We start from the raw sequence: 72089 nt of genomic DNA on the forward strand, positions 1-72089 counted from the left end.
TCTACAACTACTTCTCCTAACATAATTTGAAAAATCAGTTTATAACTAATAGGATTTTTTCTCACTCTCCTTTTTAAGTGACCAAAATTTTTCCATTAAAAGCGATATTCCCTGCTTTATATTGTTGACCATGTCCCTTTTTCCAGGTTGGATTTTTCACCTGGAGGTGTAATCATTCTTTCAGGAAAGCAAAGCACTTTATCTGAACATGCCATCATTCGAAATGTCTATGTCCACAAAAGTTGAAAGTAGAGCAAAATCTCAAAGTGCAGTGAAAGAGCAATGCGAGCCCGTGGGATCTGGCTCGTCTTTGCAGGAAAACTGAGTTTGTTTTCTGCTAGCTATTAATAATAATGATAATAATAATAATAATAATAATAATGATATTTATACCTCTACAGTGCCTTTCATCTGAGCATCTCGGAGGATTTTACTGATACTTCGATTTTACCCAAATAAACCTGCATTTTCAATTATATGTACTTCTATAAAGTTTCTTCAAATATCATCATTAATCATAAATACAGAATCCCTCAATTTTAGCATGCTGATCATTTATATACTTGCTTATTTAAGAAATATTTGTGTACTTTTTGATATGCTAGAAACAGCTTGCTTCCTGGGAATTTATTACAGATGTTATCAAAGTTACACATCTATCATTCTAAAAGGTACCAAATAAATATAAATACAAGCATCTTTTTGTGGGTCAGGAATAGAAATTCTACCGACCTAGAAAAGCAAAACTTGCCAATTTGAATGTTTGAATAGCAAAACTCTTTATAGTTTTAAAAATACATGTGCACATACTCCTTGGGTTTACAGGTGGCCTGGCATATGATAAGGTACCCCAGATAGGAGAGTACTCTAGAAGCTATCTTTCCCTTTCTGTGCTATGCGGACCCCTCCAGGGGTGGTGCTGAGGAGTGCACCTGATAGAAAAGGGCAGCCTTGCCCCAGGGATACATTTTGCTCTGTGGTGAAACGTATAAGCTGGCTGATTATCTCCTGATAGGACCTATATTCAGGATCTCTAGATTTATCCATGAGCAATCCAAAACATCTGACTGAGGACTTAGTCACTTAGTCAATATTACGTGGACAACAACAGCAAGTCCCATTACTCAGTAAGTGGACTGAGGATTAGAAGAGTTAAGGGCTGAGGAAGATCCTAGCACAATGCCAGGCCCTTCTTCAAAGTTTATTACCCAGAAAAACAATCCCATTGAAAATTAAAGCAAAACATGAAAAAACGGAAAACAGACTAAAGTATAAACAGAGAAAATTTAATTGATGTCTATGGTCAGGTCTCTTAATTTAGGGCCCATGGATAGCCACTTCTCTAGACAGATTTCAGATGATTTGTAAGAAAAATTTGGGAGGGAAGATATACATGGAAATTTTTCTAGAGTCCATCCCTTTCATCAGAGGCTCCAAAAATCCCTGACCCAAGAGAGTTTAGAAATTACTGCCTTATAGTGATAATATTGTTAAGAACAATGACATGACAGAAGTTTCCTCCCTCATTCCCTACCCACTATACTTTTACAAATTCACACACACCAAAAAAAAATTTTACAAATTACAAGATTGATAATTCAATATCTAGTTCTGATAATTTCCTGATGATTTTAATTATAAAAGAAAATATACAGCCCAAAAGGCCCCCTGGGCTACTGGTCTACCATTCCCTGGATCCCCTGGCCTATTGATGTATTGTTACTTTTCTTCCTACTTATTCCTTTATATCTATAAATCCCCTTTTACTAATTTCTGAATTTAAAAATGTCAAAATGTTGATCTGTAGGTCTGGGGTGAGATGGAGATGCAGTGTTTGCAAATCCTGGTGACTAGGGTTTGTAGAACAGCTTATAGTGTAGAAGTATTTAACTGTAGGTTATGGTATGATTCATTTCCATTTTACAGATCAGAAAATGGGGTTCTGAGCAGTTAATTATTTGTTCAATTTTACCCAACTAGTGCAGGACAGAGACAGGACTCAAGCCTAGGAGATCCAACTCAAAATCCCACATTCTACCAACTGAAACCACCTTTCCCAAAGGAACACAGCCTGGCCTTCCTTTCCCACAATGCTCCAAAAAGAAGGGTTTGAAAATCAAATACATCTCAATTCATGTGGCTCTGTATGGAGATACTAGAGGATCTGAAAAACAACACAAAACAAAGAACTGTTTAACTTTCATATTTGAGACTTGACCAGAAGATCCTCTACAGAACGAAAGTACTGGAATGATGTACCTTTGAAAACACCTCTTAAGGATAATAGAGTCGAGACAGGGAATATTTTTTTATTCCATTTTTCCTAACAATTTTCCCAGTACATGTTTTTTTTAAATGAATTAGCCTTCAAAAGAAGGAGTTTACTCTACCTGCTTTAGTGTATCACAGTTTTTAATCAACACTGCTCCTTATCTAAAACATTACCCTTAGTTGCAGTTCTCTCCAACTATACTGTTGCTGGTCTGCTGAGGCTATTTTCCTATTGCAGTCAAGCCTGTTATAATTTTACTAGATCAATCTTTCTAAAATACATGCCTGGTGACATTAGTCTCCTGCTCAAAAACATTCTACTGATCATAACTATTACAAAATACTATTCAGGACTTCTATAGTCTGAACTGACCATACCTCTTCGGTTCTATCTTCTTCTATCCCTCTACACTGAGGGTGACAAATACGTGGCATGTTTATCATTACGTCCCCCCAACCTCATGTGTTCATCCAACAGACAGTGGTTGAATATCTACCACATGCCATGTGCTCTGAGGTGGAAAGGGCTTGCAAAAATAAAAAGAGATTTGTTTCAAAGAACAGCAGGGACCAGGATGATGCATCATGCAGGTCCTTAGACGCTTGGAGAGAATTTGTTTTTTTACACAATGTAATGGGAAACTAGTAAAGAGTTTTAAGCAGAGAAGTGCCATAATCTTATTAATATATATTTTTTTAAATCAAGAATACATTGATAACCAAGATACTCCTTTGCCTTCACAGGGAACTGAAAATACAATACTAAAAATGTTGAAAGCAAAAGTACTAAAGTATGGAAAAAAATAAGCAAATATGTGTTTGTTTCAGATTTCAGATTCTCTGTTAACAAAAAGAGGGGAAAATGTTAGAGGTCCCATTTTAGGGTTGGAACAACCTCAAGTCTATCCATCCTGGATCTACAGTCTGACACAGAGAGTAGGAACACAAGGTGAGAGTCAGAGCTTTCAAACAACTTGAAAAATTTCAAAAAACTTCAATTTTTTGGCCCAAATCTACTGTAAGAGTCTGGGGTGCGGGAGGGGGGACAGAAATAAAATGTAAATTTTAGAATACATTAGAAAGCAAGCTTAGTCAGAATTTCCAAGTATGAAAACACATGGTATTCCTAAGTAAATTCCATATATAAAACTAGATAACATCTTAGAAGAGAGCAGAAGCCTTAATGTATCAAAAAGAGCAAGTCTGCAGGATTCCCACCAATTTTGAGTAAGGTCTTCAAGATCTAAGATCAAGCTTTTTGTATATTTACTGCCTGCCTAACACTAGAGATGTTTGGGGGGGGGGGAGGTTTGAAGTCTGATGTAATATCCCATTTTTTGACAAAAATGTAGATTAGGGAAAAAGTTTGGAAATAGATTTTAAACACATGTATCTTAGAGGCAATATTTTAGAACCTAAGCGGTAGGTTGCCCTGCCATGTGAAGACGCAGGGCTGTTTTTTCAGGCCTCAAAGGCCCTTTGAGGCTGCAATAGGCCTTCTTTCGGTTGGACCTGAATTGTCCTATCACTGAAGACACAGCACAAGGGGCCTAACCCATCTCTGAGACCACCGTGTGGGCTGATGGCGACGTCACTTGCCTTGCTGCCTGGATTCCAAGCGGTTTTTACTGTTTACCCTCCAGTTCCTGTGGCTCTGAATCAATAACTTCTTTTTTGTACAAAAGCTTCCGTTGAAAACACGTGAACAAGGCTAGAAAGAGAAAGTGTACTTTCTTGGGGCTGTACAACGTCCCTGTTCACCCTGGAGAGCACTGATCCCGGAGCCCGGCTGTGTACCATAGGACGTGTGGAAACTGAAGAGCAAACCTTCTGACGGCACCTCACCTGAGTTACAAAACCCCAATCTACTGTAAGAGTACCAGCTTGTCATTTGTTGACTATCAAGGCCAGGTCCAAATCTGCCTCCTGTCACTTGTAGCAGAGCCCCCAGCGCTGTCCCTGGGGGAGGCGGCTACAACGAAGTGCTTAAGCTGTGCTTGGGTTGCTTTCTTCATGATGCTAACAGAGGATGTCACCCTGAATTAACTTCTTTAACCTTTCTTTTGATCAAATTCCCAGATAGCTATAGCAATTCCAAACTGCAGCAATTCAGTTTTATTAGAAATAAGCTTCTACAGCTGTTACAGTATTGAAAGCAATGATTTCCTACCAGGCCTGGTGGGCTGTTCGGAACAGCTTTATAAGCCTTTGATGAACAGACTGGAATCCGGTGCTGGGGCCGTGCAGCTCTTGGTGTAAAATATCACCTACCCAACTCAATCTGCTTGGTGTCTAACTCAACTACTACTTGAGGCAGAAGCCATTCAAGTGACACTCTGAGGAAACACATTGAAAATTTGATTCCCCACATTAACGATCTGGTGAAGAACACATATCCTCTAGCCTTTACGTAGCTCTATTCTTTTCAACTCAATCACGCTTTGCCTGATAGGCCAATCGGCTCAGGGTTGGACAGGAAGCTTGAGGCAGCAGCTGCCATCCTGTGTCTTAGGAGCAATTCATCAGAGGAGAGGCATCCTTCCCAGGGCACCTCTGCTCACAGAAGTAAATACTGTGAAACAGCATCAGCCATTTAACTTCCTTTAAAAAATGACGTGAAGATGGGAAGTGCCGTTTTCTAAATGGAAAAACAAATAAAACTATAGAGAGACAATGGGATTAGGAAAACAGACACCTTAAGTAATCAAAATAAATAACTAAATTCAAAAAATGTCTTCCATTGAAAATTGTTTTGATCAGAGAACTGATGGGAGGGTTAAATAAGTTAATATATGTAAAGGGCTAGAACAGAATCTAGCCTGCCATAGGAAGAGCCCAATGGTTTTTAGATGCTGTTATTATTACCATTACTCTTTGTTATCATCGTCATCATCATTTGTGTCATCTTAATGAATTTCTACAAGGAAACGGTAAGAAGCGTGGCCAATGTGTTCCATTATATAGATAAAAGAAACTAGGGTCCTACGGTAAAAAGACAAGGCTTTCCAACTAATTACAGCAGAGGTATGACAAGGATTCTGAGCCTTTCCACTGACAGTGCCCCTTGGGACTTGGGGCAGGAGGATGGACTCCCGCACCCTTCAGTGCCGCTCTCACTAACACCCTCACAGCCTTCCCCTGAGTCACTGGCTGCGGCTTCCGTATCTTCCCCAATGTCAATGTTCCCCCTCACCTTCTCCTGAAGGCACCCAGGGCTGCAGGGAGAAACCGCAGCCTGCAACTTCCCCTGGCCCCTGTACGCTACCAGGTGCTAGCCGGCCTTTTCACTCACCCCCTGGATTATCAGGCAGTGGCCACTCAGACCTGCGTCCTACGCCTTTCCTGCTCTAGGACAGCAGGGCTAAAACTAATCTCTCCCTATCTTCTAGGTCTCTCTCCCCTCTTGTTACCTCAGTTATTCTTGTTTTCTAAAGCATCAAATTCTTTTTCCTTCTTTCTATTTTAAACAAGAAACAATCTTCCCTTTCTTGTCAAAGATTTACTTTCCATTGTGACTTTTCATTAATGGACCACGGTTCCCCCTCCATCCACTCTCATATCCTATAACCTGGCACTTACGTCAGTCAAGCTTATTGGGATTTCTTGCTTGAAAGTCACCAGAAAGCCACTAATTATTCCATTCTGTACCCCTTTCTCAGCTCGTATCTCCTTTGATCTCTCAAGAAATTATACAATAGCCCCATCTCTTGCTGTACATGCTCCCCTTGGAATTCTCTATATCTGTACCACCCTAATTTTCCTCTCAGCCATCCTTCATGCTTCTCTAACTTCCCTAATATTTGCCTTTGTTTTCTCACCCATTTTCTCCAATTAAAAAAATCGTTCTAAATCATATTTTTAAGCCCTATTCACATCCCTCCACCACTTTCTGACTGCATAATGGGTCTATAGTTTGGACGCTGCCTTCTCTCTAAAGCCTTTCCACCTCTTCACAATTCCTCTATTTCTTATCGTGGCTGTAAGTGGCTCTCAAGAGATCTGAAGTAAAAATGGCCTGGGATTAAGTTTTGGCTTTGTCTTTTAATATCTCACTCAGGAGAAACTCCTAAACGTCTCTGAACTTTGGCTGGCCATCCATAAAACGGGAAATTGGATGAGACAACTACAAGTAAATACAGTGCCATCCCATAAAGAGGATCGTGGGAAGTTACTTTGCCTGCTCCCTACTCCCACCCCACCACACACCAGCCCTTCCCTCCTCCAGACTTTCAGCAGTGAGATCATACGGCCGGGTTTCGTTCCTTTCAGCCCCATCCCCCACGTCCAGTCCACCTTCGAGTCCACCTTCTTGGTATCTCGTGCATCCTTCCCTCCCTATGGATTTCCTTTACCATCTCGGAGCACGAGCCCTCCTTGTCCTTCACTGGATTGTCATCACCGTCTTCTGACTGGTTTCTCTTCCTCCAATTTTCAATCTACCCTTCACAGTGATGCCAGATTATTATTCCAACATATTGCTTAAAATAATTACTTTCCCAAGGTAACCCAGCTAACAAGTAGAAAACAGAGATTCGAGCCCAGAGAGGGTCTACTCGAGCCTGTGCTCACAACTATAAGCCACCCTGTCTCAGCATCAATGCCTGGGAACTGGGATTCAGCATCCCTCATGAGCGGAGCCAGAGCACCTTCCCGGCTTTTCTCCTACCAGGCCTATACACCAATGGTTCATTTGCTTACATTTCCCTTAATAAGCTTTCTTTATCCTTTAGGCTTCTTTCAGCTATGAGTAGTTAAATAAACAACTCAAGTGGTTAAAACAGTAAGGGGAATTATTATCTCATATAATAAGCTCAGAAGTAGGAGAGGTACACGGAGAGTGAACCCAGATTTCTTCTGTCTTCCCACCTTGCTACGTTCAACATGATCTCATATGAGCTCCTTTTTGTGATTGCAAGGTGGTGCCACAGTTCCAGGAAACATGTCCGAATATGATGACGTTCAGTGAAAGTGAAAGAAAAGACAGCAGATCCATGGTGCCTCATGCTTTTGAGTGAAGAATCATTCCCCACACCCCCACCCATGCCCAGCCTTCCCCACCAGACTCCCCTTGGCAGCTCATCGGCCAGAGCTATATCACCATCGCCAAGCAATTGGTAAACAAAGCACCAGGAGGCCAGAAAGATTCAACAGCTTCCAACATCTTTGGGATATGACCACAGTGAAAATTACATTGTAGGTCCCAACTCAGTACACACATAAATATATTTCATAAGGCATATAGAAAACACAAATTAAAGTTTCATAAAATAAAATTTATCCTGACTATGCAATGCATTCAGATATTTTCTGTTCTATTTTATTCTCTTTACTACTCTATTCCATTAATAATAATAAAAAATTCAACCACTAAATTGACTTTACAACTCACTAATAGAATGCTACCTGCATTTTTAAAAACACTGGTTTCTGCTAATAAGAATTTACCCAAGTTATGCTGGAGAGGAGTGAACGCGGGAATATTATCAAGCCGGTATGTTAGGAAGGGAAATGCATGTCTTGAATTACATACTCACCATTCATCCATGCCTATGATACCCCTTACTCCACACTCATTTGCTAAAATTGGGATATTTCAAACTTGGGATGTTTCAAATTACCGCTGAAATGGCTGAAGTTTTTATTTATAATTTTTTTTTAAAAAAACCACAACTGTCACTCCTCAGTAGTTTGTAAGTCACAGAAAATAAATCAAATAATTTTTAAAAATTCAAGATCTAGTTTCTTTTGATGATATAAGTAGGGTAAAAGGCCATGGGAGTTCAATTAATTTACTTTAAAATGTTCCTTTTAAATGATGTTCAAAGAATAAATCAGTAAAGATTAATCAGGAAAGACTGCGTCTCTCCCCCGTGTTTGGAATATCTAAGGCTCTGGGAGCAGCTGCTCTGTCTCTGTTCTCTCTTTTCCTGATTCATCTTGTCTGTGACCCTAGGGAGAGGTCACCCTGGGGCCCTAAATTATGTGAGTGTGCACACAGAGCCTGCTATTTTCTCTCTGCAGCTACCCTTCCCTCACTAACCTTGCTGAGCTCAGCAAAGGCTTTAGAGCACCTGGGCTTTGTACCCAGGCATCCAAGGAGCCCGGCTCATCACAGACCTGTGATCATTTGTATTTTTACAGTAACAGTGATGGATTTAAATGTACCTGAGCCTCTGCTGGGCACAAAGCATTGTATGAGGCTGCAGGGAACCCCACATAGTTAAACTGCAGTGCTGATTCTTACGTGACTTGAAATCTAACACAAGTGATAATTCTGCAAATAGCTACATAAGACACAATTTAATAGTATAGATTGAAGCGGTGCTAGCTAACACTGGGGAATACCCACTAAGTGCCACAGATACTGTGCTAGGTCATTTATGTAAATTATCTCATCAAAAAGCCATAACTGACAAAACTGAGGCTCAGAGAGCCCCAGTGACTCTTCCAATGGGACACAGTAAGCAGTAGAGCCCAAGTGTAGAATGAGATCCTTTAGACCCCAAAGTTTATTGTGTTTTTTCCTGACACTTTTTCTGAGTCCCTAGACAAAAGAGAAGTTTATCCAGATGAAAGGAAGACATTTGAAATATGCATTTGAAGCAGAAAAGGAATGTTTGCCAATGATCGGAGGCAGCACAGGATGCTGGGTGTAGAGGACAGCCCTTCCAGGAGTTTCAGAGGCAGGGAAGAGCAGGTTGGGTTCAGGGAATGCTGAACAGTACAGTTTGGTTGCCACATGAGGTGTTCTCAGTACAGTGAGAGAGCAAATCTAGGAAAGGTACTAAATTCTAATTGCTAGGTTTTTGTAACTCTGTAGAGGTTCCAGAGAAGGAAGCCCCTTCTGCAACTTGCCTATTTGATTGTGAGTCTGGAGGGTAGGAAAGGCCTTCTCAGAACAGGAATCAGATGTTATATTTCTTTGTGACCCTCATGGTGAAGCTCAGTGCTTTGCAGCTAGTAGGTCTGCAGTCTTCCTCTAATGAATGAATGAAAGACATAGAAGGGTTTTCTGCTCTTTCTTGTCAAGTCCCCTAAGGACAGGGTAAGTTGTGGAACAGTGAGTAGAGGGGATAGAACTCTGGGCAAGCTTGAACCTTTCTCTGTACCAGCCTCCAGATGAGTGAACTAAACAGCATGGCCTTTTGTGGGGTCAAATATCAACCCTTCTCCTGTTATTCAGAAATGGTGTGCTGGAGGGTGGAAAGCATTCAAGAGAGAGCAAACAAAATGGAGAAGAGGTGAGCATTTTAAAGGATTTGCAATGGGCTCATACTATCATACCTGCAAGCTATCTATTTTGCATACCAATCTGGTATTTTACTTTATGGAAAGGAAGGAAGGAAGAAGCCTAAGTTTCTAACTGCAGGTTACTTATTGCCTTGTGGGTTAGGTGACATTGGTGTGGTGACCCAGCAGCACAATGTACCATAGTCTGGGTACAGTTTGTGCAAAAGCACAGCTTCAAAGACTTTGCAAGTTGTTAATATATAGATGAATTCCAAACAGGAAGAGATTAAAATATGTGACTGAACCTTTTTTACAAGATTAGTTTACTCAGCTTTATAGCCAGACAAAAATGAGCCCCCCTTGTAGGAGTAGGCGCAGCACAACTTGAGCAAAGTGAAGCCCAAGCTGTGGGGTTGGGGGCGATGAGAAGACACAGAAGATGTGCAGAGGAAGTCAAGCCTTAGATTTACACCTATTTCAGTACAGGGAAGGCTTTGAGTTCTTAATAAATGGTAGTGGTAGTAGGTATAACAGGAGTTGCAGTCACACTAAATAGGAAGTCATTGGTGACAATTATTATTAATGTTTAACAATATCTTCCATTGGCATTTATATGCCACTCACAAAGTGGCATAAAGGTGGGCTGACCACATTTAAAGTAGCAAAGGTTAGGTGGGGAAAAACAGACACTTTCATGTCAGTGTTATCCAATAAATAGTGAAAACAGATGTATGCGTTGACTTTGAATGAGTGCGTCAAGTCTGTGACTCCAGCATCCCGAGTTGGATGGCTTCCCAGGTGCACCACATTGAGTTTTCAGGGCTTAATCCTGCAAATGTGTCCTTTTAAGAAACAGCTGAATCTGGGAGAGCATCATGACACTGTCAGTATATGGACCCTTCTGCTGAGTTACCATGTGGCCAAAACTGTCACATGCTTAGTTAGCTGCAGAGAAGTAAAATATCAGTTTCAATCAGCAGTGAGGAAAAACATCCATTATGTAAAAACCAAATAGTCTTCTAAGGCCAATGTATATTACTTTGTATATTAATACACAATGTATAGTAACTGCCACATTTGTTCATAAAACACGATGAGATATTTTCAATTAAATAAAAAATAAAATGAATATTAGAAAGTTTTTGGAGACCAAAACAAAATCTGGTGTGAGAGTAAGAGTACACCAATATGGTCAATAAATGGTTTATCCCCTTCATTCTCTCATTTTTTAATATAACTTAAAAATAATTTCTGTCTTCAAGCTGGGGACCTGTACTAAACTAGGGAATACAACACAACAGACAGTCTCTCTCTTTCTTTCTGCGTGATTTTGCAGCTACCTACATAAACGCGTTCCCAGGCCAACAAAATCAAACACAAGAAGCATGCTGATTTCTTAGAAAATTCAGGTTCTAAGATTAAGAATTTGATCTGCTTCCAAAGTACAGCCATTGCAAATGTGAGATTTTGTTTGTCTGTTTTATTTTGTTCCTATATAGGGAACTTTTAAGATATTAATTAAATCCTGGGGGATGGGGGAGACTCAATATTCTTCAGTTGTGAATCTAATAATGCTAGATTGAGGCATTTGGTGAAATTTTGTGTATCTGCCACCATTAACACGATTTGCCAAATCTTCGCTAGTCCATTGCAGAGTATACTTAAGTGAAGAAACCCTGCAGCTATAATGGGGTGATCTTTTGACTTGGGTAAAGTAAAATGTGATGAAACTTCTTCCTGGTAAGCCGAGTTCCCTAGCTTCTCAACTGTGGTTTCTAGGTGAAGATGCTTGTTAGGAGGGTAAAGTAGGCATCGAGGGCACTATTGGGAGGCTTTACTCTGCAGCGTCTTACGTATTATGGTTGACCTGCCTTACGTTACAGGTGAGGACATTCTAACCCCAAATGTCTGAGAGACTTCGCCCACAGCCTCACTCATAGTAAACCCAGCAAATCTCGTTAAGAACCCAACTCTTTTGCTTCACAGTTCAAGGTTCTGGCACTATGGCATTATGATGGGGAAAACAAGCTAAAACTTGCCATTGTCTAAAATGGTACTCTCTCCTGAAAAGGTAAAAAAAATTGCAATGGAGCAGAAAACCTTGAATGTGTCAGCCATCAGGCATCATGGTCCCAGGGAGCTTAGCTCCTCTGGTCCCAATGCCCCTTCCCAGCCCACCTCTGCTGTCAGCTGCTCCGCCTCTCCTCTCCGGTGGTAATCTTATTTCTTTATATACTCACACATGGTACTATAGTCATATGTTTATAAGCCTATTTAAGCTCACTGAGAATAGACTAGTTTAAAAAAGAAGTTTGCTAAATGAATAGTGAATAAAGAAAGATACACACACACACACACACACACACACAGGGGTGGGCAAAGTAGGTGTACAGTTATAAGTATGTGAAACATAGAATTTATTCTTGCATTATTATTTATTATTGTATTATTTATTTATATTACAACTATAAACCTACTTTTTCCCACCCCTGTATATAATTTTATTTTTCTATTTCAAAACAAGGTTAATAATGCCCGCTTTGTGAGACTGCTGTGAAGTCTAAATATTATGCTATAACATATGGTAAGTGCTTCACATAGTGCACTTAACCTTGTCAAGTTACACATTAGTAGCTCAATGACATTTCTTGAATGCCTACTCACTGTTCTCCTGGAATTGTCAAAAAGTGTTATAATCCTTCCACATGCTAATGATTGCACCTTTAGTATTCATTGATTAAGAAGAGATAAATGGATGGGTACGTTTTCAGATGCCTGACTTCACAACTCTACAATTGCCCATGGACCCCTAGCCTGCAGGTTGGAAATCTCACAGATTTTCAATTGTTCCAGTACCTAGAATGAAGTCTGGTCAGAGTTATCAGATAGAGTTATTACAATGCAGCAAAATACCCACCACACAAGCAATGCACAAAGGCCTGAGGGCAACGGGAAGAGACAGAAGAGAAAACAAGAGATCTTCGTTGCTTCCTACTTTTAAAAACCCCCACGAATTTGTAGGTTATTGCCAACATATAGCCATTTCACTACCGTCAACCCCTTTTCCCACACAGGTACCCACTGTCTCTAGGCAGCATAAGGAACACACACACACACACACAGCTTGAGGAAGCTATGCAAAAGAAAGATAGACAGTCTCTGATTATGTGTCTTATGAACCTGAAGAATTCCATTAGTTTTCTTGCACTCCTCCCCCAAGCCCTTAAAATTTTTTTTACCTATTTTATTAGTTAGGACTGTCCTACTTTCAAGTGTTAAAAATCCAACATGAACAGTTCAACAAACAAGAAAAAATGGAGGTAGCCACAAAGAATTCACTGGTTTACTAAAAAGTGCAAGGGGTAGGTTTGGGCAAGGCTGGAATGAGGAACTCAAAAAAAAAGTCCCCAAGACTCAGTTTCTCCTTACTTTTGGTTTTCTCCAAAGTAGGAATTACTGTGAACCAGGCTCTGCCCTCATGATGTATGTAATGAAGGTTAGTTGAAGCTCTATATAAAAACCACAGCAGAAAGTGAGGTTCTTTTTCCCAGTGGTCCCCACGAAATCCCATAATTATCCTCAGGTTTATATATGCTATGTCTTCCGATCCATTCAGGAGGATAACATCAATTGATTGGACAGGCATGGGTTACATATGAAAACCTGTGATGTTGGTCACCTATGTTTCATGCAGACAACTAGGGATGGGGTCATTTCCAAATGACAGCAGCTAAAAGTGGGCATAATAGCAAGGGTTGGGTGCTGGGCATGGAAAATGTCCTCTACATCTACACGTGAACTGGAGAGCTGTGCTAACACAGTGGCCACATGTCCTCACTCGTCACTCGAAACGTGGTAGTCTGCATTGTCATCTAAAGGTAAGTCTGAACTGAGATGCCCATGAAATGTAAAAGATACACCAAATTTCAAAAACTTAGCATGAGAAAAGAAATGTAAGGTATTTTTTAATAATTTTATACTTATATGTTGAAATGCTCTTTCAGATATGTTGAATTAAATAAGATGTATTGTTCTTTTTATTTTTTAATGTGGCTATTAGAACATCTGGAATCACACACATTGCTCGCATTGTATTTCTGTTAAACAGAAATAATAGACTGCTCTAAGATTTTTAAACAAAGTAGCGATGTATTTATGTTGTACATAGGGGGGGGCATATTAGAAAGATGCTTTCAACGTACAGGCATCTTAAACAACAAATTATCAATACAGGAGAGAACACCGGGCCCGCAAACAATGGGAGGTAAAGATGTCAGAGCAAGACGACACCCATTCACTCAGTCATTCCGTGCTGGGCTTCAGGCCCAAACCAGAAAGAGATTTTTCCTTCAAAAGCCCACAAAACAGGCAGGAAAAGAGACAGGTATTTAGAAAATTAAAAAAATTTTAAACTTAAATGCAAAATAATGCTTTAAGTAATAGGATAGACTCCAGCATACATGGTCTGTATTGGTTTAATTAATTATTTAATCAAGTGATTTTTTTGTTACTTCGGTGCATGCTCAACATTTTCTCAATGGTATGCCAACTTCCTTGAGGCCGGAATGTTGCACAAATATCACATACAACCGACTGCATTTGTCTCAGGGCTCTCTTTCTACTTATTGATCAATGTTTCTTTATCTCACGTGCTCTCTCGGGAGTCAGGTGAAACCTAATGGGCTTAGGCTCCAATGCGGCCAGTGTTTCTTCCCAACTCCTTTATCTAGTGAAAGTTTTCAACCCCTCTGTGCATTTTCCACCAGCAGATTGAGAAACAAGATCCTGAGTGACTCTCTGAACAGATACACACACACACACACACACACACACGTGCACACACTCATCTTTACTTGCAATTTAGCTTATTATTGTTAATCAGCTGAAAATACCAAATGCTCAAAAACACTCCAACTTACCGTAATTGTACTCCCTCAATATAACTATTTTCAGTCACTGGGAGGGTTCTGCATACTAGCAATCGGGATCCCTCTAAACATCCTCGAGAATGTTTATTTGAAAAGATTTCCTTGTTTTCCTTCAGGATTAACTCATGGTCACTGCACAGGGAGATGATTTGGAAAGATGGCAGGAGGATTTTGATAGTTTCAGAGACTGCCCTTATTAAATGAATATGCCTATCAAAAAACAAAATGTATTCTAGCCCGCACATGCTAGAGACATTTTTCAGACACCTAGATTAGAGAAGATAGGTATTACAAATAACGTATTTGTTGGAGCGAGTGAAGAAATCACAAGCTCGCTTGGATAAACACTATTAAATGCATACTTAACCAGCGGATTGCAACAGTTCCCCTCTGGCACCACTGACAAGCAGGACTCCAGCTGTAAATTAGGTTGCAAAACTTCCCTGTCAGAGAATTCACCCTGTTAGGAGGACTCAGCCCTGGCTTTGAATCCGCAAGGACAGAAAAATCAATGTGACAGAAAAGCAGTTGCTTGTATCAGGCCTAAGCCAAGGAGAGAAAGGGCTTTAAATTAATCATGATTTAGGGATGCTGGTAAAACAGTGCAGAGGCACATTCCTCTGGAGTGTGAGAAAAGGCAAGAGGAGCCTGGAGCTCTCAGCATGTGCTCCCTGCAGATACTGCCCTTCTGGTATAAACAGGATTCAGTGTTTACCGTGGGCGTAGAAACGCATTGTTGATCTTGTGTAAACAGATAAAATGTATCAAAATCTACAAGATTTTGGCTGAAGCTGTTACGTACAGCACAGCATCTATCAGCGGGTAGAGTGAAGATAAATGAAAGTTTCATCTTCTCTCCTAGGACCTGTGAACAGAGCTCAATAAGCTGGGAGGATTTCAGGTTATATATTAAATTTTGATACCCCACAAAGGCAAAAAGGCTGGCATGAGCCTCCGGTCTGGAGTGAGGCGGGACACCACCTCCTGGAGGTGCCTGTTTTTATTCCTCACCTACGAGGAGCAATGAGAACATGTAAAGGAGGGAAAGTAAATTTTTGCATGGGTTATGCTTAGGGGCTGCCACGTTAAAGCTGTCACAAATCACCTACCAAGGTGACTGTTAAACTGCCACCTTTAGATGACACCAGTGAGGCAGTAACCCCCCTAAAGGCAGAGGGGAGCTCTGCCTCAGCTGTCAGCCTCTGTTGGCCACGCAAGGCCACTTCGATTGGGGGACATCTGCCTCCATTACCATTTAGGTAGTCGAGTCTCTTCATTAGAGACAATGACACCCTGGTCAGCTGACTTCAAACTGACTTTGTTCCTGTGCCAGGTACCATACATTTTAGCTCAACAAGTCTAACTCAACCCAGGCCAAATTAAGAAAAATGCATTCCTCTCTATGAACTGCTAACCACGGCAGAGGGCAAACCTGGGATTCGGTGACTGAGGCCCATGCCCAGGGTTGAGGCATATTCAGAGATAGAAGACATCTTGAACTTTAGCCCGTTTGCTGAGCTTTAGTGTGGTATTAGAAGCCACGCCAATAAACTACATTCATTTATTTTTACAGCCATTGCTGACTAACAGGACCGGGATTTCGCCAGGCTTTAGAAAACCACTGGCCTTGCCTATGTCAGTTTTTTGTCATAGTGATACAGCAGTTGTTCCTCGGTTCCTTCCTCGGTAAGTGGAGAGATGTCCAATAAAACCCAATAGCATCGGACCTGGTTCTTTAAAATGTTCCTTTGCTTCATTGCATAGTGTCATCTCTGTCATCACAAAACAAGTATGGGGCACCAGAAGTCCCGCCAAGCAAGTCCCATCGTACAAGAGAAAGGTGCAGACGCTGCTCCTGCTCACGAGGGCTTAGGGTAGAAGCCACAAAGCACTTAACCTGCGCGAGCACATGAATGACAGAATACAAATGCTGCATCATGAGGAAACTGAAAATGTAAGCATCGACACAAATCTGAGTTTTTGGAATAAATATAAATAAATATGATTATTATAAGCTTTTTTAATTAATAAAATTTTGATTTAATCCAGGCTAAGGAAAAGGTTTTACAGCTGTGCTTCTCCATAGCCTTAGTGGATCTGAAGCTGCAACAGAAACATGGGCACCTGGTTAACACGCAGTTGCTTTTGTAATAGATATTTTGAGGCAGCGCAGTGTATCAGGCAGCTTTCAAAACCAAAACCGCTCCATTTTTGTGTAAAAGGAATGTGCAGCCATTGTTGAAGCCTTTTTTGAAAACTAAGAACAGTCTTCATGAGTACCAAGGGAAAGTGCTAGGAAGAGTGGTGGGCATTCCTCTCAGGAGAGCTTTACAAATAGGATAACTTTTCACTTGTTTTCTGTGGCTTTCTCTGAAAGTAGGTAATAGAAAAAGAAATCCCTTCACATCTTTTCGTTCATGGGTTATTTCCTGGTCATTCTCTCTATTTGCCTTTTTCCCACCCTGCAGTCAACATCCTTGAGGGAAGATCAGAGAGAATGAAGCAAGTAGACCTTGGGATTACTGATAGAATGGTAACCAAAGAATAAATAATAAGTATTTGATACTTTCTGTACTCTAAGAGCTTCCCAGTGAAGTTAAGCTTCTGAGTTTCTAAAACGAGGCCAAAAAAAAATACAAAAAGTTGCAATCTTCCCATCTAGACCAAATCAATAGCCAAGTTTATAAAGAGCTTTCCATGTGCCAAGTCCTATGCTGAGCATTTTACATGAATGATCTTACTCAATATTACAACCCTATGGAATAGACATGTTATTATTCCCATTTCAGAGATGAGAAAAGAGTCTTAAAAATATTGCTTTGCACAAATTAGAAGAACTAGGACATGTTGGAGCTAAGATTAGTGCGTTCATTTCCTATGGCAGCTGTAACAAATTATAATAAACACATTTATTCTTTTATAGTTGTGAAATCTGAGATCAGTCTCAGTGCGCTAAAATCAAAGGGTCTGCAGGGCTAGTTCCTTCTGTAAGCTCTAGGGGAAAGTATTTCTTTACCTTTTCCAGGATGGATGCTGTCTTCATTCCTTGGCTCATGGCCCTGCATCGCATCATCTTTTCTCTCCCTGTTTCATAACATATAGCCTTCTCCTATTCTTTATCAAATTTCCTCCTGCCTCCCTCTTATGAGAACATTTGTGATTACATTTAGGCCCTACCTGGGAAACCCAGGATAATCTCCCCATCTCACCATGCTTAATTTAATTACATCTGTAAAATACCTTTTGCTATATAAGGTAGCATGCATAGATTTCAGGGATTAGGACCTAGTATCTTTGGGAGTCATTATTCAGTGTAACACAATTAGCATTTAAAATAGCTCCCACTCTCTTAACTGATAGAGTATCTAGAGTATCTTCTTTCTAGATGAGTAATTCTTAACAAGTTGAATGACTAATCTTCAGCAAGTGGGTGGGTATCCCATAAATTAAAGAGTTAAATTAAGTCATTTTATGGACAGAAGCACAATACAGTGGCAAGAGCCCTAGACTTGAACTCAGGAAATGGAGTTTTTCAAATTAATTATACATGCATGCTTGGCCCAGATTCTGCATCTCTTGGGTTCAGGGATAGTGAAGAGGTCTCAACCTGTGTCCCACTTCTCTAAGCATGCCATTGCACACGTGGGTATTGCCTAGTTTCTCTGACACGTACCATGGCCAAATAGCTGGTAACTCAAGGTCCAAGTCAAAATTCAGATTATATCTCTATGCTTCCTGCAAAGCCACGTATACATAACAATCTGTTCCTGACTACTTAGGAAACATGGAAGGGTAAAATAAGCCCCATGTCTACATGGCTCAATGTTTTTATCTTTCTCTGTCTTCACTGTCTCAAGTGAGTCGAATGCTCAAAATTTCACTTTTTTAAATGTTAGAGTAGTATGTGCTTGTTATGTTAGTGGAGATGATATAACTACCTAGAATATTGTCTGGCACATAGTATGTGCTCACTAAACACTTGCTAAATGCATTCCCTGAAGCTATGATTTCTTTTCATGTAAGCTTAGAAATGACTTCTCTTTTCCATTGCAAATGGCTATGTGTCCTCAGTCAAGTCATTAGTTTAAATCTGAGTTTTCTTTCTTATAACAGAGACATTAATAGTTACCTCTCTTGCACAAGAATCTTTTAAGAATTATAGAAAATGCATGTAAGCACATAGTTCAGTGTCTTTCCAGAATATAAACAGAATAAATTGTTTGATGCTGAATCCAGAATCCATCTGATAATTTTTCCCCTAAATATGTAGATTTGAAAAATGCTTATCTTTGTCCATAATGTATCAAGAACAGAAGTCAGATCTGAGAGGACTTTGTATGTCATGCTGTGGGTTTTGGAAAATGACTTTATGGGTTATGATGAATAATTTTAAGCTGATAAACTAAAAAAAAATGACTTTATAAAAACATAAAATGTTTTTACCCCATCAAAATTAAAAGCATTTGCACTTCATTTTTTTAAAATAAAAAGGCAAGCCACAGATCAGAAGACCAAATATTTGCAAATTATGTGTTTGACAAAAGACTTGTATGGAATCAGAATATATAAAAAACACAATTCAATAGTAAGAAGACAAACATCCTAACTTAAAAATGGGCAAAAGATTTTCAGTCATGTCACCAAAAATACACAAATGATTGAATAAGCACATGAAAATTTGTTAAACATCATTTGTCATTAGTAAAATACAAATTAAAACCACAATGGCATGACACTCCACATCTGCTAGAATCTCTATAATCAGAAAGACAGACAATACCAAATCGGAACCTTCATAAATTGTTGATGGGATGTCATGTTGCACAGCTACTTTGGAAAATGCTTGATAGTTTCTTTACAAGCGAAATGTAAACTTACTATACAATAAAGCAAGTCAACTCTTAGAAGTCTCTGAGAGAAATGAAAACATATGTCCACACAAAGACATGTAGGTGAATGTTCATAACAGTATTATCCATAATGGCCCAAAACTGGAAACAATGTAAATGTTCATCAACTGGTAAATGAATTTTAAAAATGTATCATATCCATAAAATGGAATATCATTCAGCAATCAAAGGATATGTGCTTGAAATGTTTAGAAATAGCAAGTTTATAAAGAGAAAATGCAAATCAGTGGTTGCCTAGAGCTGGAGGTGGAGGCAGAGTGAACTGGAAACGGGTAGAGGGAACTTTTAGTGGTAATGGAAATATTCTAAAACTGAAATATGATAATGGTTGCACTGCTGTATACATTTACTAAAAAATCTTTGAATTGTATATTTACAATGGATAAATCTTATGGTGTACAAATTATACTCCCATAAAGCTGTTTTCTTAAAAAAATAATTGCATTACATTAGAAGGTATCCAGTCATAAACTACTTAGTAAGCAAGAGGTCTGCTTATTATAAACATGTCCTCACGATTTAAAAATTCTGACCTATTTTTTAGTCTCTTTCACCTGGTCCCAATCAAGGTAATAAAAAGTTAATTTTTAGTTAGATTCCCCTAAACATGTACACATCTTTAATGTGGAGACAAAAAAAAAGTGAGTCAGCTCTCACATGACCTGAACTTGTTAGCCCATCTCTAAAAATGAGTTGTGAAGGCAATTTTTCTCTTGCTTATGAAAATGTTTGAGGAAGAACTATGTGCTTGGTTTGGCATAATTGACCACAATGATTATAGTGCATGCGAATTTATGTTGTATTTATAAGACTGCTGGATTTGGTAGTGGGGGCTGGAGGGAGTCAATGCTTGAAATCTAAGTCTTTAATCCACAAAAAGCTATGCTTTTTTTTTTTTTATATGGTCCAAAGTGGCAATTATGGGTAGCAGAGGTATTTGTGCTTGTTCAGATGTTCCATAACCAAGAATTTGGAGATGTCCATTTTCTAAGTAAACCCAGTACAGAGGAGAAGTGTTAAATTTTCAAATCTGACTGCTGTATCTACTTTTATGATTCACCATATGTCTAGTCATGGGATGGAGACAAGCCCATCTTTTAAGAGAGACCAAGTCTGTCCAGAAGTTATTTAGGAAGAAGGTATAATTCTGGTTCTGGAAGGAAACAAAAAGTTGCACTTGTGATTTAGATTCTATCACCAAATTATTAGTGATGATCCCAGAGCAGCTGTTAGATTGCATGACTCACCAATTTATGTTATTATTATTAGTCCAACACAACTAATAATAATAACACAAAGACCCCAAGTGTTCCCGCAGAACAGAAGAAAAATCACATCTCTTAAGCCACTGCTGCTTAATAAACTGTTAATTTTGTCATGTAGCCTAAATCACTAAGACACCAGAGCTATTATTTTAACTCAGATTAGGATCACAGTATCAGGCCCACAAAGGCATTCGCTCTGCTGGGCATCATCTATACATGACAATATCAAAGTTACAAAGGGCAGCTTTCAAGTTTGATATCCTACAGTCATTTTGAGACAAGATTATTTCAATTAAGCTTATTTGATAGGTTATTATATGAAAACAGATAGTCCTTCTATATGACAGCTTCCTATATGCCAAACATTTTATTCTGTTTCTGTTCCCCAAGTAGAAACGAGCATAAAGGAAAGAGGCATGTTTGGCCACACATCTAGGTTACCTGGTGGCTCTGCCTAGTAGCCGTGGTAATGTTGGAAAAGGAGAATTCTGCTCTTAGTGGTGAGAAGCGCCATGAGGTATCAAAGCCCATCGTTTCTGGTCCTTTGCCTCCAATCCAGAACCACAACTAAGCAACTAAAGAAGCTTGGCTCCCATTTTAGATGGCAAAACTCCCAACCCATAGAAAGTTTGTCAGAACCGAAATCGCTCCCTGTCTCATCCCATCTGCAATCGAGTGCAGCCCGTTTCCAGGGGCACCCTGGCATTCAGGCCTGCCCACGCCTGGAGCCAGCCACTGCTCGGGAGCGGGGCAGAGGCGCCTGGCTGAGCCGAGCTTCCTGCGCAGCCCCTGACCCTGGGCCTCTCACCTGCTCTCCTGCCAGGCTCGAGGCGTACCTGCACCCCCCTCCGGGAGCGGCTCTTCCACTAGCCTGGAGCTCGCCTGCTTGAGCCCTCGCTCCCCAACACTCCTGATATGTTGTCTCAGCACGCACTTTTAATGCTTTCCTGATGTATTTGGACCTCTCACCTCTCACCTCTTCTAGTCTCTCAGAGCTCTACATGCCTATCCTGTTTCCCAGGCTCCTCGTGCCTGGCGTTGCCCAGTGACCCCGTACTCTGTGGCTGTCACTGGATCTAGCCCAGCCGAGCCTTAGTGAAAGGGGAACCATCGTCACTGCTACGAGGTGTGGAACTGTCACATTGCACCATGGCCCTCCATGCAGCTGGTTGCAGCTATAATCTAAATTCCTAGTCCCATTTTCACAACTTAACAAACATTTATTAAGGACCTACTCTCTGCTCTGTAGTCTGTGAAAATTACAACCTACACCTAACTCCTCAAATCCACACAACTCCCATCACAAGGTTTTTCTGGTTTCAAATTGGGCCTGAGGAAGAGTCAGTAAAAGGGAACCAGCTGACCCTGAATGCTTTCCTTTCTGAAATAGGAACGCAAAGTTTTCTCTGACTTGTGAATCTTGGTCATGATAATAACATCCTTTGAAGTTATTTTCCTTGAAATGTTACTGAGTCATTTCCTATCCTCCTCACAGGGGTTTTGTGTAAATTAATGCTGCCTCTGGAGTACTTCAAAGGAAGTATAAATGCACAAAGTGTATCGGAATCTCTCCCCATGATGTTTATTTCCAGCGCATCTAGACAAGCACTGTCCAACAGAAAGAGAATATGAGCTATGTATGTAGTTTTTCATTTTCTAGTAGCACCACTTAAAGTAAGAAGAAAAGTGAAATAAATGTTGATGATATATTCTTATTGAACCCTTTCTATCCAAAACAGTATTATTTCAACTAAGTCTTTAAAATCCCATGTGTTTTTAATTCTCACAGTACATCTCAGTTCAGATGAGCCACGGTTCAGCTCAGTAGTCACATGTGTCTAGCGGCTACCACATTGGACAGCACAGATCTAAGTGTTAAGTTAATGAAAGCCATCCAGAACTAAGCTATAAATTTAGAATAATTCTTTTAAATTGTTAATCTTTTGTAATTGACGGAACTTTGTCCAATGGCCATAATACTAGTTCTTACTTAAAAGTAAGCTGTAGATCTGAAATAATGTTTTTGATTTGTCAAAGCTTACAAATTTTCAAAACTGATGAACTTGGTCCAATGACTTGCTTAGATCTTGTCTAAATGTGAAAGGCTTTCCATTACACGTCTAGCTGGGAGAGTTTCTGATGTCACAGTTAATTGGGTAAGGATTTTGATACTAGACCATTCCACCTTCTGAACTGAGCTCTTTTAAATGCACCAAAATGATTTATGATGAGGATCTTTCTATCAGCATCAGAAAACAAGTTAACAAGGCTATTCAAGTTAGACTCCATATTTTGCATATCTTGTGGTATGTCTGGTGGCACTGTGCCCTTGGCAAAGGTCAGAAACACGGACATGGTGCCTGAAGGACTGGTCTAAAATCTCAGGATAATTAACTTCACAGTCATAAAGTTCCTGACCCTGAAAAGAGACACCTCCCTCCATTGAGAAAGACTACCTAGTCTCTTCCTGTGTGAGAATATTTTGCTTCATGTAAACAAACTAGAGAGTTGAAAAATGAAGTGCCGAAATGCCTTCTTCAGAGTAAACAACCAAACCAGTTAGGATATGATTTTCCTGGAATGTGTTGTGAATTCCAAAGGCAGGCACACACTTGTCAAAGAACAGGCTGTCTTTCCGAAGGAAATAGCTTGAAGATTTAGCTGGATAAATTTGTGCATTAAATTCCACAAATCCAAACCTTTGTTTACATTTTTATGCTTTTATATATATTGAGATACTTTCTGAATCTTAAGGAAAAAGCAAGATATAGCGAGTATTGGTTTCAAACAACTTGGTTCTGAATACAGTTAGAACCAACCTTATTTAGTTGCTTCATTGAACATTACTATCACTTTCTACTGTCTCTGGCACCTGTCTTGCTTTTTGTTTTTCCTTTTATAACAACAAAGATCCAATATATTGACTAAAGAAAGAAAGGTTTCCCAGACTACTTGAGTACCTTAGCACAATTGCAGTAGGGTATGGTTGATTAGACTACTAAACTTCCAACCAGGTAGGAATATATTCCCTGCTCCTAATATTTCTATCTGAAAGGTAGAAAGATTAATTAATGTTACCCTTTGAGCTTCTTGAAGGGCTGGGACTAGGGTGAGGTTAGTGAGGCACTTGCCTTGAGTACAACATATAAGGAGGTGCCAAAAAACTTAATAATCAAAAAAAGTAATATTTTAATGCAAGATTTAAAAATCAAAATGAATGTAAAAAAAAAAAAACCAAAAACCTATGATGAACAAAATATCAAAATTTTACATAAAGATAGCATCTGACCCTGCATAAGCACAACTCTGTCTCACTTGTTTCACCCTAGTCCTGGCCCTGTTCAGCCTCCTGCTTTGGGAGGAGGAACTAGTGTTTGTTTGGTGAGTTTTAGAGAAAAAACGTAGCATGCTCTCCCTCCAAAGCCTGCCCTGTTTATGCTGTGTTACTTGGCCAGCCCCCATCAGGGAGGGCCTGCATTTGGCCAGAGCTGCCAGGGACTCTGAAGTATTAACAAGCCTATTTCACTCACAGATAGCATGGGGCCCCCCAAGTCTTGGTAATAAGGTTGATATTTTGCACTCCAGCTGCCTGACTTCTGAGTGTGTGTGTGTCTATGTGTGTGTATGTATCTCAATCAACAGATTCTGAACTCAGACAGGGGAAAGGGAATCGTTAGTATTGATTCCTCTAACATCCAAACACAAAATACTGGGACTCTGGTACATCTTCTTCCTAGCGCTGAAGACAAGTAAGTCTCATGTTAGCCAGATGGTATGCATCAGTCACTCTTGCTTATTTGTTCTTAGGATGATCATGGTAAGGCTATTCAAATATATTATTAAGTTCATTTGAAGCAAACTAAAAATAACCTTCAAAGTAATTTTATGTCCTTTTGGGTTTGCCTCTGTTTCATTCTGTAGATGGTACTTGAAAGAGGAATTAAGCATATTTTAGTTAGGCCCTAAATAGTCTTAGGCTTAGCTCTCAAGGGCTTCAGAAGATTCTATCACCACCATTATCACCATTTGTTACCTTCCAGAACATAGCATGATATGAATTGCATCAGTTACTCTCGGTCTTCAATTGTCATATGGCCTGAGGTAAGCCAAATCAACACAGAAAGTGCACTAAAGTACATAAAAACAGAATGAGCCACTGAATAAGTAGTTAAGGACATAGAAATATCTTCTTAGCAAAGAGAATGAATTCCATTGCTACACTTATGGGTTTGAATTATTACAAACCAAAGGTAGAAATAAGGTAGATTTCATAATAGTGGTATTCCTAGATAAGAGGTTCATAGTACAACAGTGGTATTATACAATAAAGAAATTAAAATGTACTTAAAATCATAGGTTGGTTATATTTCTGAGAATTTTGAGGCCAAAAGAGGGGAAGAAAGGGGCAAAGTTGAAGTACACTCCATAGAGAAGGGAAAGAGTGACTTGTGGCCAGGTAGGTGGAAGGTAGGAAGGTGCTGTCAGAGAGCATGTGGCAGTCACTAGAAATTATTGATAACAAAGAACACAGCTTCCTCATCCATGGCCAGGCACCTGCTTTCACATGAACCCCCTAACCCCTACGGGAAAATCTTTATCATCTCTTTGCTAATGCTGAAAATGTCTTTATTTGAGAACAAATGCAATTATTGAACATTGAATTAAGAATCATTCATTCAAATAGGTATTGAGATCACAAATGGAACTCAGTTACACTAAAATATAATCAGTCAATCCATCATTAGATTCTTCTTATTCTAATGAGGCAAGGACCGAAATGTTAAGATGAAGACATGTGGGTTTTATTTACATGTACCCCAGTAGCTAGCACAGCACCAGGAATTAACATGTGCTTAGTAAATATTTGTTGAATAAATGAATGAACAAACATAGGGCAAGAAAGAGAGAGTTGAAAGAAGGTAAAAGAGCAGAGAAGCAAGAAAGCAAATGCACCTTTATGAAAGAGGGAATGGCCAACCTGGCAGCCTCTGCGATAGATGCTTTGTCTACGTTTTCTCATTCAATTTTCACATCATATATATTAACAATTACAGACTGTTTTCATCTACCCACAACATAAAACCCAACAAATAATAATTTAAACAAATAGATTATTTTTCTCACAAAGAATATGGGTAAGGTGGATGTTAGTATAGATTAAGTGACTCAACAAGGTCAAGGCCGTCATCTCTATGAGTATCTTGGCCCCTGTATGGCTGCTCCAGCTCCTTTCACCAGATTCAAATTTAGAAGGAAGAAGAGAACACCAATGTATCTTGCCCCTTTCTCAGGAAAGCAAACCTTCAAGAACCTTCATCAGAGTTCCACTTAGAACTCATTGGTTAGAAATATGTCACCTTTTCCCCTTTTCAGCAAAAAAGATTCAGGAAAATAAAGCATTTTTCTGGGCAGCTTGACATTCTGAATGAAATTCAGGTTTTTTTAGTAATGAAAAAGGGAAATGGATTTGAGATAGGCAACTCAACTGTATTAATTATATATTATAAGTATACAAATTATCACAAATTCAGCAGCTCAAAAAGACATATACAGGGTGGGGTAAAAGTAGGTTTACAGTTGTTAGTATGGAAAATAATACAATAATAAATAAATAATAATACGAGAATAAGCTCTGTATCTCACATACTCACAATTGTAAACCTACTTTTGCCCCATCCTGTATTTATTATATCTCAGTCTCCATGGGTCAGAAGTTTGGGTATGGCTTAGCCGGGTTGTCTATTCAGAGTCTCACAAAGTGTTGGATGGGCCACATTCCTTTGCTTAGCTTGGGATCGTCTTCTAAGCTTTAGTGGTTGTTGTCAGAATTCACTCGCGGCTGTATCACTGAGGCAGTTTATAAACTGCCCACAGTGCCCTGCTTGTGACCCCCTCCATACTGTTCACATTATAGCAGCTCGCTCTTTCAAGGTCAGCAGGAGAGTCTCTCTCTCTCTCCAGTCTGCTAATATGGAGTCTCACATATTGAAACATAATCATGTGAGAGGTAACCCATCACCTTTGCCATATTCTGTTGGTTAGAAGAAAGTCACAAAGACACACTCAAGGGGAGGGACCTCATACAAGGGCATGGATCATGAGGTGTCAGCTGAAGGTGTGTCTGCCACAGCAAGTGACCACGTTATAAAGAAATCAAAAGGGGAATTAGTGAAGCACAGGCTCCTAGTCAGGTCACATGACAAGTAATGAGGCATTTCCAGGATTATACCCCAGTTTTGCCTGAGGCCTCCAGAGATGTCCCACTAGGTCAATATTTTCTAAAATATCTCCTATAGAACCCCACTTCTACAAGATCGTATTTGATGTACTAGGGAAAAGGGAGTTAGTTATTCGGACAGATTGAGAGAATGCTGGAATAACTAAAATTAAATAGCTTTTTAAAATAAAGAACTCTAGCACTTTTATTACAAATTTCATAGGAAAGAGAGGTTTCTGGAACATTTAGTGCATAAAATAATAATAATAGAAAATAATAATAATAGCAGCTAACAACTACCAAGCACATTCTATGCTGCAGGCATTATTCTAAAGTCATGAGCCAGTAATGCTGGAAAGGCCAGAAGCTGTGATGTGTGTGTGTGTGTGTGTGTGTGTGTGTGTGTGTGTGTGTAGGCATGCACACATGCATGCACGTGCTTATATGTGTGATTCAGGGGGCAAAATATGGGTGATGCAGCTTCTTTCCAAACTTCCAATTTCCCATCAATGCCTGCAGCAAAGGAGTCTAGAAGATACAGCACAAGTTTAAGAGAAAATAAACAATAGTGAGCTTGAAGCTGAGAGAGAACAGACTGTATCCCTGGCACCTTCAGGCAGGTGTACTATCACTCACCTGAGTACTAAATGGCTCAAACCCAGATCTCTTGATTCCAGGGCTAGGGCTTTGCCTGCTGTTATGTGGCATTGTGTGCTAAAGATAATGAATGGCTGATTTGCTAACTGTACATTCTGTAACAATATTCACATCTGAAAGTTTCTCTGATAGTCAATGGGACAAATTAGAATCTGCTGCTTTATGGTGTTCTCCCTGAAGTTGCCAAAATCGCTTTATGTTTTCATTTGGTTACAGCCTCTGCCTTTCTTCCTGACTTCCTGCGGCTGGAAGCAAATCCATTCCCCGGGATTTGCTTTCTTAAGAAAAGAATCGAGGCTGTTGTTGATTGGCAGCCAGGAAGTGGGTGTCACTCGCCATCAAAGGTCAGCCGAGAGCTGCAGCCAGACCAGGGGAAGGGGCCCCTTAGCAAGAAAACAAGACCATGCATTACTCCAAGGCCATGTGACAACCAAGAATCCTCCAGAACTAGACGAGAGTACATATTCCAGGAATGGCTTTGTGGTTGGTTGTTCCATTCCCACAAAGTCCGAAGGGAATTTTTAAGGGACCTGCCCAAGCTCTGCCTGTCTATGTAAAAACTGTTAACCTAATCCTCTGTTTCTTCATTTCTACTAGGACCAGTGTCAAATGAGAACATAATTGAGCAGTTAAGAGAATTGCAAGTGGAATGAACTGAATTTACCCTTGAATAAAATTCCTGAATAATTACTGAATAAACTTATTACTTAATAGTACACATATATAAAATTACATTCCATTTTTGGAAAACAAACAAGGAAATTATCAGAAAACCTCAAGAGAAAACCTTTCACAAACTTGAGGGGGGTCTGAGCCGTTTACAATATTAATCTGACCTCTTGTTATTATTATCTGTTTCAAAATCGCCTTGCTCTAGATCATATTTCCTTTAGTTACTGTTTTTGCTTTGCACTGGACTATTTGCCTTTCCTCAGTTAACAGAAGGAATTCTCCTGCATGAAATGGCACAAAGGTCAGAAATCTGGGGCCAGAGTGTCAGCAGAAGCCCATGATCTGCAGGGTAAATTACCACCAGTCAGAGAGAGAGAGAAGAGAGAGAGGGGGACTGAGGTGGGGGAGAGGGGGAGAGAGAGAGACTGATAATTGGTTTTGTTTTCCTGCAGGAAAAGAATTGTGTTTTTCACATGTCTATTTCTACTTAAGAAAAAAAGCAATACAAGGAAAGTAGCAGTTTACAGTTTCCCAACACACCAACCAGATCGCCCTTATTTGTCTCTATTTTAAAAGCAAGCATGCTTTTCTTTAACTGGTCAGTTCCTGAGCCCTTATCATGTCCTCTTCCTCACTATGAAAAAAGGGTGTCTTTTCAACATGTGTTTGGATATTTTCAGGACTAGTCAGTAGTATTCCAAATCTCAGTCTTCCTGCTTTCCTTTACCACCCAATAAGACTCGTTCTTGAATAACATTATGAATTAAAAACGGCCAGGGAACAAGATTCTACTCAAATCAGGGTAGGTTAATTCCAGTTCGCATCAAGGTTAGAGGCTGGATTTGAAATGTTACTGTAATAAGCCATGAAGCAACCAGGAAAAGCCCCAGGTTTTTCTATGAGTAATGATAAGTGCTTTTGTTAACTCAAGCCATGCCCCATGAAGAGGCTGGGCAATCAAGCAGCAGTGAGTCCCGGAAAGGACAGGGACAGCATTAATAGGAACAGAGAATAGTAATGAACTTAAAAGAAAATGTATGCTGTAATCCTTTAGCCCAGGGTCAGCAAACTTTTCCTCTTAAAAGCCAGATAATAAATACTTCGGGCTTTGTGGACCACATGCCTTTTCTGTACCATCTGCCCTTTGCTTGTTTGTTTTTCTTACAATACTTTAGAATGTAAAAGTCATTTTTCACTCTCGACTCTACACAAACAAGCCACATACCAGATTTGGCCCATAGGCTGTAGTTTGCCAACCCCGGCTTTAGACAGTTTATACACAGCCATTTAAATCAGCCCTTTCTTTCCTTTTTCTTTTTATACAAATTCAAAAATCAAGACTCCTAGTTGTTTAAAAATAATAAGGTAATGGTTCAAATGTGACAGAGCTTTTATATTGTTAAAATATAATCCACGTCATCAAGTCAAAGGGGCTGACTTATTCGTCAGTTTTTATTTTCTTCCCCATCTCAATAAATAAATAAGTAAATAAACTTAACAAAATGATTATAATGTCAAATTAACATTGTGTAGCATCAAAAATACAAAATATTTTTGTTAACTTATCTTTTTATCTAAAATCAATGAACTATAATAAAAAGCCACAGCTGCCTAATACAGCCTTAGGCGGTTAATTATATATTTACCATAAATACTAAGATAATGCTAATTCTTCGGATGGTTATAAAAAGAAAGGTGGGGGAGGAAGAAGATAAGAAAAATATATATAACCATGAAACTAACAAGCATAAAGACTAGTAATTGATAACAATTCAGCCAAACAGGTCAGCTTTTAAAAAGCACAGTTGAAAGCAAAATGCTTATCTCTTGTTCTTTAGAAAAAGTAATCAAATAGACTATTTACTTCCTTAAGATGAGTCTCATAAAAGCCCAACGAAGCTAAGAGTAGTCCTGCATGGTGGGGTGGCAGCTGGTTTTAGGATTGCAAGGCTTTCTCTATAATTCCCTCACTTTACCTCAATGTCAGGGAAGAATACTTTTACATTTTACATTTTATACCCACCTCAAACACAAAATTACTTCAGAGTCCTTATGTGGGTTTTAAATCCTACCGTACAATTTATCCACACTCTTCTCACATCAGTGACTGGGCAATCGGCTACATTTCTGCAGGTGCCACTAAAATTCCCACGTGCACCTGTATCTACCTTATTAGCTTCATCTGCTCCGCCTGACACCACACACACCCTTGGAGTCACATGTTTCTTGTGTTGAGTTTCAGGGAGCCAACAGGGCTGAAAGAATTTCCTGTGCCAAAATCCACCTCCCTGCCACGCACGGTGACTGGGTCTCGCTGTAGGGACTTTCTGCTCTGAGCAGAGGCTTCTCGAAAGGACAGAAGAGAAGATCAAATCCAGACCGTGGGACAGCGTAAGTAAGTATTTTATCTGATTACACGTAGCTTTCTGGAGTGCGCCTACATCAAGGTTTCTATGAGTCAGAGGATGTTTTAAATGTACTGGACAACGGCAACCTTAAAAGAAACTGGAAATCTTTGGGCAAAAATTATTTTTTTAACACGGATTTTCATCTATCTATTTTGCTTAAAATACTAAATTACCTACATCAAATTATACTATATCAATGAGAGGAATGCTGTATTATTCCCCATTTTACAGCTGAGAAAACTGAACCTCAGAAATATCAAGAGAGTAGCTTACCCATACGGGTCCCGGGACTAGGATGTAGTAGAGACCAACCTGAACCCAGGCCACCTTAAGTCCGCAGCCAGCTTTAACCCTGTGCTCCTGACAATGTTATTCTGACAGAGAGCTACACTAAAGTCAGAATACTTCTTGGTATTTTAGTAACTTCCTACTGATACATTGTTTTATACTGAAATTAATAATACCTCTATTTAACAACCCCATCACTAACTACTATTATAATGCCAGCTGAACTATTATTAAGAGGAAAGGAAATGACTGCTTCTAGCCCTTAGCTTCCTATGGATCATTTGTGCCTGGTAGAATCTAAAGCATCACTCCATTAGCTTGTACTTAATAGCAAATTGTTTGCGGCCTGCACAGCCCCTAGCGATCTCACCAGCCACCCTCTGTGCTTCCATTTGTTAATGTTCACCTGCTCCCCCTCATTAATATGCAAACATACAATGACCTCAGCTTATTCCCAAAGCTATATCTTGATATGAAGTCATCTTTTCTCTCGGGGTGCTTCTTTGAGTGGCCATTATCTGAACTCCAAAATGTCCTCTAGCAACATAGACATTTCTGAGAAATAGCAGTATTGCTTAGCCCTGGCAACAGAAACAAAGGGAATAACTGCCTGATAGAATGACAGTGCAACCGTGAATCCCCGTGATCTGCCATTTACACCCCCGTCACACCGTGAGGCCTTGCTCTATCATAGTCCGTCATGCCCACAAATACTGAAGAGCATATGACTCTCTTGGACTCTGGGTGCAGAAAATGATTGGCTCTTATGTTTCAATCGATCCTAGTTTTTTCCTTATATTTAACTCAGGTTGACCTTGTCAGGGGTGCCCTCAACTAGCCCAGCAGTCCTTTTTCCTTTGCTGCATAAGCATAACGAAGTTAACACATTGCCCCACTGTGAACTTTCCTAACAAAAAATTCACTCTGCAACTCCTAGGATGTGACGAAAAGGCCAGTTGAGCTTCCTGCTTCTTCACTGTTTGGATAGGCCGCCTTTCCTGTCAAAAGTTCAGGGAGGGTCGGTGATAAAGTTTTGACTCCAGCATGCAGGGTTTCTGGTGTGTAGGTAGCAGGCACGTAAGCAAGCTTTGAATAAGAGGATGTGTGATTTCTAAACTGGGAGGAAAATATATCCATTGACCCTTTTTAGGAGTGTGAAAACTCTTCTGGCCTCTAGTGAACTCTGTCAATCTTTAAGTGTGTATTCTCCTTGATACAGTTATGAGAAACAATATTAAAGTGTCAAATCTTCAGTTTCAAAGCATAGTACAAACAAGCATATAACACAATTCGTAATTTACTAAAAAGTGATAGTGTAGAATTGGGGCAATTGTGCACATAATGGAAGCAGAAGCAGAAGACTCTTAATCAAAATTTTCTACATTTATCAAAAGATAATGTTCTGATGTTAGTGAATTTCATGGACGAGTTGCTTCCAATTCTCTATTTCACTTTATATCAAACCAGGAAAAATTTCTATTCCAACCCTGTGACCACCACCCTAATAACATTCCTTTAACACATCTCTTTAACTCCATACGCTTAACATCATTTACCTCGGGGCTTATAAAATGTTAGCATAAAGTCTCACTTTTGACTGTCACACTAGAGAAACCACAAAGTTGTCAATATAAAGAGGCAGCCCAGACATATGCATAAGTCAGGGGATCCAAAAAGAAGAGTTTTTAAAATCAAAATTTGAGTCAAGTTATTTACTTCCTACTGGTTAATTGCACTCATTATAAAACAGAGACATTAAGATTGTGTTGTGAGGATTAATGAAATCACATTGGCTAAGTGCCCTAAACCCTTTGGAGATAGATTCCATCATTTTACCACCTGGGTACATGATAAAAAACACACCCAGTTTTCTTTGATGTACAATGTATAGAGTTGGCAACAGCCAGCAGCCTTATTAATCTTTCTTTTATGTCTTTAGCAACTAATGTTAGAGAAGAGAGTGTTGTTGTTATTGGTGGAAGTGAAGTACCCCTTTCCCCACTGAGTGCTTGGGGTGGGGTCCTTATGATATCTTGAGAAAAAGCATTTTCTGAGAGTCTCTTGGGAGGATGAGTGATGTTTATTTGCATGGAATTACGTCCCTAGGTTTCTAAAGTCCCATTTTCCTTAATCTAGTCCTAGAAGATGTGCAGCTGGGGATTCAGTAGAGCTAGAAGCAAAGACAGTGTCCAAAGTTTCGTTCCATATTTCAGCCGTTCCATGGACTTCAATTAAGCTAGCTGCAGTCCATTAGTGCACTGTGTGGGGCCCCGTGGCCGTGGGCCGTGTGGGTGCGCGCAGGAGTCAGGCGTAAGCAATCAAGAGAGCCAGGAGAGCAAGCTCCTCTGTTTAGAGGATTAGATACCTCAAATCTTCCCAAGCTTGCAGTGGCCACACCTACTCTGGCCAATGACCGGTTTCCCGGTGTGACTGACAGCTAAGTACCATCCCTAATTCACCCAGACTTTACTGGGCATGCATCTTGTCTCCCCCTGGCCAGTCCCTTCCTACCTGGGGAATGTTAAACTGCAGCTTCCTGGCAAAGCTGCACAAATGGATGCCTGTAATATTTGGCCTTCCATTTGCTCCTTTCCAGTTATTCATAACTAGGTTAAATTTCAACAGTATCATTTTGAATCAGGGCTAAAAGTGAGGTAAAGGTTGATAACTTAGAAGGCAAATAAGAACTTGAGTCCTATAATTTTTACCCAATACATTAACCTTATAACCAAATTTCACCAAATTCACTTATTAGTCTATATGACAGAGCAGAATGAACAAGGCCTTTAGGGTAAGACCAGATCAGATTCAAATTCTGGTTCTACTGGATAGATACTTCTCTTTAAATGTCAACCCCTGCATCTATAAAATTCAAGGACAAGATTCTTCTAGTAACTATGATCTAAGTACTTCAGACCCACACTCCTATTGAGAACAAGCATAACAGCTGAATGAAATGTTTATAACAACAATAATTGTTTCTTCATAAAAACATCAAAGAGGTAACAAGATACGGCGGAATTCCTGGACTAAAATCTGAAAGATGAGACTCCAGAGAAGTAAGGTCAAAACTGAAAACCACTTTTGCTATGAAGTCACCTGCTGATGTAGAAGAAAAAAAAGATAGTAAAAATGAGCTCAACTTTTGGCAGTCATAGGAGACTAGAGAGGGAAAAGGTAAAGCCCAGAGTCTACCAAAGCTGGGGACTCAGATAAACCATCCCCAGTCTACCCTGGAACCTTATGCCCTCAAGGTGAGGGTGACCCACCCTCCCACAGGCCCGCAGTGCTCTGCATATCCCAGAAAACTCAGGCCTTGGACTGGGATAAAGAGATTCTTGAAGGCTCCTGGGAGTACCATGTGTCTGGGTCAATGCTGGCTAAATAAATTTTCATTCATAACACAAGCTTTTATATTTCATGCACCCTTTCATATGTGTGCTATATTTCATCTATTAAAAGGTTGTTACTACAATAATACCAGTCCTTTAGGCTTATAGTTGGAGTTTGAGGAGACTGTTGAAATCAAGGATTCAACATAATGCTGAATTATTCTTATATATTAGTCTTACCATCCCTTTGTTTCTTTCATTTAATTTAATTTCTTTTCTTCTTCTCTTTGCCCCCTTCCTTCTTCAGCACCCAGGTTCAACCTCCCCTCTCAGTCCCATTCATCTAATAGCCTTCCCATTAGCTGATTCACCACAGTATGAATTACTCTCAAGCTTAGTCATGTCATATGAGAAATAATGTAAAGAAGAGGCAAAGTGAGGCCATAACAACATCAAGGCTACTTTAGGACATGTGCTCCAAAATGTTTCCTACAACAGTAAATTCCAAGAGTTTGTTATTTTATAATATTAGTGACTCTATCTAGTATTTTAATACCTCCATTACTAGATGTTATGTAGATAATACGTGGCCAGTATTAGCCAGATGCTGGAGAGGGTACACAACAACAACAATTATTCCTGCCCCTCAAGAGTGTGTGCTGGCTGTAGAGAGAAAGAAAATGTAAACAGATGAAGCAGTAGAGAAATAATGGGAATTCGGAGAAGATGTGAGGAAAGTAGAACTTTCACTGGGAATCAAGGGTGAATGCACTAGAAGTGCCAAGAAGGAACAGGAATGATGCTGCCCAGAGAGTGACAAATCTCACAGGACAGGAGTGGCGGGAGTGCTGGCTGGCAGACAATAGGGAGTACATGACTGTGTTCTGTGCTATTCGACACGCCTGACAGATGTTACCCCATTTTAGATGCCTCTAAAAGCCTTATCAAGGGGAGCATTGCCATCATTTTACAGATATTAAATTGAGGCTTAGGATGGTCATTCCACAGAGCCCATAAGTAAGCAGTGAAGCTAAAATGTGAAGTCAGGTCAGCTGGACATCAATACCTGTGCTCTTAACAGCTACACCAGAGAGCATTTCATTGGGTCATTCTGTGAAGGGCTGGCTGGAAGGCAAATAGGAGTTATAGGCAATAGGCAAATGAAAGCCAACCATAGAGGAAGGAAATGAAGTGCCAAAAGCAGTTGTCAGAACAGTTTCTCTGATCTTGACATGGGAGAACAGGTAGAATTTGGTTATGACCAAATCAATTGGACTTAATAGATGACTGCGTAGGCTGTGTCCAGGGTGTGATGTGTTCTGGTCTTGGACTAAGTGGATGAGTGTGAGGACAGAGAGCAACGGGTGAATCTAAAAACCAGTAAAAGGAAAAAAAGAACATGTTGGCATTGGATGAAGGAGAAAGAAAAATCAAAGAAAATCTCAGAGAGATGGCAGAAAAATGTAACATTGACAAGCAGACAACAGGCAAAGGAAGCCATCTCTATGAGAAGAAAGTTCGGGCTTTAATGTCTTCAGTTTGGGGCAATGGCAGGAAATCCGAAGGTGGGTTTATCATAAGCACTGAGAAACCCTTGGATAAAAGACCACAGTGAGATACCTGTGAAGCGAACATGTGAAGCACCAGGGTGCCAGTAAGATAACTGTTGTTATTCTGTAAAGACCCTTAAGCTTCTTATAGGAAAGATACAGCATAAGTAGGAAATGATAAATAATGATAAAATTTTCCCAGGTGCCACTTTACCTAAAGTTCTCTTCATTTTGTGCTTTCCTCTCAGTAGGCACCAAATGCTAGGCTGCATAACTAGCAGCTGGTTAACGCAAGCATAATTCTACCTCCATTTCTTAGTTTCCTCCCATGTTTGTTTGTTTAGATGTGCCTGTGACTTTAATCCTATCCTACCTTTGTTCTGTCTCAAATAATGAAAACAATAACGACTGGAATCTGTCTAGTTTGGCTTTATAGCACTGATTGGTGTGATAGCCTCTATACCATGTTGTTTCATGGTAAACATGAAATTAAACTCAATTACATTACAGATTAAATTCTGTGAGGTCAGCCTTTCTAATGAAACTGACCTGACAACTCTCTTGGCATGACCTTTATTAATATTACTTTGGGGAAAGGTTGAACTGCTATTTAAAAAACTCAAAACACAGGAGATTGAAAACATGGAATTTTATTTTTCATTCTTACCGTAGCTCAAAAGGAACAACAGTTAGGGCCTGGTGGGGTGGCTCTGAAATGCTCAACTCATGGCTTTCAGCTTAGAGACTAAGGTGGTGGCTGTGCCAGCTATTAAAGAAGGGAAAAGAGGAAATGGAGGGCAGTCAGCTTCCTTTTTTAAAAGAACTGACCCAGAATGTACATATCACTTTTGCTCACACTTTTCAGTCTGGACTCATATAACTCAGGGGTGACTCAAAGGGGGCTGGAAAATATGACTTCTACTTCGGTTGCCTCATACCAGCTAAAATGGGAGGACAGCAGGAAGATCAGGGTTCCACTACTAAAAAGAAAAAAGAGTGAATGTATTTGTGGGGAAAATTAGCTGACTCTACCACATCTAGGCTCAGATCTCCAGTCCTCACCATGCTGTTCTCTTCATTTAATAAGACCTTCCTCTCCAGGTGTCTAATTTATAAAGCAGCAAGTCCGTTTTGTAGTGTTGTTTTCCAAGGCAACATATTACTACTTAAAAAAACATATCAAGAGAGAGCTACTTTGGTTAAAATTAGAAAGTGAGTGGCTACAACAAGCACCTGAGTCTCCTCTTCTCCCTTCCCCACCTCACTTTGTGGGAGCCCCTTGATTCTAAGAAATAAACTTTGGAAACTGTTCTCACCCTGTTTATTATCAAAAAAGAATATTTATACTTCCTGAGCAGTCAAACACAACCAGTGAAAATCACTCCCATTTAAATAATGAAAAGTCCTCTTCGAATCCTGATGTACATCCATCGTGTCAGTTAAAGGAACACCCATGGAAGTGAGCACAGAGCCATTCCCCAGGCTGTCCTGAGAGCAGCGCTTCTGACCTGGCAGAACCCCTGCCAAGCATGAATTAGTAATCACGTCGATGCAGAGGGTAAAAGGAGAAGATATTTCTGTGATTCTTCCTCGCGACCCTAATTTTGATAAATGGAATGCTATGTCTCATTAGCTAATAAACTGTCTAGATTGGAACTGCATGTAAGGGTAGAAATGAACTCAAATTATGCCTAAGACTCCAAGAAACAACTTTTCATCTTCATCTCAAGAGGAGAGAGAGAAAAAAATAAAACAAATCCCAACAGAAAAGTCAACAGAGCTAAAACAAAACTGAAAAAATTTTAAAAATAAAGTTTTCATTCTAGCCACTAATTCCATGGGCTCCATTTCTGAAATCTAAGAAAACATGGCAAACACCTTCACTGTGTGGGGACGTGTCTGGTTATTCCAAGTCCTCTAAGCCAAAGCCAGGCCACGAAGTTCATCAGGGCTTTCTGATTTTATCAGCTAATTTTTGTGCTATTACCACTTGGAACTTACATTTTATTTTAGATATGTTAGGAGATGGAGTAAATAATTTGATTATATACAGTTTTCAAAATAGTTAACTGTTTTTCTTTTAGAACAGTGACATAGTTTCTCATTTTTTCACTCATTTCCTGATAAAAGTTTCCAGTGAGAGAATTTCTTTCTCTAAATGCCCATGTTTGGGGAATAAATCACTTACAATTCAGATTTCTGAATGTGGGAGTAAGTCATATTCAGCTACTCATGAATAATGCTACTAGGTCAAGTTCAAAATGGATCATACCAGTGTTTGTGAAGGGAAGTTCTTTGCAGGAAAATCTCATTGTTTGAATTAACAAAATATACATGCTTTATCACAATGGGACATTGTTATGGCCTAAGATTATTCATTTATAGATTACTACAATGTCTTTATAGAATTCAAATAGAAAACTCAAATGGTCTTTATATTTGCAAAAGTTTCTCTGTATTTTACAAGAGGTTTCTTATTTATAAAGAAATAACCTCCAAGCTATACTAACATTCTTATTATCTCCTAGTGATTACTTTGCTACTGAGAATTATAGGAGACTAATATTTAGGTGCCATATTATAATAAAACATACATTAGAGCATCTAACATTTAAGTTTTGTTTCAGTTTTAACTATTTTAATTTGCACAGGACCTCATGCTAAAACTTATCCAAGAAAATATTAGGGCTTCAGATATTGCTTTACATGATTTCTATCAAGCAATTTTTAGATGAACAAAATACTGTTTTGCAATTCCTCGTCCCTGGACAGTCGTGAATAACCACTTGTTTTCGGAAGAAGGAATCCATGGAAACAATCCTGCCTACAAGAATGCAACGTGTTATTTTAACAACAATTCATATCCTAGGTGCCTGATCAAACCAACAATTAAACTAAGCACTACAGAGATAAAATCAGATTAAAATCAAATTATGGCACCTAGTCACCTACTTCACCGAATAAAAACAAAAAGAGAATTGATAATCCCTTTTTAAAGATGCCAGATGCTTCAACTCCTAAGGTTAATAGCATTTAACAAGTCCTAGCTCATAAAGGCAGCGCACGTCCTAGTGCCTCCTATGGCCCTGCCAGTAAACTCTTCCTCTATGTCTTCTTGCTTCCTTCAGTCCTTCAAGTGTTTGTATGCCGATGCCCATATACACATATAATAAAGGTCTGCTTTGAAGTTTATCTCTGCATGAAATCGTAGCCCGTCATCACAGCAGAATAGTCTGACCTCCGAGAGGTCAGGGGCAATGTGCCTAGTTCCTCAAATCACCGGCGATTGGCACAAAGCAGATCCTCAATAAATATTTTTGAATGAATTGGTGAATAAATAAACCGATGCCAAGATTTTCATCCCTACACTCTAAAAACACTACTTTGTCAGTGTAATCAGCTCCCTCCACATTGCTAAACCCAGCTGTCCATTCTCAGTCCTCGTATTTTTTACTCTGTCCTCATCGGCCAATTTGACAAGGCCCGTCACGCACTCTTCTCTGAGATCTTCATCTTTCATCATTGGTCACTCTTGTTCAATCTCTTCCGTGGGTTTCTCTTGTCCCCCTGATCTTTGAATGTCAGGGAGCCTCAAGATTCAAGTGGTGGCACTCTTTTTCTCTGTTCTTTAACGAGCTCACCCAGTCTCATGGCTTTAAATGACATCACTAATTTCAAAATCCATATCGGCAGCCTAGACCTTGTTCCTGAATTTCAGACTATCCAGCCACTTATTGACACCCCCACTTGATAGCTGATAGGCATCTCAAACTTTACATATCCAAAGCGAACTCCTGCTTCCCCCTATGTTCACCCGCTGGCTTCTGCCCCAAACATGCTTCATCTGCATTTGTCTCCATATCAGTTGATGACTTTTCTATCCTCCAGATGCTCAGTTATCTATTGTTCCTACTGTCACCACAACTGGAGGTACCACCTAGAATCAGAAAAAATGGCCCCTCAATTTCCTCCTAATTTCACTCTCCCACCTTGCTTTCCATTGGCAGATCCTATGTGGAAACCAGCTGGCAAGGTTGTCTAGAAATAGTGGTTTGCAAGCTTCCAGATTCATTGTACGGAGGAGAGTTTAGAAGACTGAGTGTAGAGCTGAACATCAGTGGACATTATCTGTCACTGCTTCTTAACTGGTCTCCCTGCTTCCACACTTACCCCTAGCCTGTTCTCAACACTGCACCCACAGGCTTTTTTTAAAAAAATGCAAATCAGATGTCACTCCTCTATTAATGAATAGAATAGAATAATAGAATAGAATAGAATAGAATAGAATAGAATAGAATAGAATAGAATAGAATAGAATAGAATAGAATAGAATATAGAATACTTCACTTACTCTTCATTTCACTAAGTAAAAGACATGCTCACAGATGGCTACAAATGAAATGCGATCTAACTTCTGTGATCCTTCTGACTTTCTCTCTCCATTGTTAGCTCTGGGGCAGCTATAATGGCCTCCTTGCTATTCCTGGAATACACACTCCCTCTTGCCCTTGGTACTGGTTTTTCTGAAAGTCTAAAACTCTTTCCCTAGATGGCCACCTGCCTCTCCACCGAGTCTTTTGCTCAGTTGTTACTTTTCTAATGAGTTTTATTTTAAATTGAACCCTCCCACCCCCAGCATTTCTAGTACCCCTTACTCTGACTTCTTTGTTGGTGGTGTTTTTAACATAACACTCATCACCTTCTAACATACAGAACAATTTATATGTTTAGTTTTTTATGTTTGCTTTTTTTTTTTTAACTATCTCTCCCAACACAAAAAAGTTAAACTCCACAAAAGCAAGAATCTTTGTTTGTTTAATGACATTTCAGGGACCTAGACCAGTATTTCAAGTTATGAAAAACACTTTTCCACATGTTTAACCTAAGAGACATCAGGGAAGAGCTACTGATAACCAGGCAGTTGGTGTGAACGATGAACATTACAATTGCTGGTAACTCTTTCATGCCTTTTCTAGTAAATAGCTTTTCAGGAGGAAAATCAAGAATGGGTATTACAGTGAAACGATAGAGTTGTTACAAAGTGACAAAACCAGGTATTCCAGTAGGATCTCTGACATCTGAAAGTCAATAAAAACCCAATCAAACTGGCTAAAGCCAAAAGTCGGATTATTGACCCTATATGTGAAAAATACCGAAACAGAAATTGAAATGGCATAACTGAACCCAGATACTTTAGTGGTCATACCAGGAAGCAGTCTCACTTCTCCACGTGACTTCTTTGGTCTGTGTTGACTTCATTCTTAGGCAGGGACTCCCCAGCTGTTGCCAAATCTGGCCACCAGCAGCAATATAGCTAACCTCCAGCCCATGAGGACCACAGAGGAGAGAGGGGCTCTTTCCCGGTGGTTCCACCGAAGCGCCCTGATTTACTCTCACTGGCCAGGATGAGTCTTCAGTCATCCTGGTTTGATCATACCCTGTCCTTCAGGCCAGACACTGGGATGAACTCAGTCAAACCAGATGAGAGCAAAGGGTAAGCAATTTCGCAATGACAAGTCAAGGGCTTTTACCAAAAGAAGGAAGAAGGTTGCATTACGGGGCATTACAACTGATGTCTATTTTCTTATGAAATGCCTGAGGCTCTGAAGAACAGTTAACAGCATGTCTAAAGTAAAGTGATAGGAAATGAGGCTGGAAAATTAGGTTGATGTCTGATGGTAAAAAGCTTTTCTTTTTTTTTTTTAAATGAGAAAAGCACCGGCTGAGCTCTCAGGAGACCTGAGTTCTATTCCCAGATGTTTCCAGATCTATCTGTGTGACCTTGCCAAGTAACTTAATATCTATACAAATGTGTTCTTACCTATAAAATGATGAATTACACTAAAATAATCTCCATGTTTCCTACCAACTCTGTCAGCTGACAGTTCCAATGGGGCAACCTAGGTGTTTCAGCTAGCTTATGTTCATCTACTGTAAATGTACCTATTATTGTATGAGGGAAGGAAGAGGGAAATACCTGCTCCCTTCTCACTTGCCATGGGCTAGGGATACCATTTAGCATCTGTACCTAGTACAGTAGGGCATTCTGACAGATGTTAAAATTAATTCCAGGCAGAGAGAACTGGGTTCTTGCCAGTGACTCCCAAACTTGGCTGCGCTTCAGCAATATCTGGAGAGCTCATAAAAAATATAGATTTCTGGGCCCACCCCCTACAGATTTAATTGGGCTCTTGAATTTGTAGTTTTAGAATTCCCTTTGTTATTCCCTTTAGAATTCCCTACTCTCCAGTCTTGGATATGGCAGTTTTCTTCTGGTCAATGTTATTTAATGCTAATAAAAATCTTACATATCTACATGCCAAGAGAGATCTTGGCTTAGAAATATGTATCCAAAAAAACACAGTCTATATTGCTTGACATTAAAATAAAAGAGGAAAAAAGAAACACCACATTTACTAACATATTTGAGTGTTTTATGCAGAAGAGACATATTTCATATGACAAGGATTATGGTTTTCATAATATATACATGACGCATCCTCTTTATTCTGCCAGTTTCAGAGAACTAGTCATAACTCTGCAATTTTCACATAACATTCAAGTCACAATAAGAATAAAAGCATCCTTCACATATCTTCAGTCATTGAATTTTTTCAATGTATCTCCAGAAGTTTTGAAAATGAGATGTTGGTAAGTAACTCAGTATCAATCATATCTAATACATATATCTGCTCCCTGTTGTGATAAATTTTTAAATAGATCACTGCATTACATTTGATCAAGTTCTTAAATTTATGAATCAATAATTAGCTTTAGTCTTAATTTTTCTCAAAACACTTTTCTTGGATTAGTTTAGCCAATATTTTAATTTTTGAAAGCCTATCGATTCTTATGTGATCACATTAGCCACACTAAAAGTCTGAGTCCAGAGGAAATGACATCTCAGCACAATATGTTTACATTGAATAGTTTTGTCATTCTGACTTCCTTCTTGTCCGTGTGAACGTGTGCTCTGGGTCTGTCAGGAAACAGTTAACTTCAGCATGATGCATGTTTCTGGGACTGTAGGAGGGAGTTCTGAGAAAGCTGAAGTGAGATGTAAATATATTTCCTTTCCACAAACATGAGAAAATAAACAAAACTCATGCACACACACAGTACATTTAAGATTCATATGTGAAGTGCCCTGAAAAGAGTATAAGCAAATGATTATTTCAGACACAATAGGAATAATCTCCAAATGTGGAATAAATTCTGACTTTACTATAAGAAAAAAAACTTGAAGAAATATATTCCTCCTTTGCACTAGAAAATAAAGTGCTGTTTCATTCTTTAACGGGGTGCTCTCCTTGAAGGGATATTTTAAAATAGAAGGAAAAAACATTTCAAGTCATTAAATTGTTCATTCATTAATTTATCAAATATTTGTTTAGCCTCTACTATGTCTAGACAGATCACTTGGTATTAAGGAGATTTAAGGAGATTTTTAGTATCTTCCATATAAAGCAAGATTGACATTACAAGGTATTTGAGTAGTTTTCCTGAGACCATGAAGTTGCCTCAGCCCTCCAAATCACTGGAGGGCTCAGAAGCACCCCAAGGCTCCTTCTGGCCAAATGCACCACCTCTCAGGACCCGCAATGGATATGCACCCCTTTCCCATGTTCATGGAGCAGCTCCTCTGTGCCTAGCACTGACCCAATTCTAATTCTGAGAACAGAGGCAAATCAAGCTCAGACCCTACCTCCAGGAGCTCCCATACTAGTGAGGAAGACGGGTGTGTAAGAAATCCTGTGTGTGTGACAGAAGCTACAATAATTGCAAGTGCAGAGTACTAGGGCAGCCGGGAGGACAGTTAGCTCCATCTCTCATGGCAGTGGGGACATTGGGAGGGACCCAAAGAGAAGAGAAGAGAGATCGTGTGTGCCTGGCAGAGGGAAATGCTGGCACTAGTGCAAAAACAAGCATGGCCAGGTTGGATGGAGTATCTCTGAACGGCTTGAGCAAAACTGAATATGAGGAGGGGAGATAGAGGGAGGAGGGAAGGTGGAGCATGAAGGGAGAAGTGTGGTAAGACATGAGGCTGGGCCAGACACCGGCCTTTACTAACTTAGGGAAGGCTTTTGGGGTGTGTCACTTGAAGCCAGAGTGGTAGTTGGATTGCATGAGAGACATCCCTCCAGCGTTTGTGCTGGAGTAAATCTGGGTGAGAAAATGTGACCTTAAGGAAAAGGGTTAGAAGGTGGCCTGCTTCTCAGGGAAAGCTGACTAGGGTCTACACAAGGGCCGTGCCAGGAGGAAGGGAGAGGAGCCGGGCCTGAGATCTGCGGGAAGCCGTTTGGGGTGGAGGGTGGAAGAGGGGCAGGGTCGGCCGCCCCTGGCAGGTGTTCAGTTGGAGTAGCGACCGGGACGGTGGTGCCCCTTCTAAACGCGACAGGAGGAAGCAGCAGCTGGGTGAGTGAGCCGCGAGAGGCGGGCCCGGGGCGCACCCCACAGGCTGAGTCTGAGGTGCCACCGGGTGGAGGGCGCGGGCCTGGGCCGAGAAGACGGGGGGCTGCAGCTGCGATTCGGGAACCTGCCCCCCAGGCGGCATTTGAAGCCATGAGGAATAACGAGGGGATCTGGAATGCCGGCTAGGGGAGAGGAGGAGCTGAAGGCAGGACTGGGGAAACCAACTGAAATGTGAGGGCGGAGCGGAGGAAAACGGCCCACAGAGGAGAATAAATAGGGAGGGGAACAAGTTCATTAGCAACCAGCAAGGGGACGTCAGAGGCCCACGCGGGCAGCAGGCTGGTCCGCAGTGGCCGGAGTCCTTGGCCGCTGCACTTGTCCCCTAGCACTCTGATCTCCTCATCTTCTCATCGCACACGGAGCAGGGTAAGGGCTGGAGACAGAAGACCCAGCCTACTTTGCATTATCTCTTAACTCTATTTTTTATCTTTTTATTGAGGTATAAGCAACATGTAAAATTATATGTTTCAGGCATACAACATAATGATTTGATATTAGAATATATTATAAAATGATCACCATAATAAGTCTAGTGTTAACAGCCATCGCCACACAGAGTTACAAATTTTTTTTCTTGTGATGAGAACTTTTAAGAGCTACTCTCTTAGCAACTTTATTTTTTTCCGGTTGCCATTATTACTGTAATTATTATTAGTCTCTAAACAAGCGCATGCACTGTGGTCTCTTGGTCTCTTTAGCACTCTAATATCTTCCTATTGAAACTAGTTCAAAATTAATAAAACAATCTACTTGATCTGGCCCCTGTCTATGCTTCTAAGATCATCTTTTCCTCCCCCCCCCCCACTGGTATAGCCACACAGGCCTTCTTGCTATTTCTCGACTGTGCCAAGCTTGTTCCTGATGTGGGGCCTTTCACAGTAGGTATTCCTTCTGTATAGTACACTCTACCCCAGTCTTCATAAGGTCAGTTTCTTTTTGTCACTCTGGTCTTAACTAAGACATCACCTCAAAGAGTCCTTTCTATCCATAAACCTAAATAAGGCCCAAGCCTCATCACTATCCTGGTATTTTGTTTTACTTTTTTTATAGCATATTATCCTTTGAAATTATTGTGCCCATTAACTTTCTTGTTTTTGTCTGTCTCCCCTCACTAAAATATAGACATCCCGTGAAGAACTGCCATGCCTTTCTTGTTCACAGCTCTGCCTCCAGGAGCTAGAGCAGTGCTGGTGCAGAATGATGCTTAATGATTCTTTTAAATTAACTAATATTTGCTGAGCCTTCCATTAAACATGGGGAGGCACATCTAACACCTGTCGGAGGGAAGGGGGAAGAGAACATCAAGAGAAACACCAGTTTTGAGAATGTATTTGCCTGCTAGCATCCGCACATGGATGATTTGGGTCAGAGGTAGGGCTTGCAGAAAACAGCCAATTTGCAGGAGGTCATGAGGACTAAGAAAGAGCACATTTTCAGTAATTGTTTTGAAATTAATTGACCCAACTTGTAATCCCTGGGTAGAGAGCCACTGACTCAGGAAGTACGTATCTGTCACACATTTTGTCACTTAACTACACCATACCTGGTGTGGTAATTTGACTCTAATGTACATATCTATGCCTTTTCTTGAGACTGTGGTGTTGCGCAAAGTGCACTGACTACGAGACCAGAACACCCGGGTCCGAGGTCATTAATTAGCTCTGTGACCTTGGGGAAGACCCATAAATGCCCAATCCTGCCGACTAGCCTGTTGCCTGCCCTCTAGACCAAATGGAACACAAACCGTTAATCATTCTTTTGGGCTAGGATTTTTAAATGCTACTCTTTCTGTTTACTAACTTGACCTTGGCTGCTCTTAGATTTCGCCCCTACTCTGTGCTTTCCACAATGGCCCCCTTATTTTTTATCATCTTATTTTTCTCCCTAGGCAATATGTTCTTTAGAGTCCTGTTCACCTCTGCATCCCATCTTCCAACCACACCCCTCATCCTTACCTGCTCCCAACCCCACCCCACCAGTACTATTCATATGGTAGAAAATTAAAAATGTTTGTTAAAATATTTGTCAACACTTTCTGGAAAACAAAGTAGTAATATATATCAAGTACTTTAAAAAGAAACATTCTTTGACCTAATTATTCTTTTAGAACCCTAGTAACTCCAAATGCAAACAAAAATATATATGCAAAGATGTTTAATCCAGTGTTGTATTGATTGAAAACAAACACATAAATAATCATCAAGAGAATAAGGCCGAGTAATTCATGGACTATCCAATGATAGGAACTTCATATATATGATAGAAGGATATTAAGCATTCTCAAGAAATGATGTTTTAATGGACAGAAAGTAAAACATACTATTAAGAAGGCAAGCATAAAAAACCCTGTGCATTATGATTTCAGTTGTGCAATAGTATAAACATATACACACTCATATACACCCACATACACAAGCCATCAAAGACCATGAAAGCATAATGAAACGACAAGCATGGATACTCTTAGAGTAAAATTATGCATGATTATTTTTCTTCTAAATCCCTTTCTGTATTTTCAGTTTTACATACTTGTTATCAGGTACTTGTACTGCTGCTTAATAATTCGAAGAGAAAGCCTTAAAACTTTGCCAATGAGTTGATAAATTAAAAAACTTTCATTAAACTAATTTAACTCTAAAATGGGACTAATAATACTATTCTCCCTCCCACATCTGAAGCTTAATGAAAACACTATTATACTTCGCATTCAAATTGGTAACATTGGTTTCCTTCAGAGGCTAGTAAAATTTTAAACAAAAATGATAATGTCTATATTTCTTTCAGATTAATGACTTCCATAGTAAAATGTGGGGCACATAGTAAAATGTAGTCTACAAATAGTTGTTAAGAAATTTTGCCTTATGAAGATTAAACACTTTAATTTCTAAACTCCCTGAAATTCATAGTAACGCAAATCAGTACTCATCCAGAGACATTACAAAGGTAAAAAAAGAGCTAGATTCTGTTCAGAGCTATTGAATGTCAGACCATTTACACCTGTTTACTGGGAACTATTGTTAGAGGCAGGGATTATTAGCCTTGTTTTCCAGTTTCAGGAGGTTGAAATTTAGAGAAGTAACTTCACTTAGATCACTGAAATAGATTATATTCAGACTGTTCTCTGCTACTTCCAATGAGCTCCTCCCTACATGAAGGCCATACAATGCTACCCCATTGACTCGACTTGGCCATGTGCCGTTTAGGCCAATGGGCAGGAATATCACACTGTCCACCACAGGCCCTCTTTTTCCCTCTCCCATGAGGCCAACAATGTCCTCAACAACAACAAGATATGGGCTGTTTCTTCATTTGGGTTCTGAAATAAAGAAAACACAGAGCAGAGGCATGGCCAACTCAATAAAACCTGTAGTGTGACTGAGCAATAAGCCTTTGATGCCATAAACTACTGAGGAGATCTGGTAGCTGTACATTTTAACCTAAGCTATGCTGATTAAGAGTCATTGGTAACTGGTACGGACAATTTCAGACCCAGTCTGTTTAGCTCCAGTGTCCATGCTCTTTCCACGTGATTTTTCTCTTACGTTTTCAATTATTTTGATGGAATTTATTTTTATGCTGAGAAGAAAAAAAAGGTATCCTATAAGAATAAGTTTTGTGGATCACTGTTTTCCAAATGTAAAACTAAAATAAACAGAACTTCTCTTCCTTGTGATCCCTATATCTTTTAATGTATTATAAGCCACTTTAAAGATTTCACCTAACACCCTAGAAAATTGCCACTCAAGCCTACAGACTGACACCACAGTAAGATTTCATGGGTTGGATTAGTGTTAACTAATTAGTGTTCAAACAGAAAACCTATATTCAGGCCAATTCCCTGTGCTTTTGCTTTAGGAATATTAACTGAGCTCATGACTACATGTCACCTCTTATTTGTGAGCAAATCCTGTGAAGGAGGAAAAAGACTTTTTTAAAGCTTCTGTTCTTATCTTGGCAAGGTACTATTTGGCCACTCAGTGGGTGGGAACCTCTCCATCCTAGCATTCTAGGTGTCTCAGAGACTATCAGGAAGCCTGTCCAAAAGAAGTGGCTTCCTCTACTTGGGGATTGACTCCTACTGAGTGTAGCCATTTGCCGCCGTGGAAATTCAATCTTTTGGCAGCTACTGCTGGACTTGCTATAGGATTTTACAAAATTCCTGGCAAGCCCACCATACTATTTTGAAAGTCAGGAAACAGAAAGTTAGTTTCTAACTGCTTACAGGTTATAGCAATAAAACGGATGATGAAACCTCATCACACTCATTAAGCTTTGACCTTGGGGCCCAAGAGCATACACGTTAATACAAATAAACACATACCATCTCCTTCTGCAGCCCAAAGCCCCTGGAATCAAGGTCAGCTAAAGTCACAGTAAATTTTATTTCCAATGTCTCTGACTCATCTCTCACTTTTTAATATAGAATTTTAGCCTCTTTGAAATAACATCCTGGCCCCTAAGATGTATTAGGGGAGAATGCCCAGCAAGCATCTCATATGCTTTCTGGAAAAAGCCTAATCCACTGGACACAGTATAACTTTTCCCATCCTTATATTAGTCAACCACCATGCCCATGAGCATCTCCTGTGTCCACCATTATTGCTACTACTTGTAGATATCAGCATCTTGCTAAAGGTACTATATTGGAATTATACGGCCCTCAAGGTATTGAAACAGAGTTGTGTTCACATTCTTTCTAAGCTAGAGATATGAATCGATATTCCACCATCAACTGCCTTTATTTCTATCCTTCCACCCCTCCTGACAATGATGCACAGCTTCTCTCTTTCTCAACCAAAACACAAAAGCCATAATGTGGGTTAAATGAACTCCTCACCACCTCTCCTGCTTCATCAGGCTGTCCTCACTGAGGAGCCAGCACAAATTTCCCTTGTAATCTCTTATTTCTTTTAAGATATTTCTTATCTCTTATAAGATAATTTATGAGTTGTGTTTTTAAAATTATGCTTATAGTACTCCATTGAAGTATAATTTACATACAGTATAACCAAAAACCTTAAGTGTACAGCTTGATAAAATGTTAAATACATTATACTTCAATATAACCTGGTCAAGATAGAGAATATTTTCACAACTCCAAAAAGTTTCGTCAGTCCCTTCACAATCAGTAACATCCCACCCCTGCAAGTAACCACTATTCTGAATTCTGTCACCATGAATGAGTTTGAGGCATGTGTGAATTTTACGTAAACAGAATCATACATGAACTTTTTGTGTCAGATTCTTTTGCTCAAATAATCTTTGAACTTATTTTAGCTCATCAGTGTTTACTGCTGAGTAGTATATATGCCACAGTTGGTCTACCCTTTATTCTGTTGAGGAAGATTTTGGGTGTTTCCATGTGGGGGCTATTATGAACAAAACCACTGTGGATATGCTAATAAAAGCCTTTTTATGAATACATATCTAAAAGTGGAATGGATTAGTTGTAGGGTATCTTTTTATTAGAAACTGCCAGTTTTATAAAGTAGTATACCATTTTATTTTCCCCTAGTAATAATACATGACAGTTGCAGTTGCTTCATATACAGAAGGGTGTGTAGTAACATTTCATTGTCTTTCCTATGAGTTCCTGAAAGTCTGTGAGCAAATCTAATTTAGTCCTAGGGCAAACATAACATAATTCCTGCCCTGGCTGGGTTGCTCAGTTGGTTGGAGCATCATCCCATACGCCAAAAAGGTTGTGGGTTCAATTCCTGTCAGGGAACATACTTAGGTTGCTTGTTCAATCCCTGGTCAGGGAGGCAAACCAATTGCTTTCCACCTCTCCTTGTAACTATCTCCAACTAACTACAGAATTTGTTAAACCTAGAGAGAATAGTCTCTATGTTTCTCTCTCACATAGATGTTTCTCTCCCCCCTCCTCTCTCTCTAAAAATCAAAAAACATATCCTTGGGTGCGGGTAAAGAAAAAAACAAAGAAAAAATAAAAACATAACATTGTTCCTGTGTTCAAGTTAAACAATGATAATTCTTATACGCTTATTGGCTTCTAAACCCTAGAAGATCAAGATAGATTTTCCTTTTCAGAAGTCCGGGAAAAATTACATTAAAAGCGGGAAATCTTTCATCCAAATAGAATTTCCCTGTGTAGGCTGCTACAGTGTGCATGCTTCAAGGAAAAGTTATTAATTTTGTCTTGATGTTTTTACTACCTACTTGCTCTTTTTCAGAATCCCTCACCCTTGAAGGTTACTTTGTGATTTCACACACTCATTGGCACTCTCATTGTAGCCTTTGTTAAGTTAGAGAGATGAAGGCGTTATCATCGTGCCTAGAACTCCGTGGCTGGCAATGGATGCTGAGCGAAACAGCAGCCAGGATAATGATGTTTCCCAGAGGAGGTGCCTAGGCATGAAGCTCACTGTTTTGCCTGGACTGAAATTATGTTCCAGATCAGCACTAGAATTAGAGCTAAAGAGATTTCAATTTGGTGATGTAGAGTCCTCTGCAACCTTGGATTCTTTCAAAAGAGCTTCTGATAAGACTCGGAAATGGTTGGGGCTGGGTTCTATATACTTCGATATCAACAGGCACCTGCCCGGGGAGCTGGCAGGTGGCCTAGGACACAGCTGCTACTGCTGGGCTGCTGCTTCTTTTTCTTCTCCCTTAAGTCACTTGCTTTCCACCTCTCCTTCTAACTATCCCCAACTAACTAGAGAATTGGTTAAACCAATTCATAGAGAGAATAGCCTCTATGGTTCCCTAGGTGAATATTCATTTGACATACGGGTCCATAGTCTACCCCTCAGAGTCACATAACCTTCTAGAGCATCAGTTCCCTCCTCTGGAAAAAACAAAATTCATAACACTTTCTCTTGGGATAGTTGTGAAAAGTGAATAGACTGGTGAATATGAAAGTCCTTTATTAATTTTAAGGCCTAGCAAATTGTTTTTGTTAGTTTTTTAAAAACAGAAAATCCAAAATGAGTGCCTAGAGCAGGTAGCACTACAAGTCTGCGAGTAAATGCATCAATAAGACGTGTGGTATTTCTCTGCAAGTGTATGTTACATGGCAAGGGGGAGAAACAAGAGAAATCATATTTAAAAGACAATGTGCTGACAGAAGGTATGTCAAGACGATGTCTGACAGAAGTGGTGCTAATGCTAAGGATAAAAGTAGAGAAAAGGAAGGGCAACTAAAGAAACCGAGACAATAAAGGAGTGGGTAAGAGGTGAGAGCACGGACAAACGAAATGTAATTGTGCTCATAAAACTTGGCAATAAACCTGTTAGAGAATAGAACAAGCTAAGGTACATATTAAGAGTGGCATTTAGAGATTGTATAAATCAAAGAACTCTATCAACTCTCTTTGTAGGTATACCTGATGTTTGCAGAACATGTCCCTGCTTACCACCCAGCCCCTCAGGATGTGGGATGACCTTGAACCTTTGGCCCAAGAACCGTTCCAGTGGCTGTGCTTCAAACTGCTCTGTGTGCTAGTTGTTTATTGTCCACATCCAAGCTGAGGCACATCTGTGCTCCAGACTGTAGTTGCCCCAGTTCAATTCATCTTAAATTGTGGGGGCCTCTTGCTTTCTTATCCTCCAGCAGCTCAGTGGAATTACACTTGGATGAAGAAGACCTCAGCCCTGATCTTCGGGACCTATCACTGCTAATTGGAGCTCGACCCACTGAAGTAAATTTGGAGGCGACTCTGATTAAAGTTCTGATTTCTGTCTATGGCAGGACTTTTTCTATGTAAAATTCATTCCACTCCTGTCAGACACAGCCTGATTCACAAAAATGCCTACCTTCTAAATGGAACCATTTAAAAATGCCCCTTGGGTTCTTAAAAAGATTTGCCAGAGGGTTTCTTTAAATAGTTCTTTACTGCATTTAAATACAATTTTATTTACCAATTTTCAGGAACACATCCATCAGAGGTTAAGTGTGTTATTCCTGCATAAGAATAGCACAGGAAGAATACCCTTAAAAGCCTAAAGGCCAGCCTAGACAGAATAATAAAAAATACTGAATATGAGTCTTGCTCACAAATAAGAAAATGGCCTCATTTTTTCCAAGTCTTGTTAAGGCTCTATCCAACCTGGGTAACCCATAACTAATGTTCTTTGCATTCAAGTTGCTTGGGCTTGACACCTAGATGTGTCCAGAAACATTTTTTACATAGATAAGTCCTCTTTCTTATATGTAAAAAAGAAAAAGCAGTGCCTAGAGGGAGTCATAAGGTTGAACATTTATTCTGAAAATAAAGTAGAAGTAGAGTAAAAGTAAACAGCCCTAAATTATCCATGTTAGTAAGTGGCAAGGTTAGTTTACTTCATCCAAAAACTTTTATTTAAAACAACATATTCACTTGGTTCATTCATTTGTTCATGATAAACATTGCTTTTCATTTCTTACTAATACCTTTGCCTCTCCACCTTCCTAAATCTCCATCCGATTTTTTGCTTCCTAAACCCCTGCAGTAGTCTATAGATATGAGTTAGATCACTCCTCTTCAACTAATCCTTCTAATTACCCAACTCATCCCCATGCAATGTGCTAACTGGAAAGACAACATACTTCATTAGTGACTATCTGTGGTTGGCAAAACTGGATCAACCAGATTCTGCTCTGCCCACGTCAGGTTTCTGGATCCTGTCCTCGGTGAAGCTCTGTAGGTTAGGCAGTACATAGGAGACAGTGACGGTTCAGGTTAGTTTCTGGCTTCTTCCTCTGTACCTTCTCTTCCAATAGTCTCCAGACATGTACAAGACTGTCCCATAATCATTAAAAAATAATCTTCTCCTTTGATCTCATTCCATCTTCTGGCCTACCATTGAAACATTTGTAACCCCTTCTTCAAATTACTCAGAAGCACAGACTGCACTCCCATTTGCTTAAGTACTCATTGAAATCTGAAATCTGCTTTATTACTTGACTGAATTGCTCTTATTGTGTCTTCTAAGGTTACAAGCCACAAGCAACTTCTAAGTTTTCCACATCCAAAGGATATTTTCAGTCTTTACCTATGGAAGGCAACTTGATTTTAATGCTGTTGATTATCTCCTACTTCTTAAAACTCGACTCCCTTGGTCTCCATGCCACCACATCTTCCTGACTTCCCTTCTATTTCTGAGTCTTCCTCTTGATGTTTTCTCTACACAACCATTCACTATTGCCCAGGCACAGAGTTTTATCTCACTGTTCTCCCTCTATGTTCTGTAATTCTGTGGTTTCATCTATACCTATAGTTCAAGAATCATGTTTGCTAATAGCTTCCAAGTTCCAATCCTTAATCTCCAATCCACTGGAGATTAAGATTCATGTGCTGAACTATAAGCTGGGTAAGTCCACCAGAATAAACAATGAAATTTCAAATTCAACATGTCTAAAGCAGAAATTATTTATTTCTCCCATAAAGTTGTTCCTATTCTTATATTCTCTATTTAGTTTATGGTTCTGCCATTCAAGTAAACATTTAAACTAGAAACCTGGGTGTCATTCTTAACACTTCCAACCACCACCACCCTTTAATCTTCTTATCTGATCAACAAAATCATAAAATCATGATGATTTAACCTCTAAATATTTCTAAAATCTATCTTTTTTATTACCCCAACTACTATTATAACTAAGGCTCTTGTCTCCCAATAAACAGTGTGTCCACCTCCTCAACCATATTATTTATATTCATTTCATCTTTCACCAGCCATTAGAGTTATATCTATAATGTCTATCTCTTTAATGGCTCCCTCTCTCCTCAGAATGAAACCTAAAGTCCTTTACATGGAACACGGCACCTTGCCCACCTCTATGCCCTCATTTTTTGCCACTCAACCTCACAGTTCATATTTCACAAACTTTGAAATGCCCATAGCTTCCATACAGCATTCCATTTCTTGCCTTCATACTTTGCTCAGGCTGTCTCCATTCCTATCTCATCTTATCTTCCCCTCACCTAGGCCAACAGCCCCTACATGTCTAGCTTCTACTCATCCTTTGAGAATGAGCTAAATATAAAAAAAGCTCCTAAAGCTTTTCTCACAGAAACACCCATACCCCACCCCAGACCTTATAATGTTTTGTACATCTCTTTCCTGCATATTCATCCTCAGTCTTTAGCATAACGTCTGAGAAGAGTTAGCTCTCATGAATATTTGTTGAGTGAATGAGTGTGGGATAACAGGTTTGCTTCCTGCTGACTGGGCTTTTAGCATTGCATCAGTCTAAGATGTGATGTCATTTCTTTCCACTGTAGAGGAGACTGAGCAGGAGAGTGTGACAAATGATTTTATCACCATTTCCTTTTAAAAGTTCAGCCTCGTGATTTTGTTTGAAATGTTATAGACTTGCAGAATATCAAACACCCAGATCTTCTAAATATGGCCATCAAATTACATTTCAAACATAATAACTTTAAAATAGCTCCCATTGTGGAAAATGTATGACACTTCCTCCAAGAGGGGACACAATCAAAGGCGGCCTATACTTTCCATGTCCTTCCGTCTCAAAATTTTCATTGGAGTTTCACCTGTGTCTGGTTTCTATCCAGCTCCTGGTATAGGGGTTGTAATTCACGTGAAACTTGGTTGGAAAGTTGGTCCCCAAAAGAAGAGGAGGAAAATCTAAATGCATGGGAACCACCCTTGCAATAATCAAGAGATAACATAGTGCATTTTTACACTAGTTTAGCATTTTCAGCTCTAGAAAAAAGAACAGTGCTTCCTGTAACTCACAAGTTAGCGCCTGGGCTTTGTCGCACAGGAAGCATCTGGGGGCTACAGGTCAGAGGCAGGAAGGTTACAATGGGCAGGTTTCACAGGGAGTGATTAAGTGTGTGGAAACTGGAAGTTTCGGGGAATAGGATGTGAATACTTTTTAAGACAAGAGCAAAGAAGCATAGACAATGGCAAAACTATTTGAAGAGATCTGGGGGAAAAAACAAAATACAAGAGACTTCAAGAGATAAAAACAAAGTAAGTCAGATAGTTAGTACTCACTGTGTAAAAATGATTGAAGGGAAAACTGAGAGAATACGTTTTTAACTCAAAAAAAGTGACAGAAGAAATGCAGGAGTATCTGTGGATGACGAGATCTAACATCCTTTGCTTGGGAGATGATGGAGAAGAGAGAAATATAAGAAGGGAAAGAATAGTCCTTTTAATCAGAAAGTTTTCCAGATTTATAGACACGAAAGTATTTAGTTCTTTACCTGAATAATGCTTCTTTTGTCAAATCTTATGTTAAACATCACTAATTTTTATTTGAGCTTCAAAGTAAAGAATTAATCAACTTGTCTTAAATATTTGATTCTAGATACAACACACCTCATTAGATGGTTCTGTCTATACTGGTTTATTTTCTAATTTGCAATATTAGCATTTGGAAATTTATGTTCCACTCTTATCCAGGGGCTACCCTTCAGTGAAAGTCGCATCATAAAACCCAACCCCCAAGCTTTCCAAACTCATGTATCCCTTCTACTGCCAGAAAGACTCAGCCTTGCTCTTTATTTCTCTTGCCATTTCTCCAAAGTCATTTGACTCCCAGCTCAGCCATCAAGAACACCATAACAGTTTCTTAAATAACTGTTTGTGTCTAAAGACTCAGGTTTCATAATGGAATAAAGTTCATACAAGTAGACAATTATATGTAGAGTTTAGTTTTGTCCCTCTGGTAAAATGAAATAACAGAAAAATGCATGCACATATTATTTGAGATTAAATGCAAATGTTTTGTCTAAGCTTGAAAATCAGTTACATGGGTCTAATTAATATTTTGCAGTAACATAATGCATATGGACTACTAATACCAAAGCTGTATCTTCAGAATATAGTTCAACTGATGTTTCTTTCTTTTCAAATTTAACCCACTGGAATTAATAATTATTCAAAGTGTGTATACATATTTTTGGGACATGCTGTATTTAGACAATATCTTTAAAGTTTAGTATTACCAACTTATTTTATCTACTGGAAGCCAAAGCCCATATAAAGCAATCTATAATCTACAAATGTCTGAGGCCTAGCAGAAAGAGGGGGGGAAAAGGCATGATGTTGAAAAGTCAATTTATTACTATATATTGTGGGATTCTAAATTTACCTATTTATTATACAAAAACAGTATTTTTTTATTTCTAAACTATAAACACACCCGTAAATATTGCAAATATAGTATTTTATTGATGCTTAAAGCTAATTCTGACATGAAACCATTACTTCAGGCTGTTCTTCATGGACTATAGTAGAACAGTAGTTACAGATAAAAGAAAAAAACACCAGTACTTTGTGCTTTATTTGGTTTAAGCATTTTAATTGTTGCTTGAGAGTGTTCCCAGGCAGTAATTCCATTAATTTTCATACAGGGTACTTCCGCTAGACTAGTGAAAAGGCATTCTGCTAATATCTCTCCCTAGAAGTTGAAATATAAATTAAGGTGCCAGGAAAAACAAAATGTTCTCTGCCATATAGGGAAGTGGGATCTGGAAAAACCTTCTAAGCATAGCTCTAGAAAATTATATCCTAATCCATTATATTTTTCAACACGCTTTTGGCAGAGACACAATATGGCTTCTCTGTGCAGTATGATATGGTATGTGCATTACTTATCCATTGCTGGTTACAAATCACTCCAAATTACCATACACACAAACACACACACACAAAATGTAATACCTCACCCAGTTTCTGGAAATTCTGGGATCTGAGAGCCACTGAGGTGAGTGGTTCTGGCTCAGGGAGTCTCATGAGTTCATAATCAAGTGAGGCTAACCCATGACAGAGGAATTTGCCAGGATACAGAATTTCAGCACTAAAACTGGGAAAGTCTCTAGAAAACCTAGAGAGTTGATCCCCCTAAATCAAGTTTCATTTGAGGCTACAATTTTGGAAAAGTTGACTGGGGCTGGAGAATCCATTTCCAAACTTACTCCCATGGCTGCTGGCAGGAGGCTTCAGTTCTTTACTGTGTATACCTCTCCACAGACAAGCTCTGGCTTCTCTCAGAGAGGGCCTAATCTCTAAGTCATACAACCTCACTTTTACCCTAACAGTCTTCTCAAGACACTGAGCCAAGCCAGAAAGTAGGGAATTATAGAAAGGCATACCAGTAGACAAGTATCATTTCAGCCACCTTGGAAATTGGCTCCCAAGGTATGGCACAGTGCAGTAAGGACTGGTATGGTTCAGTATGGTATGGATAGTAAAGGAATGTGTTGAAAACACTACAAGTAGGTGTCTAGTTGAGGCACCTTCATTTTTTCATTCAACCAGCATCTGTTATGGACCAGATACCATGTTAAGCACACCTTTTTGAGCTTTCACCAGGAGAATTATTGGAACAGAGCTGTCCCCAAGGCAATGAGCACTCTAATAAACTCCCCTGGGAGTTTACATAGCAGAAATTGGCCTTAAAAGAGTTTCAAGGTTACGTTTAAAAGGAAAAGTAAGTATGAAAAGCAAAAATAAAGCTACCATCACATTTTGTAGCTTCTTTGAAAACTTTATAGGCCAAATTCTTGGTATAATGCAACGTAATGCAAGGAATCTGAAGCCAGACTGCCTCGGTTCAAATCCCAGCTTTACTATCATCTGACTGCATGACCCTGGTCAAGTTACAGCTATAAAATGACAGGAGATAACACTAACACATACCTCAAGAAGTTGTTGTGAAGGTCAAAGAAGCAAATTGTAAAGTGTGTAGAACAGTGGTTGTCATACAATGTGTAACTATTAGCCTTTGTTACCACCATCACCATTCTTGAAATCAATGTCCCTTATTTCTTTACCACTGTACACTGTTAGTCCTCTATCTCCTTTGCAGATCATTTCTTCACTAATTCCTTTTTGGCTGCCTTTCCTCATGCCACACCTGTGTTTCTCAGGGTCCTAACTTCCAACCACTATTATTTTCCTACACATTCTCCCTGAGAAATATCATCCTCACACACAGCTTCAACCAACACATATATGCTGAAGACGTCCAAAACCCATTTGCCTGTTCACATTCCTTTCCTAATGACTCCAAATATCAGTTAGGCTCATATAAAGTAACAACACAACAGATCTAAAACTGGAATCACTACCATGCCTGCTCTGTTTCCTACCCACTGTTTCCCTTTCTTAATAATTTCTGTCATTGTCTCCCTAGTTGTCCAAATCAGAGTTCTATCCAACAGCCACCCAGACTTGTTACCCTATATCACACTCAACAATCAACCAGTCATCCTATCTTACCTCTTAAAATCTTTCAATTTATCTCTGTCCCACTGCTTCCATCTAACTCCTCTACCTTCCCACCCCCAAGGAGTTTACCTAGTATGGGGAAAGGGCATAGGCTTCAAATCCCAGCTCTCTCACATTTTGGTTATATGAACTTTCTAAACCTCAGTGTCCATTCTCTCTAAAAGAAAGAAGAAAGAAAAAAAAAGAAACACTCCTTTCCCTATCACCATAGAAACCTTAGGACCCCCTAATCAAGGCTCCCACAGTACCCCCTATCAGAGTATTGATATCTATTTGACTGCCCCCACTGTGCCTCAGCGGTTCTATATACCCAATATAGTGTGGTGCCTGGCCCAGAGAGCCCAAAAGATGTTTGTGGAATGAATTGTATTGCGATAGGTGGGCCTCCAGCTTTTCCTATACCTGGTGTTAGAACCATCACTGATCCCTTGTTAACTGCATCCCTGAGCTCAAGAGTATGGATGTCCACCACATCGCCCACATTTGACCGCCACGAAGGACTTAACTGATCACCTGCTGGCATTTATCAACTACATAAAACTGCATTTACCAACCACAAGCATATGTGCGTTAAATAGAATACATTTTCCTCTTTTTCTTTTTTTAATTTACTAATAAAATCCATGATAAAACCATTTTAAGTTGATAAGAATCTTACTTTTCATATAAAATTTTTCTTCAAAGATAGGGAATTGGAGAGTAAATAGTATTCATTACATTTTGTTTTCCTTTTAAAATAATAATAATACCCTGTGTAATTTCTTTTTCATTTCAGGTCTGACAGCTGTGATAATGCTTTGAATCAAGTTTAAAAAGAAATAATTATTTTTGCTATTATAAGTCCTTGAAGCATACTTGGGTTTCCTGCTGGGGGGAAAAAGTATGAGCTATCAGACCTCCTCATGTCTCAAACTACAAATAGAAATCCTGAGGCTTTGCAGCAGTCACAAAGCAGATGATTCAGGTCTTTAATGTTACGAATAGGTAGAAATATCCCAGCTATAGATAAATGCCAGAACCATAATATTTTTGTCTCTAGAATCCACAACTCTGCCAGGGCTTCCCAATCCTTGGATGCACCTCAACATTTGGAAATATTCTATTAGTCTGGCTGCTAAATTAGTTTATACCTTAAAAAAAAAAGTTCTTGTGAAATTCAGGTTGTTTTATGTTTGCGATCTCAGAGCAATGGACATTTAACATCTTGTAGGAAAGAGTGAAGGTATTTTACACAGAGGACACCCTCCCATTTGTCACAGATTTGGTCTTCGTGAAGAGCCGCAACAAGACTTTATCTCTGTCTGCTTTGGATTTTTTCCTATAATCACTCAGACATGGTAAATGACACTATCAGTGACATGGTAAATATTCTTACTATGGACAAGCCTACCAGTGCCCACATTAACCTGGGCAATTAGAGCCAGTGGGAGGTACAGTTAGGCCATAATTGGAAAGAGCTGAAGTGAAACTAAATTTTTAAAACTCCTTATCCTAAGAGAGCAAACATGTATAATATTTAACTTTGGAACATGAGGAAGGTTTCTAAGATCTGTTTATAAATGTGGATTTCTTTTTTCCTAGGCAAGGTGTTTATCATTTCTCATTATCTTGATGCTCCTGTATTTCTAAACTTTATGCTTTATCCTTTGCCCTTTAAAAATTGAAAAGATAGTAGGATATCATTGATCAAATTAGATGTGGCAACCAACAAAAACATAACAATATAACTGAATCATGACATAACATCTGGGTTCTGTAACCATATTGAAAATATATGAGAAGCATCTCCCTTTACAACTTTGTTAAAACAGTCTTACATACAGGTTTTGTTCCTTCTTCCCTCTCTCATATAATGCATAACACAAAGTCCTATACACAGGGGGAACCAATTAATGATTATTGTTAATGATGATGATCAGAATCAGCCAAACACTTCTTTAAAATTTTAATAAAAATTGTTGTCCTTTTGTTATTCTAAAATCATCTAAACTCACTGTAAAAATGTTTTGAAAATGTAAATAAACACAAAGAAGAAAATATAAAACACATATAATCTCACTTCCCTAGAAAATCATCGTTAACATTTAGATATGGTCCTTATCTCTATCTCTCTTTTCATTTTGCTGTTTTTGTTCATCCTCACCTGAGGATCTTTTTTCCATTGATCTTTAGAGAAAGTGGAAGAGTGGGAGGGAGGGAGAGAGAGATAGAGAGGGGGGCATGGATGTGAAAGGGACACATCGATTGGTTGCCCCCCGCACACCCCTGACTAGGGCTGTATCTCCCCAACTTTTAAACATTAAAAATGAAATACCTATATTTTTCTAATCATCTAAAATACTTCATGTTGATATCTTTCCTAGTGAGATCGTTATAATGAAGAAAATATACAAAAGAACTATTGATCCTCTCTAGTGCTTGTGTGAGTGCTCAATAAAAATAAATGAATGAATGAATGAACCAATGAATTTATAAATAATTACATTTGTGGAAAGTTGAATAGTTTAGCAAAGTCCTTTTGGCAAAAATGACAATAGTAATCGCTATTTTTTGGTTTGTTTTGTTTAGCTCATTGTTGAGCTTCACAGTAACCTGAGGGGGTAAGTTTTGTTATCTATCTCCACTATTTCAATGGCCCCAGAGAGAATAAAGAACTTGCCCAAGCTATAAAGCCAAAATTCAAACCTAGCTCTGACTGAATCGAAAATACCTATAGCTCTTTCCACTATAACACACTGCTTTTCCAATATTGTTAATATACTGAAGTGAAGCTTTGTTGAAGGGACTTCCCCACCACCCACAATAAAGGGACTCATCTAAAGACAAGAGGCCTTTGAGAGCGGTGCACTGCACATACAAGCATTGTCCTCCCTGCTCATGCAGTGCAGCTGTTACCAGCCATTTGTGTCGAGGCTTTTTCGTGCTGGTACCGTCAGGGTCATTGAAATCACAGACATTCCCTCAGAGAGAAAGAAGAGTGGATTTTCTCTTTCTTTTTGAGAAAGCTTTTTACATTAATCCAGTTAATCCCATGGCTGATTTGCCATTGCAATTTGCAGCACAGCGTCTTTTACCAGAAATGCCCTGACTTTGAAAAAATTTAAATTAGCCAATAAGATCTTTTTATTGCCCCTTTCTTAACTTTCAAAAAAAGAATGTCTGAGTATTTGTGTGGTTGAGAGGGTGGGGGGGAGGAGGATGTGGGGAACAGATGGATTCTTTTAGCAAAATGAGTATTATTTTACCTCTGAGAAAAACTTCAACACATTCCATAAAAGCAAAGAAAAATGTGAACATTTGATTACTTAATAATAGCTAAAAATAATTTATTTTTTTAAGTAGGATTTTAGATACATGTCAATATACATTTGTCAAAATCTATAGAATGCACAATACCAAGAGTGAACCCTAATTTAAACTATGTACTATAGGTGATGGTATGTCAATGTAGGTTTATCGATTATAACAATTTACCACTCTGGTGGGGAATATTGATAGTGAGGGAAATTGTGCATATTTGGGAGCAGGAAGTGTATGTGAACTCTCTACTTTCTGCTCAATTTTGCTATGAACCTAAAATTGCTCTAAAAATAGTCTACTAAAAAAAAGCAGATTGGCTTGGCACACACACAAAAATGTACTCTCTAGATTTGACAAAGAAGTAAAAGATGCCTTTCTCATTCTAGTGGAATAAACAGAAATATAATATAAATATATGTACAGAATATACTAAAATATATAGAAACACACATATTCATTCCATCATAATAGAACTATAGATGATAGATAGATAGATGATGATAGATAGATAGATAGATAGATAGATAGATGCCGGAGCCTGCCGGCAGTCGAGCAGTTACCTGATTGAGGGGGTGAGGATTGGAAAAGAAAGACAAGAGACAGGATGGGATCGGGAGGGCTGCAGTACGTGACTGAGCCCCGAGTTTATTTTTCAGCTTGTAATTATAGCGCATTCAGTAAGGCAGAGGTTTAATCAGTAACCTTTGTCCCATGTATGTTCCCCACCTAGCTCTTTGTTCTCATGCATACATCATTGGTAGTCCTGTTCCTTGTTCTCGTACATACATCATTGGTAGCTGGGACATGCTGCACTTCTAACCCGGCCACGGTTCCTGGATCAAGGTACCTCCCCATGCAAGCATTGTTAATCTTAAGCTTAGCCAAGTCCCTAAGGAGGGGGAGCGGGGGGAGCAGGGCGAGTGCTAGCACCGCTGCCCACCACTCGGGTCAATGCCTCAGAGATTTCTCTCTCGATGACACTAGGGCAAGCGGGCCTCCCGGGTCTTTTTCCCTGGGCAGCACCTCGCCCGGCGGGTCCTTCCCGGGGGGAGTCCCGCCGGCTCCCCACATCTCCCCCTTTTTTATTTTTTAAACATAAGGTCTAGGCTCAAGCGGGGCAGGACGGGTGCGTAGTTGCAAGGCGTGGAGTCCTACTCTAAGAATTTGTACATCTTTCAGCAATGCTCTAAGAATGCATGGGGTAAGCAGAAAACCTAACAGGACGATGGCAGCCAGACCTGCCATTCCTAATATACCATGTCTCCAGTCACTGGCTGAGGGAAATTCTTTCCTCAACCCTTCCACCCAAGACTGAGCCAACTCGGCTGTGGAGGTATCTATTTTCGGGGCTTCTCTCAGAGCGAGAATCTCCTGATGCAGCTGCTTTAAGTCTAAGGAGACATTTTCATTATGCCATATCCCCTCCAGGTGTCTCTGCACTCGATCCCAGGGGTGGGTGGACTCATTGTACTTCTTGCGGGTAACACATATGTGCTTATAATCTGCATGGCAGTCAAGATCTAACCGCAGCTTCAAACTCTGTACCTCTCTTCCCAAGATCGACACAGTGTCGTATAAGGCATTCAACCTCTCTTCTACTTTTAAGTCAATGGCCTCTTGTGTTCCCAGCGCTTGGGTGATATTAGCGCTGAGCTGATTGACATGGTGAGCAGTTTGAATACTTTGGGAGAGGGATACGGCCGCAGTAACGCTGGCTGCTATCACTGAAATAAGGGTAGCTATGCCAGCGATAAGCAGCCCAATAAATCTCTTTCCTCTTAGCATAATCTCAGTGACCTGCCGGATTACTTGCAAGCCTCGGTCATTGTACCATTCCCCTGAGACTTTGACAGGGATCATTACAAATGAGGGCTGATACAGGATTAGGAGTTGCTCATCCTGAGATATGTTATATACACAAGTGCTAAGGGTACAGTTATGGCATGCAATAGTCCACCAGGATCCACTCCGTGAAATATTAAGTGACCCCACAAGAAGAGCATAAGGCTCGGGAACGCAGGCCTGCACCTTTCGGTAGAATTGTGTGGTGCCCATTTGTACAGCTGCATTGCCCCGTTCCTCATTCACCATGATGTCCCCTCCCATTGCTGCCGTAAGCCTCCATAGCTGAGATTGCATTGGCCCTTTCTGTACTGACCAAAAGGACTCGGCCAGCGCCTTCCATCTTGGGCCCTTAGCTGACCAGTCCTGTAGCGGGTATCCCCTTGTCACATTAATCAATATACTATTTTTCCCCCGGCAGCTCAACCAATGCGGCTGCTGGGTACGGTTGACAACGTCAGCCTCACATATGGAGATCTCCCCAGGGGGGGCTCCAGAAGGATGGCCTGCGGCATTCCCAGTAGGGTACCAGATGTTCACGTACCACCGCGTCCAGCCCAGAGCTGACTGAACCCAGGTCCTCGCCGTCCCATTGACATAAAAAACCCCTGTTGTAGTTGGCAGGAGCGACTCGATCTTAGTAGTTTTAAGCAGAAAACAACCGGCTACCTGGTCAGTTCGTGAGAAACAAATAGGCTGGTCACTAGCGTGTCCTGAATAAGAAAAGTCCGGAGCACGCGCTGCTCGCAGGTGCCTGCTGGAATGGCCCCCCATGGTCCAGGTGTCGTTGGTGTACACAGGTACCTCTCCATGCTGCCACGTCACTGGCTGCAGCAGAGGTGGGTTAGGCAGGTAGGCCCAGTGAGTTTCTGCTCTAGCCCCAGGGGCCGCGGCAAGCAGAGCCAGCATTGCCAGGAATAGAGTTTCGGGCGTGACAGTCATGCCTTGCTCTCTGATGAGTTGCTCTGCGCGTTGTTGTACCCGCCAGGCTCTTCGCCGGGCTCTTCGCGACTGACGCTCAGGGTTCATTGTTTGCTCCTGCATCCGTTCCTCTAGCGTCTTGGGCCGCGTGTCGTACCAGCCTCTCCGGGAGCCACCTCGGCGTCTCTGCATCCTGCGGGAAAACACAAACATGCCCTCTTCCCCAGATTAGTACAGGATCTGGTCCGTGCCACGTACCCTCAAGGGGGTCCTTCCACCTGACCATGGCCTTATCAGAGGGCCCGAGCTTTTGCCATAACCTTTGAGCTGCAGACTGACCTTTATCATCCAAAATCAAAAAATTGAGAATAAAAAGTGCGTGATTGAGCTGATTCTGTGGGGACAGGGGGTACAGCTCCCCCTTCTTTAGTTTCAATAGTTGGTTTTTTAGGGTACCATGGGCGCGTTCTACAATGCCTTGCCCTTGCGGATTATAGGGAATCCCGGTACGCGTTTGGATACCCAACCGTGCACAAAAGACTTGGAATTTTTTCCCAGTATAACCTGGGCCATTATCAGTCTTAATGATTTTAGGTTGCCCGAGGATCGACATACTGCGCAGGCAGTGTGTAATGACATGAGATCCTGATTCCCCTGTGAGGGCGGAGGCAGTAAGGAAACCGGAGTAGGTATCAATGGTCACATGTACATACCGTTGCTTACCAAAACTAGGCACATGTGTTACATCCATCTGCCACAGATGATTGGGCAGGAGACCCCGTGGATTAACCCCATAGAGAGGCACACTAGTAAAGGTAGGACATGTGGAACATTCCTTTACTATCTGTCTGGCAGCCTCTCGGGGAATGTTAAACTGCAGCCGAAGAGACTGGGCATTTTGATGATGGAGGGCATGAGCCGCCCGAGCTGCAGGCACCCCAACGAGGTACACCTTAGTGGCCAAGTCAGCTTGGCAGTTTCCATGGGATAAGGGCCCAGGTAAGTTGCTATGGGCCCTAAGATGCCCAAAGTAGCATTGTTGGGTACGATTCAGGATGGCAGCTTGAATGGCTATAAACAGTTGTTGCACAGTGGAATTAGTAGTGCCAATGAACGGGACAGTCTCAATAACAGAGAGGCTTCTGACTACATATTGACTATCAGAGAAAATATTTAAAGGTTCATTGGCAACGTCCAAAAGTACCCGGTGGACTGCCGCTAACTCCACCTCCTGGGCGGAAGAATATGGGGTCTCCCACCGTGTAACCTGGTGCCCACGCACATAGGCTGCAATGCCAGAGGACGACCCGTCAGTGAACACAGTAACGGCCCCCGGTAAGGGGGTGGCTGATACCATTTTTGGAAAAATGACTGGATGCCTGAGAAAGAATTGTAGAAGCTTGTCTTGAGGGTAGTGAATATCAATTTTCCCAGGGAACCCAGCCAGAGCTATCCCCCAGGGATCACAGGTCTGGAAGAGCCAGTTGATCTGCTCCCGTGTGTATGGTACCAGAATGCTTGCAGGGTCTCTGCCAAAGTAGCGGCGGGACTCTTCCCGAGCCTGTTGAATAAGGACAGCAACAAGTTCATAATAGGGGGCAAGGACCCGGGCAGGGGAAGCAGGGAGGTGCACCCACCGTAGTGGCCGGTCTTGCCATAAAACAGCAGTAGGGGAATGGCCCGTGGCCAAAATGCAGGCCTGCCAAGGTCTACTATAATCACAAAATGTTGTCTGCTGCCTGCGGATAGCTTGCTCCACCCTCCCAAGGGCTTCACGTCCCTCCGGGGTCAGCTGTCTAGCGGATGCAGGATCTGCATCCCCCTTGAGAATGTCAAACAATGGTTTGAGCTCCCCTGTAGTTAATCCCAGATAAGGTCTAATCCAGTTGATATCCCCCAGCAACTTTTGAAAATCATTCAAGGTCTGGAGCTTGTCTAGCCGAAGGTGAACTCTCTGACAGAAAAATCGGTCAGGCTCTAGATGAAAACCAAGATAAGAAAACGGGGGCTGCCTCTGGACCTTTTCTGGGGCTATGACCAGGCCTTGTTTTTGCAAGTCAGATTCCATTTTCGCAAATGCCCGGAGAAGCAGTCCCTCATGGCGAGCGGCAACGAGGATGTCGTCCATATAGTGACAGATATATACTGCTGGGTACTCGCGCCTTACCTGAGCTAAGGCCGTTGCCACAAATTTTTGACACAGGGTCGGGCTATTGGCCATTCCCTGCGGCAGCACTTTCCAGTGATATCGCTGCATAGGTTCCTGGAAATTTACTGATGGTACACTGAAGGCGAACCGTGGACAGTCTCGGGGGTCAAGGGGAATAGTATAGAAACAATCTTTCAGGTCAATAATAATTTTATATGTATCACGGGGTATGGCCGCAGGTGAGGGCAAGCCTGGCTGGAGGGCCCCCATGAGCTCCATGACATCCCTCCCCCACAGATTTACAGGTAAATCTGATAAGACATAGGGCTGAAACTCTCCTTGCTGTCCCTCATTGTCATGCCAACGTAAAACAGCAGAGCTGATTTTGGGGGTTTTGCTCTGACCTATACCTTGTAGGTCGGTCAGTGCAGTCTGAATAGGCCAGCTGGCAGGCCAATGCTTTAAGGAGATAACGGAGACATCCGCCCCAGTATCCAGTATACCTTTAAAGGCCTTCTCATTGATCTAAAGTGTCATCTCTGGCCGATCCTTTTTAATGGGCTGCATCCAGTAAGCATCGGAAGATTCAAATCCTTGGGACCCGCGAGCCTTATTCGTCATGACTTTTCCCTGTTCTACCAGCGGCAACAAAATAAGCTGGGCGATTCTCTGACTTTTATTTACTGTCACCACATTGTGAGGAGCATGAGCCATAACCTTTACCTCTCCGGTATAATCCTGATCTATGACTCCAGGGGCCACTAACAATCCTTTCAGGGTACTACTGCTGCGTCCTAAGAGGAGTCCCACCGTTCCGGCGGGCAGGGGACCGTAGACCCCAGTAGGCAGAGCCTGCATTCCCATGGCCGGGGTCAGTACTGTGTAGGCGGCGGAACTGAGGTCCAGTCCGGCGCTCCCTGGGGTGGCTCGGAAGAGGTCACAAATGGATTGTTTCCGGGGGGCTTCCCCCAGGTTTCCCCCTGTAGAGCCCCATATGTTTGCGGGGCCTGGGGCCGGCCCCTCTGCCAGTTTCCCGACTGAGAGGGAAAGCTAAGAGGCCGCCCTTGCAGATCAAGCTTGGACTTACAATCCCGGGCCCAGTGATTCCCCTTTTTACATCTCGGGCAGAGCCCTGGAGGCGCCCCACGGGGAGGCCCCGCAGGAGCCCCTGGAGTGGCAGAAGGAGGCCTCTGCGGGCAATTTCTGGTGAAATAGCCCAATTGGCCACAGGAAAAACAACTGCCGGGGGGTCCAGGGACTCGCCGTCCCTTACCGCGCCCCTTTCCCTGTTGCTGCAGAAATTGCTGCATTGTTTGTCCCCGCAGGGCAGCAGCGAGGGTGACTCCCGTCGTGTAGGAGGGCCCAATATCTTGGCAAAGCCTAATGTAATCATTGAGGGACCCCTTGTGACGATAGGGTCGCAGGGCTGCCTGGCATGCAGTATTAGCATTTTCAAAAGCTAATTGTTTCACAATGATCACCCCAGCCTCCCCGTCCCCTATCAGTTTCCCTGCGGTATCAAGGAGCCGGGAGACAAACTCCTGGTAGAGCTCATCCGGGCCCTGTCTGATCTTGGTCAGATCCATAGTTACATTTTTAGTAGTAGGTAATTTCTTCCAGGCCTTCCTGGCCGCGGCAGAGACCTGGGCATAGGTCCCTACCCCAAATTGTAACTGAGCCGGGGTGTCCGCGTACGGCCCTTCCCCCAGCAGACCCTGAAGGTCAGAGGGTATGTTATTCCTCATATTCAATCGATGGACTTTCTCACATTGTTCTGTATACTCAGATTTCCACAGTAAGTAATCCTCTCCAGACAGGCAAGCTCGAGCTAGCTGTTTCCAATCGTTGGGGCACATGTTGTATTCCGTGTCCAACGCCTTTAAAATGGCCTCTGTATACGGAGCCGTAGGCCCATATTGTGCACAAGCCATTTTAAGCTCTTTTAATTTCTTGAAATCCATAGGGCTATAAAATCTCTGGGGGGGATTATTACCCTGGCCAGGCTGTTCAAACACCGGACAACACATCGTCGACTCAGAATCAAACCCTTCCAGGTCTTCCCCTCTTAGCCGAGCCTGGCTAAGTGCCATCTGAAAGGGGGACATTGGGGTGGCATCTGTGCGCACCTTTCCCCGCCCAGGGTCCCGAGCCTGACCTGGGCTCTTCTGGGCCAGGGCAATCATGGCCCTCTCCCGAGGATCGAGAACCCGGACCCCGACGGGAGTCCCTACCCCCACTCCATTCCCGTCAGCCGGGATGCCCCCTTCCTCACCAGGATAGTCTGGAGGGTCTTCTCCTAAATCTACGAGCAGAGGGCCGGCCGCCATAGGTTTCCCAAAGGGCGGCCCGGGGCCAGCACGACCCCCGCCCTGTGGGTCCTCAGGTGGAGTTTCCTTCATGACCTCCTGCAAGGCTCGTACTTGGCTCATCATGGTCTGCATCTGCTTTTGCAACCCTTCAACTGTGAGGTCAGGGGCCAGGAGATTGCGCTGGTCTGTGCATTCCTGCGACAGGAACACCAATTCCCCATACCTGTCCCTTTCATAAGCTGCCGCAGCCTCATCTAAATCTTGTTCCTCCTTGGGGCTTAATTTGTCTGACCGGACACTGAGCAGCTCCACCGGGGGCGCGGAAGCCTCGCCCCCCAGTTGCGAACCCTTCACAGGCTCGACTGGTGCCTCTGCAGGGGGTGGCTCCATGCGCACCCCTTCATGCCGGGGATCAAGGCAATCTCGGACCAAGGTCCAGAGTGAAAAAGCCTCTACAGGCACTTTCTGTGGGCCGTGTGCCTGGAAAAAACCCTGTATACGCTCTCCCACTTTATTCCAAGTTTCTAGATTAACAGTGCCCTCCTCCGGGAACCAGGGGCACACCTCCTCCACAAACTGCAAAAAATTACGCAGCTGGGTGGTACTAACCTTAGCGCCCCTAGAGCGGAGCATTGTTTTCAAAACCTGTGCAAAAAGCACCTTGCTGTTCTCCTGGCCCATGATTTCTTACTCCCGATATGCTAACCGCTCCCTCCGGCTATCACTTACCCGATAGCTATCCGCGCGGCCCCGAGCGGTGTCCTCTACCGTGTTCCCAGGTTTTCAGGTCCCTGTTCGGGCGCCACTTGCCGGAGCCTGCCGGCAGTCGAGCAGTTACCTGATTGAGGGGGTGAGGATTGGAAAAGAAAGACAAGAGACAGGATGGGATCGGGAGGGCTGCAGTACGTGACTGAGCCCCGAGTTTATTTTTCAGCTTGTAATTATAGCGCATTCAGTAAGGCAGAGGTTTAATCAGTAACCTTTGTCCCATGTATGTTCCCCACCTAGCTCTTTGTTCTCATGCATACATCATTGGTAGTCCTGTTCCTTGTTCTCGTACATACATCATTGGTAGCTGGGACATGCTGCACTTCTAACCCGGCCACGGTTCCTGGATCAAGGTACCTCCCCATGCAAGCATTGTTAATCTTAAGCTTAGCCAAGTCCCTAAGGAGGGGGAGCGGGGGGAGCAGGGCGAGTGCTAGCACCGCTGCCCACCACTCGGGTCAATGCCTCAGAGATTTCTCTCTCGATGACACTAGGGCAAGCGGGCCTCCCGGGTCTTTTTCCCTGGGCAGCACCTCGCCCGGCGGGTCCTTCCCGGGGGGAGTCCCGCCGGCTCCCCACAGATAGATAGATAGATAGATAGATAGATAGATGATAGATAGATGATAGATAGATAGATAGATAGATAGATAGATAGATAGATAGATAGATAGATAGATAGATAGATAGATAGATGGCAGACAGATAGATAGAGACAGGTAGATGATAGATAGACACATAGATAGAGTCATATACATATATTTTACTGGCCTTGCAGCCTCCATATTTATATGAGAGATGGTCCCATAATCAGAGATTTCTGCCTTAGGTTCTCCTGTCTCCTGAATGACATCACAACCTCCCATTACTAGGCTCAGTTCAATGCATCATCAGCATCACTTGGTAAATTGAAAGAGACAAGTTCTCTGGCATTACCCAGACCCAGTAAATCAGGAACTCTGGCAGTGGTGCCCGGCCATCCAGGTGATCCTGGTACACACCAAAGCTTGAAGACCTCTGGTTTAGAGTACAATACCACTGCATTCACTAGTCAGATCATTCTTACCTTCAGAGCTGAGAGGAACCATAGAAATCCAGGCCTTTTGTTCACAAACATGGATCAAGAGTTTAATCATCTATAAAAATGAAAAAAACAATACTTACTTCACAAGATTGCTGTGACAATTAATGAGTTAGTACATATAAAATACAAAGCCTGGTATAAATGTACTCAATTAATGTTAGCTTATTATCAGTGCCATTGCTACCATTATAGTTATCTAGCTTTTTGAAATGGTTCATGAACATAATTCAAAAACTATGTTGGGACAACCAAACTTTAATTTTGTTAGCTGCTTTAAAATTCCTTCTTGTTTGGAAGAGTCTGTATATGTTGCATTGAAGGCAACCTCTGGACCTCAAGGCAGGCTCCACACAGAGATTCCTCACTGTCTAGCAGATGAATAACATCAGAGCTCTTAAACAGGCACTGAATTATTGGGGACGGGTGAGGTGAGTGCCAAATAACCGGAGAGAATGTAAAAACACATTAAAGAAACAAACTGTGTAGAGAAACAAAGTTAAATCTTGCAGCCTGACGGGGAGACCCAAACAGGATATTTTCTACAATTGAAGGAGTAATGAAAAAATAAAGGAGGGAGGCTCATGGATGACGGGACGAACGGTAGGGATAAAACATGGTCCCGTCACTTCAGTACTTTTTCAAAAGGGAAGTTCAATGATTTGTTTTACCATTTGGCAAAACAGCCTCATCAAAGTGGTGATGCTAAGACATTGTGAACCCCAAAAGGAAACAGTAAGGAAAAATTCAACTTAGAACAGTCACAATGGCCACTGCTGTCACCTGGACTCTTAAGATTCAGATCAGATTGATATAAATCCCCAAGGCTCAATGCCCTCTCGAGATTCCTGTGCCTTTCCAGTGGACTTAAGTCCTGCTGTCCTTGTCAAATTAATGTAATTTATAGATTAATAATGATAGCTAACACACGGAACCAGACACTGTTCTCTGAGCTTCACAGGCAGTAACCTGTTTGATTTTCACAACAATCTTAGAGGGGATGATTTACTACAGTTGGCCCTTGAACAATATGGGTTTGAACTCCACATTTCTACAATGGGTTGTTTTTGGTGTTTTGTTTTTCCAATAAATACAGTCAGCGCTTTCTATCCACAGGTTTCACATCCGCAGATTCAACGAACTGCTGATTGAGAATAGCATTTTCTTATTTCCAACAGCAGAGTCCCAACCTCAGGCTGAAAATACTGTTTTCCATCTGTGGTTCTTTGAATCCGCAGTTGCAAAGGGCTGACTGAAATTAAGTTTTCAGGGAGTCAAAAGTCATATGCGGATTTCCAACTTCATGGGGTT

Source organism: Miniopterus natalensis, chromosome 5 (assembly GCF_054644295.1).
Source record: "Miniopterus natalensis isolate mMinNat1 chromosome 5, mMinNat1.hap1, whole genome shotgun sequence".
In the NCBI taxonomy this organism is placed as follows: Eukaryota; Metazoa; Chordata; class Mammalia; order Chiroptera; family Miniopteridae; genus Miniopterus; species Miniopterus natalensis.